Source organism: Sminthopsis crassicaudata, chromosome 6, assembly GCF_048593235.1.
Source record: "Sminthopsis crassicaudata isolate SCR6 chromosome 6, ASM4859323v1, whole genome shotgun sequence".
NCBI classification, from domain to species: Eukaryota; Metazoa; Chordata; class Mammalia; order Dasyuromorphia; family Dasyuridae; genus Sminthopsis; species Sminthopsis crassicaudata.
In genome coordinates, this window is record NC_133622.1 from 62,842,229 (window position 1) to 62,914,317 (window position 72,089).

Sequence of the window (72,089 nt, forward strand, 5' to 3'; positions counted from 1 at the left end):
GTGCCACTGCTGGGTCAAAAGGCATGCTCAGTTTTATAGCGCTTTGGGCACAGTTCCAAATTGCACTCCACAATGGTTGGATCATTTCACAACTCCACTAACAATGTATTATTGTCACACTTTTTCCACATACCCTCCAACATTTATTAGAATCTTTTCCTGTCATTTCAATTAATCTGAGAGATGGGATATGCTAACTCAGACTTCCTTTAATTTGCATTTCTCTAATCAATAATGATTTAGACCACTTTCCATATGATTATGGATGGCTTTAAGTTTGTCAACTGAAAATTGTCTGTACATATGCTTTGACCATTTAGGAATTGGGAAATGACTCTATTTTTATAAATTTGAGACAGTTCTTTATATATTTTAGAAATGAGTCCTTGTCAATAGTAATATAGAGTTTGATAAATCCAAAGACACCACTTTCTGGGATAAGAACTCACTATTTAACAATTCCTGGGGAAATTGGGAAAATTGTATGGCAGAAAGTAGGCATTGACCAACATCTAATACCCTATACCAAGATAAAGTTGAAATGGGCTCATAATTTAGACATAAAGAGTGGCAGTGTAAACAAATTAGAAGAACAAATGATAGTGTACCTCTCAGTCCTGTGGAGAAGGAAGAATTTTGTGGCCAGAGAAGAAGTATACTATGAAATACGTAACAAATGTATACAAGATTAAAATGGAAGCAAAAAACTGGAAGAAAATTTATATCCAAGGGTTCTGTTAGACATCATTTATAAAATATATGGAGAATTGACTAAAATTTATAAGAATATAACCCATTCTCCAAATGAAAAATAGTCAAAGGGTAAGAACAATTTTCAAATAAAGAAATTAAAACCATTTCTACTCATATGAAAAAATACTCTAAATAACTTTTGATCAGAGAAGTACTAATTAAGACAATGCTGAGGTACCACAATATACCTCTCATATTGGTTAATGGCAGATGGCTTTTTTCAAAAGTCAGATAATTCAGGCCAGTTCCTGTAAAGTGTCCTGTTGTCTCAGTTGTTATCCTTCTCTGGGAAGAGATCTCTTTTCTGTAAAATCTTTTCTTCTGTGTTCAGGTTTCTTGGGAAACTTCTGGAGCCTCCAGCCAGAGTGAAGGTAGAATATTGAGTCCTCCTCTTCCTGAATCCTGGCTCTGAATCTCCTCAAGCTTTGCTAAAGTTCTCCCGGGAAGTCTTGTTCTTCTCCCAGACTATACTCTCCTTCCAGACCACCATCTAAACTCAATCTCCCAGTCAGACTACTCTCCATACCCAATGCTGCCCTCTTTTATCCTTGCAGAGATTGGGCTTGTGCAAACTCCTACTGCCAATGAACTTGCTCCTTTTAAAGGTATAAACTTTAAATATGTAAACTCCTTTTCAGAAGTCTAAAGGTGTAAACTCCCCTTAAAGGCCCGAAGCAAAGGTGTGAATTCTGAGCTAGAGAATTGCCACAACAAACTGAGTTATCATTTGTAATCCGAACATCTCCCCCTTTCTTTTGATTTAGAACATATGGTAGTCATTACCTTGAAACACAAATCCATCAATATGGGAGGTATTACACATAATTACATAAATTACATAAACACATAGTAACATAGTAACATAGTACATGCTAGAAGTGATGTAACAAATTTGATCATGTTGATCAAATAATCATAAATTGAGAATTTATAAATGTCCATAAGTCCATTGTCCATTAGTCTCATCTTGTGTTAGGAAATCCAATGATTCCTACTGGTTTTTAAAGTTCTTTAACAGTCTTCTTATTAGCCATGCTCTTTTACTCAGATGTTTCTTAGATTTTCTCCTTTGTTATAAGGTCTTTCTCTTTTTCTGTCTCTCTCTGATGGACAAGGCAAATACTCGTTGGCACCCATCAGATTCCTTCTCCATCTGAAGAAATATAAGCAAACCCTTTCTCCCAGGTAATTAACCTATCTAAATTCCTCATATTTACCACTTTCTAAATCTTTTCTCATCATCTGGCAATAAGATGCTGTTTGCACTAGACACTGCCCTGTTGGTTTAAAAGGCCTGTATTCTCCCCAAGTGTAATCTATTTCTGCAATCTGATTACTTTTTGGCTGATTGATCATGTCTTAAATTTCTCTGGATGTAATCTTGGCTGCCATCATGCCCCACTTAGGGGGCTGAAGCTGGGCCCCACCTCTCATTTCCCTGGGTCAATCTACATTTGGAGGCCCAGGGGAAGCCCTTGTGACATTTTGGACATGGAGTTTTAAGTCTTCTCTCACCCTGTCTTCTCACTCTATCTCCATATCTAAATTGAGCTCTTAGATGCCCAACTTTTCCACATTGGAAATATTGTCAGATTTCTCTAGAAGTCCTTTGCCGGAGGGGGCGGAGCCAAGATTGCAGAGAAGATACACGCCACTGTGTAAGCTCCTTTCTTCCCTCACAACCAATTAGATTTAATCAGCCTCAGAAATAGCGTTAGAATCCACAAGGACTGGAAGCACAACTTACCAGCTGAAGAGAATCTGGAGTTTCAGCAGGAAAGGTCAGCTCCCAGGGGAGGATTAAGAGAGGCCAGCACAGACGGTGGGGTAGTGGCACACTGTGCCAATCACGCTGGGGAGGGCTCTGGGATCAGAGAATCCACCGAGATAAAAGAATCTGACACAGGCTGTTAGCTCTTCTCTGCTTATAGTTCAGCAGTTCAGAAGAGAAATATAAGCCATTTTAAATTTTAAAACTAGATTGGATCTTCCCGGATCCCGGGGATGACTCAGCAGATCTCTGCACCGGGGGTGTGGCCAACATAGCCAATCCAGGCTATTATCTCGGGGTATTTAAGAGATTGAAGAGTGGGCAGGGTGGTAACTCATAGTGCCTGGCTCAGCTGGCTGGAGGCTGTGGAACTGAAGTCCCAGAGAAGCAGAACCTTGAACTAGGGACCGCGGCTTCTGGCAGACACTTCCCAATTTGAGCGCAGGGGCCTTTCACGTCACCTGCTGCAGACATTCACGCCCCACTGGGACACATAGGCTAGGCTTTGAGTCGCCTTTACTGTTCAGTCTCAACCTCAGAAAAGCCGCTAAAACACAGTGCCCTCAAAGCACAGCAGTGCTAGTCACCTCTGAGGCACTTCCAAGGAGGTGGTGGGGAACTCTCTCCCAGAGCTCTCTCTTAGCTCAGGTGCAGGGGCCGCTGCATCCATCCAGTCTGGGAGGAAGCTGGTAAAGAAGTAAATAAATAATTTCCTACCCCAGGGACAGACCCCAAAATATTTTTTAAGTGTGAGCAAGAAGCCCAAAAAAACCATAGATTCCTTCTACACAGAGAAAGAGAGGGTATCCAACCCCAATGAACAGCAGAGAGTCAGCAGATAACAACCTAAAGGGGAATAATTCCGGCCCCCCATCACATAACTCTCTCCATGAAGAGACTATTAAAAAGTTAAGAGAGTTTGAAAAAAAATGGGGAAAGGAAAGAGAAGCTATGATAGAGAATAACAACATCCTGAAATTGGAGTTGGAAAAAATAAAGAATTCACAGGAGATGCAGGGAAACAAAATTAGTGAATTAGAAAAGGTAAAAAAAAATCACAGGAAAGTAGGATTTTTGAATTGGAGAAGATAAAAAAGTCCCAAGAAAATAGGATTTCTGAATTGGAAAAATAAAATAATTATCAAAAAAAAAAAAAAAATTAGGGAAATGGAAAAAAATTCAATAGAGCAAAATAATTCATTTAAAAACGAAATTGGGCATTTACAAAAAGAACTAAAAACTGTTAAAGAAGAAAATAACTCCTTAAAAGTCAGGATGGAACAAATAGAAATGAATGATTCACAGAGAACCCAAGAATCAGTCAAACAAAACAAAAAAAATGAGAAGCTGGAGAACAACGTCAAATACTTACTGGGAAAATCTATAGACCTGGAAAATAGATCTAGGAGAGATAATCTGCGGATCATTGGACTTCCAGAAAACTATGACCAAAAAAAGAGCCTAGATTCTATTTTACAGGAAATTATCAAAGAGAACTGTCCAGAGATAATAGAAACAGAGGGGAAAGTAGATGTTGAAAGAATTCATCGAACTCCTTCTGAAATAGACCCTAAAAAAAGAACACCACGGAATATTGTGGCTAAGCTGCAGAATTACCACACAAAGGAGAAAATCCTGCAAGCAGCTAGAAAAAAACAATTTAAATACCAAGGCGCCACAATAAGGGTCACTCAAGATCTGGCTGCCTCCACATTAAAAGATAGAAGGGCCTGGAACCTGATATTCCGTAAGGCAAAAGATCAAGGATTGCAACCAAGAATAAACTAACCAGCTAAGTTTAGCATCTTTTTCAATGGAAGAAGATGGTCATTCAATGAAATAGAGGAATTCCATATGTTTCTAAGAAAAAAACCAGACTTAAACAAAAAATTTGATCTACATCCACAAGACTGAAGAGAAACAGAAAAAGGTACACAGAACCCTTGAGAACTATATCTCTGTTGTGGGTATATAGAAAGTATGCATGGATAATTTGATTTTACTGATATAAAAGAAAAAAAAAGGAGGGGGTGTAGTAAAGGGAAGGGGGTAGTATCAGAAAAAGGGGAGGGTGTGATAAAACGAGGGAAACTACATCCCAGGAAGAGGCATAGAAAATACACCATATCTGAGGGAATTTAGAGAGGGGGAGAATCATTGTGTAAATCTTACTCTCATCAGAAGGGGCTCAAAGAGTAAATAATAGTTGTATTTGTTTTTCAGAGAATTCTCTCTCACCTCATTAAAAGGGGGGAGAGGAAAAGGGAAAAGGAAAAGGAGAATAAGGGAAGGGACGTGGAGGGAGGGGGGAGGGATACTAAAAAAATAAGGGAGGGCTGTGCGTCACAAGGGGGGTCTATAAATTAAATATTGGGGAAGGGGTTCAGGGGGGTCAAGGGAAAAAGCACAATCTGGGGATAATATGATGGCAGGAAATACAGAATTAGTAATTTTAACTGTAAATGTGAATGGGATGAACTCTCCCATCAAATGGAGATGGATAGCAGACTGGATCAAAAATCAGAAATCTACAATATGTTGTTTACAGGAAACACATTTAAAACAGGGAGATACATATAGAGTAAAGGTAAAAGGTTGGAGTAGAATCTATTATGCTTCAGGTAAAGCCAAAAAAGCAGGGGTAGCCATCCTTATCTCAGATTAAGCAAAAGCAGAAGTTGATCCAATTAAAAGAGATAAGGAAAGAAACTATATCCTTCTGAAAGGTAGCATAAATAATGAAGCCATATCAATACTAAACATATATGCACCAAGTGGTATAGCATCTAACTTTCTAAAGGAAAAGTTAAGAGAGTTGCAAGAAGAAATAAACAGTAAAACTATAATAGTGGGAGATCTCAACCTTGCATTCTCAGATTTAGGCAAATCAAACCACAAAACAAACAAGAAAGGAATTTAAAAAGTAAATAGAACATTAGAAAAACTAGGTATGATAGACCTTTGGAGAAAACTGAATGGCAATAGAAAGGAATATACTTTCTTCTCAGCAGTTCATGGATCCTATACAAAAATTTACCATATATTAGGACATAAAGATCTCAAAATTAAATGTAGGAAGGCAGAAATAATAAATGCCTTCTTCTCAGACCACAATGCAATAAAAACTACATTCAGTAAAAAGTTAGGGATAAATAGACCAAAAAGTAATTGGAAACTGAATAATCTCATCTTAAAGAATGACTGGGTGAAAGAGCAAATTATAAAAACAATTAATAATTTCACCCAAGATAGTGATAATGATGAGACATCATACCAAAATCTGTGGTATGCAGCTAAAGCAGTAATAAGGGGAAATTTTATATCTTTAGAGGCTTATTTGAAGAAAATAGAGAAAGAGAAGATTAACGAATTGGGCTTACAACTTAAAAGGCTAGAAAAAGACCAAATTATAAACCCCCAACCAAAAATTAAACTTGAAATACAAAAATTAAAAGGAGAAATCAATAATATTGAAAGTAAAAAAAAACTATCGAATTAATAAATAAAACCAAGAGTTGGTTTTATGAAAAAGCCAATAAAATAGATAAACCTTTGGTAAATCTGTTCAGAAAAAAGAAAGAAGAAAATCAAATTGTTTGTCTTACAAATGAAAAGGGGGATCTTTCCACCAATGAAGAGGAAATTAGAGAAATAATAAGGAGTTACTTTGCCCAACTTTATGCCAATAAATTTGATAACTTAAGTGAAATGGATGACTTCCTCCAAAAATAGAGGCTTCCTAGATTAACAGAGGAGGAAATAAATTGCTTAAATAGTCCCATTTCAGAAAAAGAAATAGAATAAGCTATTAATCAACTCCCCAGGAAAAAATTCCCAGGACTAGATGGATTGACATGTGAATTCTACCAAACATTTAAAGAACAATTAACCCCAATGCCATATAAACTATTTGAAAAAATAGGGAACGAAGGAGTCCTACCAAACTCAGAGAGTCAGAGAGTCAGAGAGACTTTTCCACTGAGATCTGGATCTGAGGCTTTTCCACTGGAATCAGGATCTTGTCTGCCCCTGTTCGTGTGCTAAAATGTCAAAGTTGGGCTAGCTCCCTCTGAAGGACTCAGAATCAGCCCTAGTCAGGATAAGCAAAAGTCTTTGCTCCATGTTGGGCGCCAAATTTTAAAATGTCCTATCGTGTCTCAGTTGTTATCCTTCTCTGGGAGGAGATCTCTTTTCTGTAAAATCTTTTCCTCTGTGTGCAGGTTTCTTGGGAAGCTTCTGGAGCCTCCAGCCAGAGTGAAGGTAGAATCTTGAATCCTCTTATTCCTGAATCCTGTCTCTGAATCTCCTTGAGCTTCCCTGAAGTTCTCCGGGAAGTCTTGTTCTTCTCCCAGACTATACTCTCCTTCCAGACCACCATCTAAACTCAATCTCCCAGTCAGATTGGTCTCCAGACCCAATGCTGCCCTCTTTTATCCTTGCAGAGATTGGGCTAGTGAGAACTCACCGGGGCTTGTGTAGACTTCTACAGCCAATGAACTCAATCCTTTTAAAGGTATAAACTCATTTAAATATGTAAACTCCTTTTCAGATTCTAAAGGTGTAAACTCCCCTTAAAGGCCCAAACCAAAAGTGTGAATTCTGAGCTAAAGAATTGCCCAGACAACCTGAGTAATCCTAACAAGTTCCAACAGTCCTATGATAGAAAGAGACATCTGCACCCAGAGAAAGGACTGTGAGGACTGCCTATGAATCACAACATAGTATTTCCCTCTTTTTGTTGTTTTGTTGTTCCCTTTTGTTTTGTTGTTGTTGTTTCCTTAACTTTTGTTTTTGTTCTCAGTTTGCCCTCTTTTGATCTGATTTTTCTTGTGCAACATGATATTTGTGGAAATATGTATAGAAGAATTGCATATTTAATTGGATTACTTGCTGTATAGGGAAGGTAGTGGGGAAAGGGAGGGAAAAAATTTGTATCACAAGGTTTTGCAAGAGTGAATATTAGCTTTGCATGTATTTTGACAATAAAAAGTTACAAAAATACAAAAACAAAATAAAAAACAAAATTATATCTTGCCAACCTTCAATTTCTATCATCAGTTTACTTAACTTTTATTCTGTAGATCTGGATCTAAGCAAAGTAAAATGGACAAGCCCATAAACTTTAATACCCCTCCAGGCATGAATTAACTTTGAGTAAAATTACAAAGATATCAACATATATGTACATACCTGGGAACTTCATTAAGAAAACAAAGATTTACACATGCATACATAAGTATATATATATATATATATATATATATATATATATATATATATACACACATACACACATATATCTATGCATGTTTATGTAAAAATCAACATAGCAACACGCGTCTTGCATAGTTATATATATGAAAAAGTATAGAGTGCATTTGTGCAAATTAAATACTCCATCTGCGTAAAGCATAGGACATACAAAATTTGAGTTTCATTGAAATCTTCAGCCTACTCCCTACTATGTCATGTTCTGCTACATAGGGGAATTGGCTACTCAGGCTCCTTAGACACCGTGCTATGATCCCTTCGGGGGAAAAGTTTTACCCAGGTCTGTCTAGGAACAAAAGAGAAGGGAAGGGAAAAAAAGAAGGGTTGAGAAAGGAAAGAAAAAGAAGGCAAGGCTAAGGAAGGGAAGGAAATGGAAAACAGTAAAAATCTGATACCATAAAGTGTATTTGATATGTTAGGGAGTTAAGACATTGCTGGCAAAAAAAAAATGCAAATAATATTTGCCTCAAAGAAAGAATATTAGACATACTTGGTTTATAAAGAAACTTCTCTCACCTTATAGAAAAGTGGGAGTGGAAAGGGGAAAAGGAAAAGGGTAGGCTAAATAGAAGGGAAAACAAAAATAGAAGGGGAAAGGTATAAGAAAGGGATGGGTCTCTCCAAAGGAGAAGGATTGCTTGAAGCAAGCAGTGCTCATAAGTAAAATACTGGGGAGGAGGAAAAGGGGAAAAGGAAAGAGAAAAATATAATTTGGGGTTAATGAGATGGCATAAAATATAGAATTAGTAGTTTTAACAATAAATGTGAGTGGGGTAAACTCTCTAATAAAGCGTAAGTAGATTGTAGACTGGATTAAAAGCCAGGAATCTACACTATGTTGTTCACAAGAAACACATTTAAAGCAGAGCAAGACATACAGAGTAATGGTAAAAGGCTATTATGCTATTATGCTTCAAGAAGTAAATTAAAAAAAAAATAAAATAAAATAAAAAAAGCGGGGGTAGCTATCCGGATCTCAGACCAAGCAAAGCAACAATTGATCTAATTAAAAGAGACAAGGAAGGAAACTAAATCTTGCTAATGGGTACCATAGATAATGATACAATATCAATATTAAACATTTGTATCAAGTGGCAAATTCCTAAAGAAGTTAAGAGAGTTGCAAAAAGAAATAGACAGCAAAACTCTAATAGTGGGAGATCTCAACATTGCTTTTTGAGAATTAGATAAATCAAACCACAACATAAGTAAGAAAGAAGTTAAAGAGGCAAATAGAATACTAGAAAATTTAGATATGATAGATATTTGGAAAAAATTGAATGGAGACAGAAAGAAGTACCCATTCTTCTTGTCAGTTCATGGAACCTATACAAAAACTGACCATATAGGATATAAAGACCTCAAAATAAAATGTAGAAAGACAAATAGTAAATGCATTTTTTTCCAGATCACTATGCAATAAAACTACATTCAATAAAGGCCAGGGGAAAACAGCCCAAACATTGGAAACTAAATAATCTCATCCTAAAGAATCAATGCATGAAACAGTAAACCATAGACACAGTCAGTAATTTCATCCAAGAGAATGGCAATAATGAGACAGCTTACCAAAATTGGTGAGAAGCAGCCAAACTGGTGATAAGGGGAAATTGTATAATTTTAGATGCTTACTTGCAGGAAATAGAGAAAGAGAAGATCAATAAATTGGGCTTGTAACTAAAAAAGCTAGAGGAAGAAAAAATTAAAAACCCCCAATCAAATACCAATATTCTAAAAATAAAAGGAGAAATCAATAAAATTGAAACTAAAAAAACCTATTCAATTGATAAATAAAACTGAGTTGGTTGTCTAAAAAAACAAAATATATAAATATTTTATTAATTTGATTAGAAAAAGGAAAGAAGAAAATCAAAATATTATAGTATCAAAAATAAAAAGGGGGAACTTTCCATCAATGAAGAGGAAATTAGACCAATAATCAGGAGTTACTTTGCCCAACTTTATGCCAATAAACTTGATAACCTAAACGAAATGGAAGGAATATCTAGAAAAATATAGATTTCCCCAGATTAACAAAAAAGGAAATAAATTACTTAAATATCCCCATTTTAGAAAAAGAAATAGAACAAACAATCAGTTACCTAAGAAATAACACCTAGGACCAGAAGGATTTATATGTGAATTCTATCAGACATTTAAACAACAATTAACTCCAATATTATATAAACTATTTGGAAAAATAGGGAATGAAGAACACCTAATAAATTCCTTTTATGGCACATACATGGTACTGATATGTAAACCAGGTAAAATGAAAACAGAAAAAAAACCGGTATAGACTAATCTCCCTAATGAAAATTGATACAAAAATCTTGAATAAAATATTAGCAAAGAAATTACCAAAAAAAAAAAAAATCATCCCCAGGATAATACACCAGAAGCAAGTAGAATTTATACCCGGTATGCAGGGCTAATGCAATATTAGGAAAACTATTAGCATAATTGATTATATCAACAAACAAATTAACAAAAAACATATTATTATCTCAATAGATGCAGAAAAAAAGCATTTGATAAAAAATGCAAATAATTTTTGAGTTATTATGAGGATCTCTTTTCACCTTCATTGAATCAAAATTATTTAAAAGCTAGTAGATAAATCTTAAGAAGTTGTTTGAAGCAAATATGGATTAAAAGACTTATCCAGATAATAAGAGCCTTATGTGAGATTTGAATCTTATAGGTGTCTCTCAGGTCACTGTTCTGGGTCCTCTTTTCTTTTACTTCCATTCTTTTTTACTTAGTCATATCATCAACTCCTATGGATGCAATAGCTTTTATATCTTTCTTATGCTGATGCCTAAAAACCTTAACCTCTGTGTTGATAGGGTCACTTAAAAAAATATAGACTATTCAAAACTGGGCATTATGCAATTTTCTAAAATTCAATGTGTCCAAAATTGAACTTTTTAATCCCTCCTCCACTCCCATTTCCAAGCTGTGCTTCATTCCTTACGAGTTATATAACTTTCATATCTCTGAGTCAAGATCTGAATCTAATTCTTGTTGATTCCAAGTGTAGTGTTCTAGACAAAATCCCATGGAAATCTTTATATATTAGTAATATTCAATACATGAAGTGAACTGGGACTCATAAGAGTTAAGTGAGTTGCCAATGGCCACAATACAGTCCCTCATCAATCCATATATTCTGCACTTCTTTCCAACCTCAGTTCATGTTTTACCTTTAAATAACATTTCATGCCTCATCCTCATGTATTTCCCAAATGATTTTGAATTTAGAATAAATATGTATTTTGAATATATGCATAGTATCCACTTATTGTATTTAAAGTTATAAGAATACAATAAACCTGATGTTTTTCTTTGCCTCACCAGTTCTCAGCATAGCATCTGGTTCATAGTAAACATTTTATAAGTGTTTGTTGAAGTTAAAAAAAAAAAAAAAAAAGATAAGTACTGTTATAACCAGGCCTATGACACTGATTTATTGACTACAAATTTGGTCCTCTTGGCATTATAAGATGAGCAATATATATATATATATATATATATATATATATATATATATATATATATATATATATGTATGTATATATATATACATATACATATATGTATATATATATATATTTATTTATTTTATTCATATATATTTTGAATCCTCCCTGATGTTCTTTTAGGCATATTATGCTTTTTGTTTTTTGCTATTTCCCCCCTTATTTTTTATTCAGTTTTATTATTTTTTTTAAATTCATAAGAAAAAAAAATAAAGCTGCTAAGATTATTTTTAAAAAAATTCTCTGGGTTAGAAACAAGATAGTGAAGAATAGACACATCTTCCTGAGAGTCCCTCAAAACTTGATGCCTAAAGATGAAGCCTCAAAGAATGATATGAACTTTGTTTCCACTCAAAAGGATCTCATGGAAGAATTCAAAAAAGATCTTAAAAGAGAATTAGAAAAAAAATGGTGAAAGGAATTGAGAATTTTGGGAAAGAAAATACAGATATTGTCTGAAGAAAATCTTTCCTTAAAAAAAATTAGATGGGGTGAAATGGAAAAAGAAAACACCTCCTTAAAAATAGATTTGGCAAAGCAGAAAAAGAAAACTTTTTTTTTCATTTTTGAGGTTAATAATATGATTATCCTCTTTTGTTTTCTAATCAAATTAATACATATTTTAATATTTAATAAATATTTTATAATTAATAAAATGTTCATATATTTTATTGTTTTTTTCATAAAACCAACTCTTAATTTTATTTATGAATTCAATAATATTTTTAGTTTCAATTTTATTGATCTTTCCTTTTATTTTTAAGAATTTCAAGTTTAGTATTTGATAAAGGATTTTCAATTTTTTCTTTTTCTACCTTTTTTAGTTGCAAGCCCCATTTATTGATCTTCTCTTTCTCTATTTTATGCAAGTAAGCTATTTTACCTTCTGATTCTATGACATCTGTACCGTTCTCTTTGAAGATATCCTGAAAAATACTGTCTAAGCTCATTGTTTCATCAGGGTTTTCAGGGAATCCAATAATACTTAGATTATCTCTTCTAGATCTATTTTCTAAGTCAGTTGTTTTCCCAATTAAGTATTTTATCTTTTTTCTAACTTTCTTTCTTTCTTTCTTTCTTTCTTTCTTTCTTTCTTTCTTTCTTTCTTTCTTTCTTTATTTATTTTCTTTTCTTTTTTTTTTTTTTTTTTTTTTTTTTTTTGGTTTGTTTTGCTAGACTGGTTCTTGTTGTTTCATTGAGTCATTTATTTCCATTTGTTCAGCCTGAAATTTTAGTGAATTATTTTCTTCATAATTTTTAATGTTGTTTTGCATTTGTCCAATTGAATTTTAAAAATAATTGTTTTGTTTTATGGAATTTTTCCATTTCACAAATTCTTTTCTTAAGGAGTTATTTTTCTGTTTCACAAATTCTGTTTTTTTTAGGAATTGTTTTCTTTTTTCCTTTTTTCAAATATATCTTTTAATGTGTTGTATGCTTTTTCCATTGCCTTTTCCAAACCCTCTTGCAAAGTTTTTATTTCCTTTCCCTATTTTATTTTTATCTTCTTTTAAGATTCTTTTTAATTTCTCTTGGGAGAACCTTGTGTGGTGGGGACCAATTTATATTACTTTTTGGGGCTTCATCTGGCAACAATCTCCTTTTAGTTTTCTTAGAGTTTGAAATCTGTTCTTTTCTTTCACCATAAAAACTATCTATGCTTAGGGTTATTTTTGCTTTTTATTAATTTTTTTTTTAATTTGAAATCTGTTTTTAGGGTAGGGGAAGTTGTCCAAGCTTCTTCTACAAGTGGCAGCAGCTGCACTGGGTCAATACTGGCTGCACTGAGTCAGTGTTTACTGACTTCTGATGCTGGGTGGGCAAGGCCAGGTCCTGTGAGATTCTGGTGTTTCAGGGTTCACTCTTTACCTTTTGTGTTTGTGTTTGGTGTTTTATAAATTCTCTGCAGATCTACTGGCTTGCAACAAGGGCTGAATAGCCAACACTGCTATAGATTTCCTCCCAAAGATTCTCTTCCACATGGAGCTCCCACCTCCCAAGGCCTGCATAGCCTGCGCTGGCATCTATGCTCACCCTGCTTGCACTTGCCTGCCTCCCTCTGTGCCCAATTGAAACAGACATTTTCTGGCAATCTTCAAAATTATCTTCTGCTGGTAATTTGTCGCACTCTCAATATTCCTGGATTTTGACAGTGCAAAACTAATTCAGAGGCTAGATTTGCTAATTACTCTGAGGGTCATGGGAGAAGATCAGAAAGAAGTGTGTATCCTCTCCATCCAGCCCTTTAGGAGAAATTTTATATCTCTAAATAGGTACATGAATAAAATAGACAAAGGGGAGATTAATGAATTGGATATAAAACTAAAACAGCTAGAAAAAGAAAAAAATTAAAAACCTCAAAATAAATGCTAAATTAGAAATTCTGAAATGTAAAGTAGGGATGAATAAAATTGAAAGTAAGAAAACTATTGAATTAATAAAACTAAGAGCTGAATTTATGAAAACAAAAACAACAAAATATATAAAATTTTAATTAATTTAATTAGAAAAAAGAAGAAAAAATCACCAAAAATTAAAGGAGTGAATTTTCCACCAATGACAAATAAATTATAGCAATAATTAGGAACTACTTTGCCCAACTGTGTGACAGAAAGTCTGACAATATAATTGAAATGGATATTTACAAAAATATAAATTGCCCAGATTAAGAAAAAGGAATGTTATTTAAATATTCCCATTTTAGAAAAAAAAAAAAAAACAATTGAACAAATCATTAATGAATCCCCTAAGAAAAAAATTCCATGGCTAGATGGATTCACAACTGAATCCTACCAAACATTTAAAGGAAAAATAAATTTCCATAATATTTAAACTATTTGGAAAAATAGTTAAAGAAGTATTTTCCTTCTATGAAACAAAGATGGTCTTGATACCTAAACTTGAAAGAGCCAAAACATAATAAGAAAATTATACAACAATCACCCTAATGAATATTGATGCAAAAAGTTTAAACAAAATACTAGCAAAGAGATTATAGTAACTTATCAGCAGAATAATACCTTTTGACCAAGTGCAATTATATCTGGAATTCAGGACTGGTCCAGTGCCAGGAAAACTATTACTATAATCTACATCATTAATAAAAGCTAAAAAAAGTAATAAAAGCTATAGAAATCATATGATAATCTCATTATGTGCAAAAAAGTTCTTGACTCATTTCTATAAAAACACTAGAGAGCAAAGGGATAAAAGGAGCTTTCCTTAAAATAAGTAGTAACTATCTAAAACATAGAGTAAGCATTATTTGTAAAAATGAAAAGCTGGATGCATTCTCAGTAAGATCAGAGATTAAAACAGTATGCCCATTGTTACCACTATTATTCAAGATTGTACTAGAAGTGTTGGTTTTAGCAATAAAAAATAAAAATACATTAAATGAATTAGAATAGACAAGGAGAAAATAAAATTATCACTCTTTGCAGATGATATGATGATATACTTAGATGATAGAAAATAATGCAAAAACCTATTGGAAACAATTCACCACATTAGCAAAATTGCATGTAAATTTTGAAAACTTTTTGAAAATAAAATGTTATTTTAAAAATATTTTTTCACATTAAATAAAATAAATCTCCTGATGGTGAAGACAATAATATGTTAAAAAAAAAAAAAGATGTTAGTTTTTTTTTTTTTTCCTTAAGATTGTCTATCTTTAAAATATTCTCAAAATTCAGAACCAAAGATTCTCAAAAAGACATATAAAGCTAAATCTCTTTTATTTTTTATTTATTCCTCAAATCATATATTTATAACTGAAAAGAATCTTTGAGGTCATCCTGTCCAATTCCTCCATTTTATAGGTAAGGAAAAAGAATCCAAGTGAATTTTAAAAAGACTTTTTTTATGGTATCAAATGCAATTGTAAATAGCATATCTTAGGTTTGACCCCAATTCTTCTGACTTTATATCCACTGTTTGCTCCCTTGTATGAATTTGATCTCTAGGTATTTTGACAAAATTTAGACCCTAAAATATTTTCATATTACTGTTCTAGTGAAGCCCTAACAATTTCTGATCTATGCGTTTCCAATAATTCATTAAAAGAACATTTTGTGTTTTATGTGTATTGTTATTGAAATAAATACTAAATATCCAAATTGAGAGTCTCAAATGATGCATGCAAATGTGTTTTGAATTCTCAAATGAAGATTAGAAATATAAGAAGTGTAAAGATTTATAAGTCATATCATCAGGCAGGAAATAAACACAGATGCTTATTAAAGCTGTTTTGAGGGTGATATAAAAATAATTTCATGAGTTTTTTTTTTCTAAATCTATTGATTCATAAGGTTTACTAGATTTGTTTTGATTAGGTTACATTCACATCATTTAAGAGATCTGGCTGTCACATTTTGAAAAGTACATTAATAACCTGAAGAAGTTTCTAAGGAGAGCAAAATGAATGGTGAAGATTCTCAAGTTTATGTCTTATGAGGAACAATTAAATAAATTGATATATAGCTTGAAAAAGAAGAAGTCTTATCCATCTATATCTCTGTATATCTGTATCTGTGTATCTGTATATCTGTATGTATAGATAGATAGATAGATAGATAGATAGATAGATAGATGTTTAAAGACATATGCATGTATATATGCATATTTAGGAGGAGTAAGAATGGCCTGAAGGGGTATAGATCATAGCCATAGTATTCAAACAGGATTGTTAATGATAATATCATAACAAATGGCTGAAAGTGAAAGTGGAGAATAAGGGAAATCTGGAAAATACCCATTTCCCTTAGTTTTGGATATCATGACTATAAGGTGATAAAACCTCAACTACATAAATTCCTAAAAAATAAAAATGTGCTTCAATCAGTAAATAAGCATTTATTAAAACTTGTTATATGCTAGGCACTGGTCATTTTAAGTGTTGAGGATTTGTTAAATAGAAAAAATAAGGGAGGAAAACATCTCTGTGTCTCAAGGAATGTACTTTTTGGGGGGGGCAGGAGTTGGATTTCAGTAAGGTCCTAAAGATGAAATGTGAAATTAAAAGATGTAAGAAAAAGAAGAATATTATAGAGGGCTCAATGGAAAGTGCAGAATTAGGGAAAAAAAATCACCAGGAAAAGTTGTTCAGGTTAGCTTTATTATGAAATCTTGAGTGTCTTCCCCTCCCAGATTGATTCATTAATTAATTTACTTATATTTTATCTTGGATTGTGTGAAAGGGATTTTTTTTGCCTCAACTACTACCCCGCCTTGATTAATAAATGTGCCCTCAGTCAAACTGAATCTCTTAGCTTAAACAGGTCAAGGTCCCTCATTTCATCCACGGTCATCTCCAGTCACATTAATCTATATCTTACAGCAGACCTAGATGACTTTGAAGGAAAGTGAGGCAGGTGATTTTGCACACAACTCCCTCACCAAAATTCAATTAACTTGCATGTAATGGTTTCACATTCCTGATGCCATGGTCCTCATTGAGAAGAAAGGATAAAACATCATTATATATCTAGAGAGCAACACAAGAATGCCCACACTACCTTGACTTCTGACCCCATGTTCATTCCATGTCTTTTGCAGAAGTTCCTAGTACGCCTCTAATCCCATATTACTACACCAGAGACTTTGGAGAATGATCTGTTTCTATCTTTGTCTGTCTATCTCTCTTTCTCTCTGTTTGTCTATCTTTCTTTCTGTCTCTCTATCTGTGAGTGTGTGTGTGTGTGTGTGTTTCTGTTGGTTGAACTGAGGTACTTTCCTTATAATGGCCAAACTCCTTTCTTTTGTATTGTCTGGTGTCTAGTCTTATATGTGTTTCTCTGATTTATGTTTGGCTAGCAATTTGGATACATGAGTTCTCTTGGCTAAATGCTATGTGTGTTCATTATGGAACTGGTGTTTGGTTAAAAAAAAAAAGTGATAAAGCTTTGGATATAAAGTTTGGCATTTTCTTCCCCAATAATGATAAACATCAGTTGTTACAATGAACTTGATCACATCCCCTAGATTAGCAATTGAAGTAGCTATGTGACAGGGTGGATAAAATATAAGATTGGGAGGCCAGAAATTCTGAAACTGCTTGTGTGATCTTGAGCAAGTGATTTAATTTCTGATTGCCTCAGTTTCCTGATCTATAAAATGAGAATAAAAATCACACCAACCTGTTGGGACCCTGTATTTCTTAGAATCAGCCAGAGTCAGGATAATTAAAAATCTTTATTCTTGGTCTTTTGTGATTGTGGTCAGGGGATTAGATATAGCAATCTCCACACCTCCTTCCTCTCCACAGCCAGGAGAATGAATCAATTTCCTCCTCCTACTCCACCAACTCATGTCACTTCCCCTTTGTCCATACCCACCAATCCAGACAGCATAGAATAGTTGGGGAGGGTCATCCTTCAAACATATTAATAGAGAATTGTCCAATTAGAAATTAGTCTCACGTGCTCCATTAGCCAAGTGCATTTGCTCAGTTCTAGCCCTTTATATTTCCCTACTATGGTTGTGTGGGAATCAATCTAAAATTATATTATAAAGACTATATAAATATTAAAGATATTGATGATTATAATAATGATGATGATAAATGCTAATATAGGTAGAAATAATTCTAACTCAGTATTTCCTCTCTCTGAGGAAAATAGAGAAACCTCTCACTCCAACTTCTTACCTTCTTTTCTTATAAGAAGTGCATTCTCACTTGGAGAAGGGTAGAGGGAAAGAGGCTAGACTTGTCTGTACCTTTGAGAAACACAAAAATAGTCCTATGCTATATGTGGGGAATAGCCCTTGAACTATGTGAACATCATTACAATATTTGATGCTACAGAGGATAGAAAGCTATTTTAGTTAATTGCATAAAGGGTTAAGTGGGCCTCAACACAAGAAGACATAAGTTCAAATTTGGTCTATGACATTTGCTAGCTGTATGATTCTGGGCAAGTTATGTCATCCTTGGTTTTCTCCATTATAAAACAGAAATAATAATAAAGCCTGTTTTATTATTTCTCACTTTTATGGGGACAAAAAAGAAGTTCACATAAACATTAATATTATGATCATGTGGGTGTACTTTTCCCTTTCTTATTTTGTTAAATGCAATTGAAGCTGCATTAAAATACATTAAGACATAAAAGTATATGGTCTAATAACAACCATTTAAGTCTGTAACCCTGGGGAAGATAAATCAACATGAAGACATTAGATATACTTCTAAACACTTCAGAAGCTTTTTACTCAAGTTCCCAAGTGTCACTTAAGTGGAAATTTTAAATAACAGTTTCTCATTTTCTTTCTATGAGAGCAAACAACCTAATATGATATAGGGTAATGTCCTTGAGCTTCTTTTGCTGACTTATAAAATCAAATGTTTTCAAACTGTAGTGATGGAGTGCTCCCTTTTATCATTCAAAGAAACCAGTTGTCTATGTATGTAGAAGATTGTTAATAACTGTAAATCAAGCACTACTTTTTTTTTTTTTCCAGCTCTTGGAGTTTTGAACATACTGATTAAGAAATTGGTGTTAAATATCATAAACTAAGGAATCATGGAAAGCTGTCTGATCTATGGATAGGATAAATATTAATGACTTAAGAGATATACAGGATCATAGAAAATAAAATGCACAATTTTGTTATATAAAATTAATTTTTTCACTAAAGAAATATAATACAACTAATTTTTAAATGGATAAACATAACTGAGGGAAAAATAGTCTATGGATAAAGTTTCTCTCATAAAGGTCCCATTTCCAAGATATAAAAGAATCCTATTCAAATGTATAAGAATTGGGATGATTCCTTATTTGATAAGTCATCTTACTGTATAGATATACAGTTCTCAAGAAAAGAGACTAGCCTATGTATATGAAAAAATTCTGCAAATTTTGAACAATTTTCAAAAAGACATGGGAAGACTTTTATCCTCTGATAAAATGATGCAATAAACCTGGAAGAATGATTCATATAACATCAATATTACAAAAAGCAACATTAAAACACTATAACATAATTAAATAGGGGAAAGCTTTATAATATAAGACAATAAAACCAAACAACTTTAAAGATTTTAGGAACTTTATTCATAAATGATAACTCATAATTTCAGGGAAATGTTGACAAAACATGCTATCCATCACAATCAGAAGATGAGGTTAGGAGCAGAATATATTTATGTATACAACCACTGAGGAAATTTGTTTTACTTGACTATGCATTGTCATAATAAATTTGTGTTTCTTTTCTTTTTCAATGAGATGGGGTGGAAGGGAAAGAAAATGAATTAATACATAGGTGTGCTGCTACAGATGTGGAATATTGCATGCATGCTCAAAAGAGGCCATTGAATCCTCATTTTTTTTTCATTGTTTACTTTGCCACAAGAAATCTATCTCAAATGGAATGGGCCTATATGCAAATGTTGGTAATGTAAAAAAAAATCAATTAAAATGACTTTGATTTTAATCAGTTAATTCAGTTAATGTGACATATTAATGTCTGTCCACCAAATCAATAGTAGGTTTGTCATCCAAGGGCAATATTTTTTTCTGTCTAGAATATTTTTGCTTTGAAGGGAAAGCAGAACTGACTCTGCTGTTGGCTAAATTGGTTTAATTGATGGAAAATATATGATTTTGGGGGTTATTGTTTGGTTTTGCTTTTGTTTTGTTTTTTGTGGTGGCAGGGAAGAGTGGAGAAAGTGTATTTTCTTTAGCCTCCATCATTCATCCAGGCCAGTCATGAAGAAAATGAATAATACTTGTAGAGTTTCATTGGAGATCAGATTTGTTAACTCTTATATATCCCCTTGTATTTTTTTTTAATTTTATCATACCATATGACCATGTACAAAGGAAAATATTTTAACTACTGAACAATAAGGTAGACATTACAGATTCTCTCTTAAGTTGTAAAGTAAATGGTGGATTCAGATATGTCAGATCATCAAAGATTTAGAGCTGGGAGGGATTTTTTTAGCTCCTTTAGTCTAACTCCTTTATCTTATTAAAGACAAAATGAAAACCCAGAGAAGGGAAGCAACTTATATAATGTCATATAGGTAGAAATGACAAAACTAATCATTTAATATCCTATTTTCTCCCCAGCATCTTATAGAGAATTTATTTAAGGAAGCTATGCAATACTTTCTGGAATATAACATTAGAATATTCCATGATTTCATAGACAGTCAGTGACCAGAAGATAATATTCTTCTTTTTAGGGGAAAAAAAAAACATTTTTTTAAGAGAGTAACATCAACTCCATCAAAGCTTCCTAAATAAAGCTTTCTACATAAAGCCTGGGGAGACAGCCAAACCAGTAGCAGTTCAATCAGACTTTCAAGGCATATAGTTTTGTCTTTGTTTTTCAAAATTCCTGCTACTTATGAATTTAAATGAGATACTCAGAATAGCATGTCTTCACAATTTGTGATATAATGGATTGTTTTATATTTTAAATTTGATACCTAACTACATTAAGAGTTAGAAGCAAGCAGAGAAAATGATTGAGCAGAGATATTTACACAGCATTATTTATTTATACATATGATGCATTATTTAAATAAAGCTTGTACGGTTCTAAAATCATCAGCAAAATAAAGTTATATTAAAGAATACCCTTTAAATATTCAAATTGACAACCTAAACCAGTGAAAATTCAATGAGCATCATCCAATTATAAAAGAAGAGAAGTACACTGCCAAATTTCTTTGAAGGTAGGTATATGGAAATTAGTGATATTAACATTTTACTAGCAAGAATTATTTATATATATATATATGTATATATATGTATATATATATATATATACATATATAGAGAGAGAAGTGTATAAAATTAAAATTCTATACTGATGCCTTAAAACATTAATTTCTAGATAATTAAATTACCCTATTTGAACCCATTTTTGTAATGAAGAAAACTTAAGAAATACATTTTCTACATCAGATAGTGGATATTATTTTCCACACTTATAGTCATAATCTTTCTACCGGGGAAAAAATTTTGCGTTTCATCATTATCAGAATATATCTTTCTTTCAGTGTTGTAATCATCATTCATATTGTTCTGTCACTTTACTTTTTGTATTTTTTTTCTGTTAGGTAAACTAGATAGCACAAACTATGATATTATCATTTTTTAGTTATCTGTTTAAGTGTATAATGGCCTTTGGGCCTAAATGAATTTGTACAAGACTATAAGAATTGTGAATTATATAATATAAGCTAAAATGAAGTTGTGATCACAAAGTGAAATTTAGTATTTCTTTTTTTTTTCTGAAAAACATCAAATATCTCCTGACTGATACAGATTATCTTATCAATTAAATCATCTTTTATTCTACAATCTTTAGAGATGACACAAATCTACTCAAACTTTTAATCCAAAACTCACAGAAGACATAGGTTTGTATTTCTTACATTATTATTTATTTATTTGTATGCTGGTATTAATTTGCTGTTGTTTGTATGAACTTATAAGCAACATGAGCACCGGAATTTGTTAGATATTTGTATTTTCACCAGCACATTAATCTTCACATTGCAGGTGTATAATAAAATGTTTGTGAATGAATTACCAGTATTGGAAACATAGGATCCCTGGTTTCTAGTTTTAACTTCACTCATTATTAGCTATATATCCTTGAGCATAACTTAATCATTCAGAACTTTATTCCTTGTAATAGCAAATGAGAGGATGAAATACTCAAATTTATAAGAATAAAAGCCATTCTTTAATTGATGAATGATCAAAGGATATGAACAGACAATTTTCAGAAAAATAAATTAAAACCATTTTTAGTCATATGAAAAAAATGCTTTAAATGAGTATTGATCAGCAAAATGCAAATTAAGACAACTGTGAGGTACCTCTATAGACCTCTCAGATTAGCTAAGATGATAGGAAAGGATATTGATAAATCTTGGAGAGGAGGTGGAAAAAATAGAACACTAAAACATTTTTGATGGAGGAATGAATAGATCTAACCATTCTGAAGAAAAATAATGGAACTATGCCCAAGGGAGTATCAAATGGTGTATAACCTTTGATCCATCAGTGTCTCTACTGGACTTGTAAACTAAAGAATGTTGAAAACTATCTATGCATATGTTTTGAAAATAAATAAAATAAATTGATCTAATAAAAGAGATAAAGAATAAAACTATATCCTGCTAAAAGGTAGCATAAACAATGAAGCCATATCAATACTAAACATATATGCACCAAATGGTATAGCATATAACTTTCGAAAGGAAAAGTTAAGAGAGTTGCAAGAAGAAATAGACAGTAAAACTATAATCGTGAGAAATCTCAACCTTGCACTCTCAGATTTAGACAAATCAAACCACAAAACAAATAAGAAAGAAATTAAAAAATAAATGGAACATTAGAAAAACTAGGTATGATTGACCTTTGGAGAAAACTGAATGGCGAAAGAAAGGAATATAATTTCTTCTCAGCAGTCTATGGATCCTATACAAAAATTGACCATATATTAGGACATAAAGATCTCAAAATTAAATGCAGGAAGGCAGAAATAATAAATGCCTTCTTCTCAGATCACAATGCAATAAAACTTACATTCAATAAGAAGTTAGGGGTAAATAGACCAAAAAGTAATTGGAAACTGAATAATCTCATCTTAAAGAATGACTAGGTGAAAGAGCAAATTATAGAAACAATTAATAATTTCACCCAAGATAATGACAATGATGAGACATCATACCAAAGTCTGTGGGATGCAGCTAAAGTGGTAATAAGGAGAAATTTTATATCTTTAGAGGCTTATTTGAACAAAATAGAGAAAGAGAAGTTTAACAAATTGCGCCTGCAACTTAACTAGAAAAAGACTAAATTAAAAACTCCCAACCAAAAATCAAACTTGAAATACAAAAATTAAAAGGAGAAATCAATAATATTGAAAGTAAAAAAAAAAACTATTGAATTAATAAATAAACCAAGAGTTGGTTTTATGAAAAAGGCAATAAAATAGATAAACCTTTGGTAAATCTGATCAGAAAAAGGAAAGAGGAAAATTAAATTGTTAGTCTTACAAATGAAAAGGGGGATCTTTCAACCAATGAAGAGGAAATTAGAGAAATAATGAGTTACTTTGCCCAACTTTATGCCAATAAATTTGATAACTTAAGTGAAATGGATGACTTTCTCCAAAAATATAGGCTTCCTAGATTAACATAGGAGGAGATAAATTGCTTAAATAGTCCCATTTCAGAAAAAGAAATAGAACAAGCTATTAATCAACTCCCCAGGAAAAAATCCCCAGGACCAGATGGATTTACATGTGAATTCTACCAAATATTTAAAGAACAATTAGCCCCAATGTTATATAAATTATTTGAAAAAATAGGGGACAAAGGAGTCCTACCAAACTCCTTTTATGACACAGACATGGTACTGATACCTAAACCAGGTAGATCACAAACTGAGGAAGAAAATTATAGACCAATTTCCTTAATGAATATTGATGCTAAAATCTTAAATAAGATATTAGCAAAAAGACTTCAGAAAATCATCCCCAGGATAATACATTATTATCAAGTAGGATTTATACCAGGAATGCAGGGCTGGTTTAATATTAGGAAAACTATTAGTATAATTGACCATATTAATAATCAAATTAATAACAACCATATGATCATCTCAATAGATGCAGAAAAAGCATTTGATAAAATCCAACATCTATTCCTACTAAAAACACTTGAGAGTATAGGAATAAATGGACTATTCCTTAGAATAATCAGGAGCATATATTTACGACCGTCAGTAAGCATAATATGCAATAGAAATAAACTGGAACCTTTCCCAGTAAGATCAGGAGTGAAAGAAGGTTGTCCATTATCACCATTACTATTCAATATAGTACTATAAATGCTAGTCTCGGCAATAAGAGCCAAGAAAGAGATTCAAGGAATTAGAGTAGGAAATGAGGAAATCAAACTATCACTCTTTGCAGATAACATTATGGTATACTTAGAGAAGCCCAAACACTCTGCTAAAAAGCTATTTTAAGTAATTCAGAATTTTAGCAAAGTGGAAGGATACAAAATAAATCCACATAAATCCTCAGCATTTTTATACATTATCAACAAAATGCAACAGCAAGAGATATAAAGAGAAATTCCATTCCAAACAAATGTCGAGAGCATAAAATATTTGGGAATCCATCTACCAAAGAATAGTCAGGAATTATATGAGCAAAATTACGAAACACATGCCACAAAAATAAAGTCCGATTTAAATAATTGGAAAGACATTCAGTGCTCTTGGATAGGTCGAGAAAATATAAAAAAGATGACTATACTCCCCAAACTAATCTATTTATTTACTGCTATACCAATCAGACTGCCAAGAAACTATTTTAATGATCTAGAAAAAATAACAACAAAATTCATATGGAAGAATAAAAGGTCGAGAATTGCAAGGGAACTAATGAAAAAAAAAGTCAAATGAAGGTGGTCTAGGTGTACCTGATCTAAATCTATATTATATAGCAGCAGTCACCAAAAACATTTGGTCTTGGCTAAGAAATAGACCAGTCGATTAGTGGAACAGATTAGATACAAAGGACAAAAAAGGGTACATCTATAGCAATCTAGTCTTTGACAATCCCAAAGATACCAACCTTAGGGATAAAAATTCATTATTTGGAAAAAATTGTTGGGAAAACTAGAAATTAGTATGTCAGTTCATGTAAATATCTCCAAGCCTTTCTGAAATTGTCCTACTGGTCATTTCTTCTAGAACAGTAATATTCTATAACATTTATATAGCACAATTTATTAAGCCATTCTCTAATTGAGGTGCATATACTCAGTTTCCAGTTTCTGGCCACTACAAAGAGGGCTGCTACAAACATTCTTGTACATACAGGTCCCTTTCCTTTCTTTAACATCTCTTTGGGAGAATTTCTGCCCAAGATGGTCGCTTGGAGGCAGACAGCTGCTTGCGTTCCATGTTTTCTCTCAGGACTTACTTCATGACAAGCCTCAGAATTAATGCTTGACCAGAAAAGAAACCCACAAATAATCACCAACAGAAGACATCCTTGAAATTTGGCAGAGAAGGTCTCTGTTTGCTCAGGGGAGGTTCGAACAGACTGGGCACAGATTGAGGGCAGGCAGCGAGAGCTGGACAGGCAGCAAGAGCTAAACAGGCAGCTTACACAGCTGAGACCTGAGGGGCGAGGGGTATGATCTTTGCCATTTCTGCAAAAAGACTTTTATCCCAGTGTGGATACACCATCTTGCCAGCAAGCAGGGAGCATCAGAAAAATTGTAAACACCAGAGGTAAAGAATAAAACTCCAGAAAGCTAGCATCGCTCAGGAACTGGACAACCCCACCCCCACCGGTAGTGACTCAGCTCATTCTCAGAGCCTCAGAGCACAGACACAGCACCACCATCTCTATCCTGTTAGTGCCTTGCTACTATCTGTCTCAGTCTATAGAGGAAGCTCTTTAACATCATCCAGCCCCACTCCCACAAGGGGGCTGTTTCTCTTGTCAATTTGTTTTCTTCAATTCTCGCTCTGACAAAATGAACAAAAATTTTAAAAGGGCTCTAACAATTGAATGCTTCTGTTTCGAGAGAGAGCAGACTTCAAGTACTGAGGAGACCAAAAGCAGACTGTCTCCAGAGGAATCTCCTAAGGGGGATATGATCTGTTCCTCAATACAAAAGAACCTCATAGAGGAAATCAAAAAGGCTCTCACAGGGGAGATAGAAGAGAAATGGGACAAGGAAAGGGAAGCTTGGTAAGAGAGCCTGGAGAAATTATCCAGAGTGGATAAAGAGATCAAATCATTGAGAAATAAAATTAGTAAATTAGAAAAGGTAAACAACTCCAAGGAAAACAGGATTATTGAACTGGAAAAAGAAAACAGCTCTCTAAAAAATAAAATGGATAAAATGGAAAAAAAATTCTATAGAAGAAAAAAACTCAATTGGGCACTTACAAAAAGATATAAAAAAGTGAGTGAAGAAAAAACATCATTGAAAATTAGACTTGAACAAGTAGAAATGAATAACTCAAGGAGAAACCAAGAAGTAGTTAAGCAAAATCAAAAAAAGAAAACAATTGAAAAGAATGTCAAGTACCTTACTGGAAAGACAACAGACCTGGAAAACAGATCCAGGAGAGACAATTTGAGAATCATCAGACTCCCTGAAAAATGTGAGGAAAAAAAGAGCCTGGACACTCTTTTCCAGGAAAAGATCAAAGAGAACTGCCCAGACGTTTTCGAAACAGAGGGTAAAATAGACATTGAAAAAAATTCATCGATCACCTACAGAAAGGGACCCTAAAATCAAAATGCCAAGAAATATAGTGTCCAAGTTCAAGAACCATCATACAAAGGAAAAGATATTGGAAGCTGCTAGAAAAAAGCAATTCAGATATGTAGGAGCCACAATAAGGATAACCCAGGATCTAGCAGTGTCCACATTAAAAGAACAAAGTGCCTGGAAGCAAAAATGAGCATCATTTTCCAGGGAAGAAGATGGACATTTAACGAAATAAATGAATTCCATCTATCCCTGATGGAAAAACCAGATCTACACAAAATGTTTTATCTTCAAATACAGAGTGCAAGAGATTTCTAAAAAGGTAAAAAGGAATCTTGAGAACTATATTTCGACCATAAAGATACGTAAAGAACACATGTATAATTTGTCCTAGAAACTAGAGTTGGAAAGGAAATTATATCATAAAAAAGGGTAAAGTGGCGGTACTACATCTCTTGAAGAGGCAAAGGTAACCTATTGTATCCTGAGGGAAAGAAAGGAGGGAGATGAACATAGTGTGTATCAAAAGACATATTCGATTTATAGTCTGATACCTAAACCAGGTAGATTGAAAACTGAGAAAGAAAAATGTAGACCAATTTCCTTAATGAATATTGATGCTAAAATCTTAAATAAGATATTAGCAAAAAGACAAGTATAATACACTATGATCCAGTAGGATTTATACCAGGAATGCAGGGCTGGTTTAATATTAGGAAAACAATTAGTATAATTGACCATATTAATAATCAAATTAATAAAAACTATATGATCATCTCAATAGATGCAGAAAAAGCATTTGTTAAAATCCAACATCCATTCCTACTGAAAATGCTAGAGACTATAGGAATAAATGGACTATTCCTTAAAATAATAACGAGCATATATTTAAAACCTTCAGTAAACATCATATCTAATGGCCATAAACTGGAACCTTTCCCTATAAGATCAGGAGTAAAACAAAGTTGCCCACTATCCCCATTACTATTCATTATAGTACTAGAAATGATGGTATACTTAGAGAACCCCAAAGACTCTGCTAAAAAGCTTTAGAAATAATTCAGCACTTTAGCAAAGTTGCAGGATACAAAATAAATCCACATAAATCCTCAGCATTTTTATACATTACCAATACAAATCAAGAGCAAGAGATACAAAATAAATTCCATTCAAAATAACTGTTGATAGTATAAAATATTTGGTAATATATCTACCAAAGGGAAGTCAAGAATTATATGAGCAAAATTACGAAACACTTGCCATAAAAATAAAGTCAGATTTAAATAATTGGAAAGACATTGAGTACTCTTGGTTCGCCCGAGCGAATATAATTAAGATGACAATACTCCCTAAACTAATCTACTTATTTATTGCTATACCAATCAGTCTTCCAAGAAACTATTTTAATGACCTAGAAAAAATAACATCAGAATTCATATGGAACAACAAAATGTCGAGAATTTCAAGAGAAGCAATGAAAAAAAAATAATTAAATAAAGGTAGTCTAGCTGTACCTGATCTAGAACTATATTATAAAACAACAGTCACCAAAATCATTTGGTATTGGCTAAGAAATAGACTAGTTGATCAGTGGCATAGGTTAGGTTCACAGGGCAAGATAGTGAATAAAAATTGCAATCTAGTGTTTGACAAACCCAAAGATCCCAAATTTTGGGATAAGAATTCATTATTTGACAAAAACTGCTGGGAAAAGTGGAAATTAGAATGGCAGAAACTAGGCATAGACCCACATTTAACACCACATACTAAGATAAGATCAAAATGGGTCCAAGATTTAGGCACAAAGAATGAAATCATAAATAAATTGGAGGAACCTGGGATGGTTTACCTCTCAGACTTGTGGAGGAGGAAGGAATTTTTGGTCCAAAGGTGAACTAGAGACCATTATTGATCACAAAATAGAAAATTTTGATTACACCAAATTAAAAGGTTTATGCACAAACAAAACTAAGGCAAACAAGATTAGAAGGGAAGTAACAAATTGGGAAAACATTTTTACAGGTAAAGGTTCTGATAAAGGCCTCATCTCTAAAATATACAAAGAATTGACTTTAATTTACAAGATATCAAGCCATTCTCCAATTGATAAATGGTCAAAGGATATGAACAGACAATTTTCAGATGATGAAATTAAAACTATTTCCACTCATATGAAAGTGTTCCAAATCACTATTGATCAGAGAAATGCAAATTAAGACAACTCTGAGATATCATTGCATACCTGTCAGATGGGCTAAGATGACAGGAACAAATACTGATGAATGTTGGAGGAGCTATGGGAATACTGTGACACTGATGCATTGTTGGTGGAGTTGTGAAAGAATCCAACCATTCTGGAGAGCAATCTGGAATTATAACCAAAATGTGAATATCCTTTGACCGAGCAGTGCTACTACTGGATTTTTATCCAAATGAAATACTAAAGAAGGGAAAGGCACCTGTATGTGCCAAAATATTTGTGGCAGCCCTTTTTGTCGTGGCTAGAAAATGGAAAATGAGTGGATGTCCATCAATTGGAGAATGTTTGGGTAAATTATGGTATATGAATGTTATGGAATATTTTTGTTCTGTAACAATTGACCAACAGGAAAAATACAGAGAGGCTTGGAGGGACTTACATCAACTGATGCTGAGTGAAACAAGCAGAACTAGGAGATCATTATAAACTTCAACAATGATACTGTATGAGGATGTATTCTGATGGAAGTGGATATCTTCAATGTAGAGGAGAGCTAATCCAATTTCAATTGATCAATGATGGACAAAGTCAGCTACATACAAAAAAGGAATACTGGGAAATTAGTGTAAACTGTGAGCATTTTTTGTTTCTTTGTTTTTCTTCCCAGATTATTTTTACCTTCCAAATACAATTCTTCCCTTGCAACAACAACAAAATTTGGTTCCGCACATACATATTATACCTAGGATATACTATAAGATATTTAATATGTATGGGAATGCTTGCAATCTAGGGGAGGAGGTGGAGGGAAGGAGGAGAAAAATTCAGAACAGAAGGGAGTTACAAGGGATAATGGTGTAAAAAAAAATTACCTATGCATATGTGCTGTCAAAAAACGTTATAATTATAAAAATTAATAAAACTAAATAAAACTTTAAAAAAAGATATCTTTGGGATATTAGCTCAGTAGTAACATGGCTGGATCAAAGGGTATGCAGAATTTGGTAACTTTTTGAGCATAGTTCCAAATTGTTCTCCAGAATGGCTGGATGTGTTCACAATTTCACCAACAAGGTATCAGTGTCGGAATTTTCCCACATTAACCCCAACATTCCACATTATCTTTCCCTGTCATTCTAGCCAATCTAACAGGTGTGTAGTGGTATCTCTTAATTTGCATTTCTCTGATTAACAATGACTTGGAGCATTTTTTCATATGGCTAGAAATAGTTTAAATTTCTTCATCCATCTGCAAATTCTCTGTTCATATACTTTGACCATTTATCAATTAGAGAATGGCTTGATTTCTTATAAATTAGAGTAAATTCTCTATATAGTTTGGAAATGAGACCTTTATCAGTACCTTTGATTGTAAAAAAGTTTTCCCAGTTTATTGATTCCCTGCTAATCTTGTCTGAATTAATTTTGTTTGTACAAAACCTTTTCAATTTGATATAATCAAATTTTTCTATTTTGTGAACAATAATGATCTCCAGTTCTTCTTTGGTCATAAATTCCTTCCTCCTCCACCAGTTTGACAGATAAACTATCCTATGTTCTATTAATTTATTTATAATCTCATTTTTTATGCTTAGGTCATGAAGCCATTTTGACCTTATCTTGGTATACGTGTTAAATGTGGTTCAATGCTTAGTTTCTGTCATACTAATTTCCAATTTTCCCAGCAGTTTTTGTCAAACAGTGAATTCTTATCCCAAAATCTGGTGTCTTTGTGCTTGTCAAACACTAGATTATTAAAATTATTGACTATTTTGTCTTTTGAACCTAGCCTATTCCACTGATGAACCAATCTATTTCTTAGGCAATACCAAATGGTTTTGGTAATCATCGCTTTATAAAATAATTTTAGATCTGGTAAAGCGAGGCCACCTTCATTTGATTTTTTTTTCATTAGTTCCCTTGAAATTCTTGACCTTTTATTTTCCCATATGAACTTTGTTGTTATTTTTTTCTAGATCATTAACATAGTTTCTTGGAAGTATGATTGGCATAGAGCTAAAATAGATTAGTTTAGGTATTATTATCATCTTTATTATATTTGCTTGCCCTATACATTTAATGCTTTTCCAATTAGTTAGATCTGACTTTATTTGTGTAGAAAGTATTTTTGTAGTTTTGCTCACATAGTTCCTGATTTTCCCTAGGCAGATAGATTCCCAAATATTTTTAGACTATCGGTAGTTGCTTTAAATGGAATTTCTCTTTGTAACTCTAACTGATGGAGTTTGTTAGTAATATATAAGAATGTTTATGATTTATGTGGGTTTATTTTGTATCCTGCAACTTTGCTAAAGGTGTGGATTATTTCTTTCTTTTTTTTCCAGCAGAATCTTTAGGGTTCTTTATTTATATCATCATATCATCAGCAAAGAGTAATAATTTGGTTTCCTCATTACCTACTCTAAATTTTTAATCTCTTTCTCAATTCTTATTTCTGAAGTTAGCATTTCTAATACAGTATTTAACAGTAATAGTGATTGTTGGCAACCTTGTTCCACTCCTGATTGTATTGGGAATGGTTCTAGTTTATCCCCATTACATATGATGCTTATTGATAGTTTTAAATAGATGCTAATGATATTTTAATGTGGAAGCATCTAGATCAAGAGTGATTCTTATCACAGCCACATCTCCGCGGTATTTATTTTTTTTTTTTATGATAAGGCAACTTGCTAAAGAAAATGATAATGAGATTTGTAGTAGGACTACACAAGGATGCTCCTTTAGAAGAGATCATAAGACACTGTGCCACAGTGGCAAGAAATACCTTTTATAGCCAGGTTATGATACAGATCCAAGATCTGAATATGATTAGACAGGGTCCCTTGTGGCAAGGAACTTCCAGAAATACTCATCAATGCTTTCAATGTGGTAAAGTAGGGCATCTGAAAGCTCAATGTTGGCATAGAGACAGAGTGAGAAAACAGGGTGGGAAAACAAGAACAAAACCCAAGTTGAAAATATAACAGAGGCTTCCCTTGAGCATCAGAATGTAGACTGATTCAGGGAAACAGGATCAGGGACCCAGCGCTAGAGCACAAAGCAAAAAAAAAAAAAAAAAAAAACTTTGGGCATGATGGCAGCCACTGCTATACCCAGAGAGCCTTTAGCTTTGGCTTTATCTAATGTACTTGAAAGAGTCACTCAAAAACCTTTGGAAATATCACTTTTTGCTACACAAGAGGCACCCACAGCAGTTCTTTCTCAAGGAGAGAGTGTGATAGAGTGGGTGAACATCCCAGCATAAGTAGAATAAAACCTTACTCCTTACCCAATGCTTGTGGCTAGAATTTTATTAAAGGCTATTAACTAAGCAGTACATTTATCTGGGAGAAGACCTGACAAGATATACACTTTTTATACTAATGTACAAATTAATATATGCTGTGAAACTATCCCAGAGAGGCAGATTTTATTATCCATGGCTCCAAATTTTACACATGGATCTCCATTAAAGAAAACAAGACTATTACATAATTGGTGATGGATTCTTGAAGAAAATTTTATAAAGTTCTTCTTAAAGGACCAACTATTTTTACAGATGCATCATAACATAATATTTGTGCTGTATACTCTCATGACAATTATAAAAAGAGTAGTCAGAACTCCTTTTCAATCCACTCAGCAGCATGAATTTTATGCAATAATTCTAGCTCTTACTTTTTATCCAGAAGATATAAATATAATATCTGATTTGGCCTATTCAGTCGATGTGGTATAAAAAATTGCCACAGCCCAAATAAAATTTGTAGCCTCTAAAATATATCAGCTCTTTAAGGATCTTCAAGAGCAAGTGAGAAAGCATCCAGGTAAGATTTATATTTTGCATGTCCACTCTCATAGTGGACTTCCAGGTCCTATTTTTGATGGTAATTCAAAGGCAGATAGCCTTCTAACCATGTTGACCAATACTCCTTTATTTCAGGAAGCCCAAGAATCTCATTTTAAATATCATCAGGCTGCCCGAGCTTTACGTTTGCAATTTGAAATAATAAGAGAGGAACCTAGGAGCAAAGTAAAAGCCTGTCCAGCTTGCCTTTCTTTCCATGCTCCTATCCTCCCTTTAGGAAAGAATCCTTGTGGTTTGAGACCTAATGAAATTTGTCAAATGGATGTGACCCATTATAAATCTTTTGGTTGTCTGTCTTATATCCATGTTGTGGTAGATGCGTTTTCAAGATTCACTTTTATCATGCCAGCAGCAAAAGAGATGGCCTGAATGGTCACTGAATTCCTTTACGAGCATTTGCAATTATGGGTGTGCCACAAGCAATAAAAACAGATAATGGACCTTCATATACTTCTAAACATTTTGCACACTTTTGTGTACAGTATCAGATTTTAGAGCCAATGTCCTACCCTTTAATCCTCAAGAACAGACAATAGTAGAGAGGAGAAACAGAGACATTAAGACATTCTTCCAAAAACAAAATAAAAGGGGAGCCACAGGTAACCCTAGAGAACTTCAAATCTAGCTCTTCATACTATTAACTTCTTGATTTTTGACAAAGATGCACTGGCTTCATCTGACAGGTTTTATAACCCCCCAGAAGGGCAGTGTCTAGTGCAAGCAGCTCCACTCTCTTTAGATAATCATCATGTGATGTGGAGAGACCCAGAAAATGATGAGTAGAAGGGACCAGATAGTTTTAACTACTTGGGGGAATAGGTTTGTTTGTGTCTTTACAGGTGGAGAAGGAATTAGATGGGTGCCAATGAGTTGTATTCGCCTTGTCCATTATAAAGAGATGAACAGACCCTTGAAATGAAGGAGAAGACTCAAGATACATTGGGTTGTTCCATCACTGACTGTGCCCACCACTGAAAGAGCATGGCAATCATGGCATTTGCCTCATGGACATCAAAAATTGTTGGACTTCAAAACCCTCAGCAATCATTGGAATCCCTGAGACATGAAAAGATTGTTGTAGGACTTACAAAACCCCCAGGAATCACTGGATTCTCAGAGACATGATAAGATTATGGTAGGACTTCAAAACCCTCAAGAATCATTGGATTCTCTCAGACATGATAAGATTGTTACAGGGCTTCAAAATCTGCAGGAATCATTGGATTCCCTAACCCATAAAAAGACTGTTGCAGGATCTCAAAAACTTCCAGGGATCATTGGATTCCCTCACACATGAAGCAATGGACAAATAGAGACTGGACTATCTCTTGGCTGCTGAAGGAGGCGTATGTGTGATTGTTGTTACATATTCTCCTATGACTTCTGGAAATCTTTTACAGCACCATGTTGATTTGTATTGTTTTTTATATCACCACTTGCATATACAATTCATGTTTGTAACAGCACATAGATCCTGCACTGGCTGTGGGGAGAGTCATCACTAATAGCCTGTGCTTTATTGCTATGTGCTTATGTAATACATCCTATTCTGATAGGTTTATGCAATCCTGTTTCTAGTAAGACCCTTCAGTCCAGAAACCCACTAGCAATATCTGGCTTGAATCCCCACTTCCTTTTGGTGTTTTTCATCTCTTCCTGAGAAGTCAATGAGGGCATGATAATCTCCTTTTTAGTGCTTTCACCTCCCTTCCTGAGAAGTCGGGGTGGGGGTGATCTCCTTTTTGGTGTTTTCCACCTCTTTTCCTGATAAGTCAGGGAGGGCATGACAACCTGTGTTCTAAAATTAAAGAAAGCAGGAAATGTAAAGGGCTGAAACTCTGAATAGGTGCACTGAAATCAGACAACCAAGCACTTAAGGCTAATTATTGATTGGACAATAATCTATTACCATATGCTTGGAAAATGGTCCTCCCCACTATTCTGTGCTGGCTCCATCTTTTTGTGTATAAAAATAAGTGTAAGAGGGATCAGGGAGTGGAGGAAGATAAGCCAGAGTCACTTTTATGATGAATGAAGAGAAGGGAGGTTGTGGAGAGCTTGTGTCCATCTCCTTTACTTCTCCCCCCAAAAGATCAACAATAAAGACCAAAGACTTTGGCTTATCCTGACTCTGGGTGACTCTAAGGCATCCAGGGTGTTAACCCAGAATTCACAATGTCCAATTGAGTTTTTAAATGAGTTGTTTTACTCTATGGAATTTTTTTCCATTTCACTAATTTTTCATTGGGTTATTTTCGTTTTCCCTTTCAGAAATCCTACTTTCTTTGGAGTTTTTTATCGTTTCCAATTCACAAATCCTACTTTCCTGGGAGTTCTTTACTTTTTCCAATTCACATTTCAGAAAGTTTTCTTTTTCCATTTTATCAATTTTTTCTTTTAAGTGAGTTATAAGCCTTTTCTTTACTTTCTTGCATAGCTTCTCTTTCCTTTCCCCATTTTTCTTCTAGCTATCTTTTAAGATATTTTATAATTTCTTCTAGGAGAGCCTTTTGTAATGGGGACCAAGTTACATATCCCTTTGAGGTTTTGTCTGGACACTGTCTGCTATTAGTCTCCTAGGGGTTGAAAACTTGCTGTCTTTCTATATAGAAGCTATCAATGGTCAGTTTGGCTTTTTACTTATTTTTAAAAGTCCTTAGGGTCTTTCTTTAGGACAAGGAGGTTACCAGCTTCCTCTGCAGAGCAGGGATAGATATATGGACATTAGCTAATCTGAAAATAGGCTGCAAAGAGAGGCCTAGCAGCAGAATTGCTCTGGGAAAAGGTCTGCACTGGAAGTGTCTCTACTCTGGGTAGAACAGGTCCAGCTGGGAAAGTGTTCTACTAAGAGACCCACAGTGTGGATTAGCAACTGCCCTGAGACTAGAGGCTGAGCCTCAGAAAGTCACTGCCCCCAGCAGAATCCCACCATAGAGATTAGCAGTTGCTCCAGGAAGATGCCTGCCAGATTGGAAGTGTCTCTGCTTTGGGGAGCAGCAGTCATGCTTTCAGAAGTTCTATTGCCCCAGGCCTAACCCCCCCATGCAGATTAGAGGCTGCCCTGGGCTGACCCCCCCTGCTGTGCAGATTTGTGACTGCCCCAGGCAAAAGCCCCATGCTACAAAATGCAGCTGCACAGCTGAATTGTCATCTGTTCTGACTCACTCACTTCTGGTTTCTGTGTGTGCATAGCCAGATCCTGTAAGAGTCTGGCATTTTTTTTGGAGTACACTCTATCTTTGGCTTTAATTTCTCTGCTGGACTACTGCTTTGCAACCAAAGCAGAGCAGCTAATCAATGATAGAGTCCTCCCTACAAATTTTCCAGACATGAAGACCACCCTGCCCTGGTCCACTCAATATGCTAGCTTCTCCTTTTATCTCCCTGCTTGAGCTGGCCTGTTCGTGTTGCTCAGGATAAACCTTTTCAGGTGATCTTCCAATTTATCTTTGGCTAGTAAATTGTTGTACTTCCAATCTTTGTGAATTTTACCAGCCAAGCGCTATTTTTGAGGCTTAATTTAGTAATTAGTAGTGAGGGTATGACAGGAGTTTAAAATGTCTCGGTGTCTTCTCCGCCACCTTGGCTCCACCCCAATATTGCAAAATTATCATTATGAACTAAAGTCTTGCTATTGTTGAAACTCAATGAAATAATGTATTTAGGAAAAAGCAAATTAAAAAACAATCTTATAGACAAGTGGAATGTTACATTACAAAGCAGAGCCCCATTTTAAAAAATTTCCCCCATTTTCCTTACAGAAAACAATTAATTCCAATTTTACCAAAATTGAATTAACAACAAACTAAATAATCTTCTGGTGTTGAAAGTGTGAGAAAAGTATTCAGAGAAATTGGACCAATTAGTGCTGTGCATTCTAACACTAAAAGCTGGTTCTCTGAAATACCTGATGTATTTTGTGGTCACTGCTCACATTTTGTTTAGATGCTTTTTAGTAGTCTCTGTAGAACGTGTACAACTTTTGCCAAATGTTTGAACATGCAATGCAACATTGTTCGCCTTAATAAATACAAAAGAAACAATATCTTGTTCATGTTGTTTCCTGAAGGAAGGTAAAAAAAATCACATGAGATGTTTGGTAATCAAGTTCTTATTTCTAAATAAAGTTACCAGGTTTATATTTGTTACAGTAAATACTGTGAGTACAAGCTCATAGAATTTTCATTCTTCTTTTATTTTGAATTCTAAGCCCCTAGCTTTTGATAAAATGCATAACTTATCCAGATGTTACAAAAATGTCAAGTTCTGATAACTGTACATATGTTTGTTTGTTTGTTTGTTTTTTCTCTAAATAGCTACGTCAAATAAATTGTATAAGTAAAACTAATTACCATATGTTTTACCATTGGAAAAATGAGAAATATTTATAAAAACCTTAGTGGTGTGGTTATTTAATCCTAGATATTTAATTATTCTACTTTATCTGAATCATAAATAAATAAAAGTGATTTTTGAAAATAATATTAAAATGGATTTTCTTTCTGTGTCTATTGTTTACTAAGGCAAGAATGCCAATCTATAGTTATATAAACTATTAACATTTTTTTAATGTTGTCCTTGTTGTTTGTAATACGTGAGTGCTAGGTTGTGATTGCTTATGATTTTTCTGATCAATTTTTAAAAGTCAGATTAAATTAAAATATCTGTTCAGAGAAAACAAACAAAAATATCTTGTACCTAAGGTTTAAATTCTAAAGTTTTAAAAATCTTTACATTTTTGTTTCACTTTCACAATCATTCTATTTGCTTATATATGACACAGATAGATAAAGATGTCTGATGATGAGAGTACTATATTTGATATAGGAATTAGGAGATTCTGGATCAAGTTTTATCTTTGATCATATTATTCAGTAGGGAGTCACCTGTCCATTCAGACTCAAGCAGTTACCGAATGACTATAAGGTATCATTCTGTAATAATTTGCTATTCAGATGTAAAACATCAATTTATTTCTGAAAAATAAATAAGGGAAGCATAATATGACATGATTGATGTAAAATCACATATCTGTTTTGTTTTATTTTTCAGAAATTGTGATGACAAAACCTCAAATACCTATAAGACAACAACCTGGCCATACATTTATATAACAACTTATTTTATAAAGCATTTTTCTCCCAATATATCTGAGGGGTATGGAGTTCAAGTCCACTAATTCCTTTCTACAGTTAAGGAAATACAAACTTAGGAAATCTCCTTACCAACCTTTTTATTCACTCATTCATTCAATGTTAATTAAGTACATATTTGGAACTGTTCTCAGCATACAATGGAAGGCAAAAGTCAGTCCCAACCCTCAAAATGCTTATAATCTTATTGGAAAGATCTAATGAGAGAACAAGAAAACAATTATATACTAATGGGATTTTATACCTTGGCATATAAATGACAAGTAGAAAAATAAAGATAAAGACTTATATGAGCATATATATATATATATATATATATATATATATATATATATATATATATATATATATATATATATATACAAATGCACATATTGTGAATACATGCATATATACATATGGGTGTACATGTAGCTATAAGATCTATAAATAAGTTTGTGTGTATGTATCTTTGTGTTCAAAAGAATGAAGAGTCTGGAATTAACTAGTCTTGGGAAATCCTTTTTGAACAAACAGGTACTAATTTAACTAGGGCTTGAAAGAAGCCAGAAAAGCCAAGAGGTTAATATATAGAGGGAGAGAATTCCAGATATGGGGAACAATTAGTTCTCTTCTAACTTCAAGCCAAATATTCATTATCACATTATGCAACCTTATCTGTGGAATTCCAAAGCTAATCATTAAATGAGAGGAAGCAAAAGACTTTTCACAAAATAAAATCCAAAAATTATCAGTTTTTTTTTTTTCCACTGGCATTGCATTAATAACTGATTTCTTTCCCTGTTTTCTACTTCATGAAAGTTAACAAGCAAGTCAATCATAATGGAAAAATTCATTACCCAGGTAGACTCAGCTTTAAAATTCCATTATCAAAATAGGAAATTTATTTATATCATGTTATTTTATAAGAGATAGTGTCCCTTTTCATATTAATTAGTTTACATGTTATCTCTAGCAACAATATAATGTCAGGCAAAAAAGAAATTGTAAAGTTTTATGAAGACAATGAAATTTGTCTTGGCTAGTACCTTTTAATGACCATACCAACCTAGAGGACCTAGTTGTAAGTGTCCATTCTATGTGATTAGAGGAAATCTTTAAATTTCCCTAGGACTCAATATTTGTAGCTATAGCTGAAGACATGATCTCTTCATTTCTATTAACAATAAAATCATAATTTGGCAACATGATGTGGTAGAAACAGATTTGTATTTGGATTCGGGAATATCTTCCTTCAAATGCTGGCTTTGGTACTTCCTTCTTTTTCATTCTTGTTTAAGTGTCTTCCTCTTTCTAGGCTTTGATTTCTCATTTTATCACTTGAGAGCTGATCTTGAAGATCTTTTGTGTATCTCTACCTAATATGCCAAATGCTTATTTTACACATTCTTTGAGCAATGGGATTTTTTTTTAATTTGAAAAAGATGTACTTAGGACAAATTAGAAATATTAACCATATGGAACTCACACACACATATACACGTTCTATAACTAGTTTGTTGGAAAAGTCTTAATTAAATAGTCACTCAGTCTATAAGATTTTGCTAAGAGTTCCTTCTATACCAAGTATTATGCTAAGGGCTATATATATATACCACACACACACACACACACACACACACACACACACACACACACACATACACACACACACATATACATATACATATATATATATATATATATATATATATATATATATATATATATACAAAAAAAAAAAGACAAAATATAGTCCCAGACTTCACGAACCTCAGAATCTAAATAGGGAAAAAACATTTTTGTTTGTTTTGTTTTTTTGTTTTTGTGAGGCTTAAATTATGATACTGACCTAATGAATCTGTGGAAGGTATAAGAACAGTGACCAAGCATATTTTTGTTTGCTTGTTTTGTTTTGTTTTTTGTTTGTTTTGTTTTGTTTTTTTGAGGCTTAAATTATGAAGGACTTTGAACGCCAAACAGAAGCTTTTATATTTGATCATGAGGATGTGCTTTCTAGGAAATTAACTTTGCCTGCTGAATGGAAAAAGGCCTGGAATAGGAGAAATGCATGCTATGCAGATCAACAGCAAGCTAGTATGATTAACCCTTAAAAATAGAGGTTTTGTGGCTTTTTTGTATTCTAAGCAACTAGTGCAGCACTCCACCTTTTCTCATAGATAATATCCCACTACAACTCCCAATTCTTCCATCTCCACTCAGCCTGTCCTTCTAGAAATAGCTCTTGAATCTAATTTTACTACTATAATATTTATCTGTTCCTTGACTAGCCCAGGTAAGAGTGATCACTCTATGCCACCCTTGCTTTTTGTTTGCTGGTTTGTTTGTTTTGTTTATTTTGGTTTGATTACTCTTCTCCTATTAACTTTTCTTTGTTCCCTAAATGATCTGCAAAAAAACCAGGCCTCCTAAAATTCAATAATGTGTCCATGTAAACATGGAATCATCAGGAGACATTTTCCTACTATGTGGATTGGTTTACTTTAATAAAAAAGTGTTTATAATATTTGCATTTCAAAGTTTCTGGTCTGCCTATTATTCGTATGAAGATTTGATTGAAAGAACTTAATCTTCCCTTAGGTCCACTTTTTTTTTTTTTTTTCACTTAAAGAGCTTCCCTTTGTCAGATATCTTATCCTCAAAGTTTTCCTTTGTTTTTTATTATATCATATTATGGCATTTATTTTATTTATCATCATTGCTAAATACTTCATGATTTAAAATTTCATGACTTGATATTAAAATTGTCTTCTTATGATTTTCTGGAGAAGCAACCCAGCATAGTAAATTGAAAGTTGGGATTCAAGCTAGGGTGAAGAGAGAGCCATAATAGGTTCTAATGTATACCCTCTAAATAAGTCACTTAGACTTTCAGTGCTCTAGGCAATACTCAAAGATCACAAATTTCAGAGGGTGCTTTATTGGTAAAGGTACTTTCCTCACTAAGGAGCTCCCCAAACCACTTAAATTATAGTTCTAGTCCCAGTTCTTTCATACTGCAGGACTTTTTGTCATTTAAGTTCTGAAACTTGGAGGTTCACTGTTAGGATTACTAGGTGAGAACTCAGGTTGTCAGGGAAGTCACTTCTCTGGACAAGAGTTAACAGCAACTGCCTGGAGACAAAGGTTCACTACAGGAAGAATAATCTGTCCAAGAGATTTGAGTTGACACAGCAGATCTCTTCCCAGAGAGCAATTGGCAGTGTCTGGAGACAACAGCACGCTACATTTGGCACCCAACGTGGGGCAAGGACTTTTGTTTATCCTGACAAGAGGAGCTAGACCAGACCTTCGCAATTTGGTGCCCAAACAGTGACAGACACGGTCCTGATTCCAGTGGAAAAGCCTCCCATCCAGATCTCAGCCTCTCTGACCCAGAACCGTGAGTAACGAGGAAACTTTGTTAAAGATTAAGTGAGTGTGCTAATACATAAATAAGGAACTTAACTTGTAAAGGGCTAAACCAGCAATCTCTTATAGTGAAATGGGGCAAACACCTTCTGTTCAAGGAAAATGTTTAGAGAGCATCATCAAGGTTATGAAAAGCCAAGGCTTGATTATAATTTTGGAGGAGATTACTCAACTTTTAAGAACTGTGAAGGTAATATGTCCTTGTTTTTCTCTGGAAGAAGAATTGGATCCAGATGAATGGGAATTAGTAGGCAAGCGATTAGGTGAACACTACAATTCCAGGCCAAACTCAATTTCCAAAGATACAATTCATATATACAATGTAATCCAAATGGCTTTAAACAATGTTATTCTAAAGGAAGAGATGAAGGAGCAAATGGGGAAGTGTCAACTAAAGTAGGTGAAAAGGATGAATCAGATAACAATGAAGTAAAGTACAACTCTGAGCAACAGGAGCACCTCCCATATCCTCCCTCAATTAACCCTTCAGAGGTGGAGGAAGAAGGAGGAGGGGAAGAGGCAGAAACACAAACAGAATTGCCTGTGAAGCAGCCTAAGCCTATGACAAATTTAGAAAAAGCATTGGTTAAAACTAAGAGAGAAGGACAGGATATAAGTGATTTTATACATGCATATCCTGTGATTGAAGATATTGACTCTGTAGGTCAAAAAAGGAGAAGATATGCACCTTTAGATTTGAATAAAATTAAGGATTTGAAAAAAAGGTTTTACCCTTTATGGGGCTACATCAGCTTATGTTAAAATGTTACTAGATGGTTTGTCTTATGAAGTCCTAACCCCGAATGATTGGAAATCCATAGCAAGGACATGCCTGGAACCTGGAGAAAATTTACTATGGCTTGCGGAGTTTCATGAATTATGTAAAATTCAAGTCAGATGCAAGTTGGAAATAGGAGTTAGCACACAATTCACTTTTGAGCACTTGGCTGGTGAAGGTCAGTATGGAGAGAATTCAGAACAGATTAATTATATCATGACAATATTTGAACAAATTGCTAAGGCTGCAATAAAAGCTTGGGGTGTCCTCCCTGGACAGAAAGATCGCGGAGAGGCTTTCACTAAAATACAGCAAGGTCCCAATGAACCTTTTGTGGATTTTGTAGGACATTTGCAAACTGCTGTCAAAAGAACTATTGGAGAAAATGCAGCTACAGAAATAATGACCAGACATCTGGCTAAGGAAAATGCCAATGAGATTTGCAAAAGAATTATATGGGGATTAGACAAAGATGCTCCTTTAGAGGAGATCATAAGACACTGTGCTACAGTGGGAACAAATGCTTTTTACACCTGGACAATGATGAATGTGGAAAGACAGGGTCCCTCCTGGCAAGGGCCTTCTAGAGAAACTCGGAGATGTTTTCAATGTGGAAAAATTGGGCATCTAAGAGCTCAGTGTAGATATGGAGATACAGTGAGAAGACAGGGTGAAAGAAGACCTAAAACCCCATGTCCAAAATGCAACAGAGGACTCCATTGGGCATCAGAGTGTAGAATAATTCAGGGAAATGAGATGAGGGGCCCAGGTCCAGGGCCCCAGGCAAAAAAAGACTTGGGGCATGATGGCAGCTGATGTTACACCCAAAGAGCCTTTAGAAGGTCAGGACTCTGATTTGATCAACAAGCAGAAAAATAATCATATGGCAGAAAGGGATTACCTGATAAGTCAGCCAAAAGGCAATCAGATTGCAAAAATGGATTACACTTGGGGAGAATACAGGCCTTTTAAACCAACAGGGCTGTGCCCAGTGCAAACAACTCCAATGTAATTGTCAGATGATGAGAAGAGATTTAGAAAGTGGTAAATAGAAGGAAATTAGATAGGTCAACTGCCTGGGAGAGAGGGTTTGCTTGTATTTCTTCAGCCGGAGAAGGAATCAGATGGGTGCCAATGAGTTATATTTGCCTTGTCCATCAGAGAGAGACAGAAAAAGAGAAAGACCTCAAAATAAGATCTAAGAAACATCTCACACCAAAAGAGCATGGCTAATAAAAAGACTGTTAAAGAACTTTAAAACCAGCAGGAATCATTGGACTTCCTAACACATGATGAGACTAATGGACAATGGACTTATGGACATTTATAAATTCTCAATTTGATTAGTTGATCATGTTATTTGTTATATACTTCTAGCATGTATTATGTTACTATGTTACTATGTGCTTATATAATTTATGTAATTATATGTAGTACCTCCCATATTGATGGATTTATGTTTCAAGGTCACGACTATCCTATGTTCTAAATCAAAAGAAAGGGGGAGATGTTAGGATTACTAGGTGAGAACTCAGGTTGTCTGGACAATGACAAGGTGAGAATTCAGTTTTTTCTGGACAATTACAAGGTGCGAACTCAGGTTGACTTGACAGTTCTCTGGCTCAGATTTTTAAGACGAGCAAGCTCTTTGGTTGGAGTACTTCTTCCCAGAAGCCCTTGCATTATCCCACGCCCATTCTCTGGGAGGATAAAAGAGGACAGCACTCCAGAAAGAGGAGAAGACTCTGCACTACATCAGGCTTGACGGGGCTCTCTGCAGGAAGGGAAGTCACTTCTCTGAACAAGAGTTAACAGCAACTGCCTGGAAACAACAGTTCACTACAGGAAGAAGAATCTGTCTGAGAGATTTGAGTAGACACAGCAGATCTCTTCCCAGAGAGCGATCGGCAGCGTCTGGAGACAACAGCATGCTACAGTTGACTGTGTTGGACACATAAAGATTACAGATGTTATGATTCATTTTTTCACCTTTACCATTTATTTTTAGGCAATTTTTCTTTGCATGATTTCTCCGATCATACTAATAAGAATCCATTCATCATGTTTTGCCCCTTTGTGAAAATTTGCTCATGGGATTCTGCTTTCAGACATGAACCTTAATTTTAGTGATCTCAAATGCCTTCCAATTTTGTCTTTCAATGCTGCCACTTTTGTTGTATGCATGTACTGCTGCATCCCTAAAACAAACAAATAACAAAAAAGCTCCATAACTAACATTTACAAAGTTCTTAAAACTCTGATTTGTAATACATTTATAAAACTAACCCTGAATATGAAAAAAAAATTTTTTTTCAATGAAGAGTAGACATGGTTTATTTTTAAATTTCACTTTGTCTTCACTAGTTCCTAACACAGTAATTAATAAGGGTACTTAATACATTCTTGTCAATTAACTAATTGACTGAATGTTCTGATATTTTTGCCTCCCTGGAATAGTCTGTAAATATCATCCTAATGATAGAAAGGGTTTATTGACCAAATACTATCCACTTCAGCATAGTGAGACTTCTGACTCACAAAGTTTATTTTTAAATGAAGAGTTCTTAGACTAAGAAAAGTATTGACAACTCCTGACTTCCAAGTAATTAAAAATTGAACAGAGAAAGATATTTTCTTTCATAGAATAGCATCTGAGGTAATTTTAGGAGAGAAAAACCAAAACAAAACTTTAGAAAAAGAGCCTGATGATCTTTAGCCACAGTGCCCAACATATGTGTACTCAAAAGCAACAAATTAATCTGCAATCTCCTTGATGGAAATGTTTGTACCAAAAATCTGCATATCCACACATTTATGGCCATTTTGCATAATGTTTACTCTTGTTTTTCCAGAAATTCACAACAAAGCATACATTCATAATGGTTGTCCTACCTTACCATTATATAATATTTGCTTTTATTCTCGAGATAATTTTTATAATGTTGTTTGCAAGTTTGTAAAATGGGATATTAAACATTGAATAAAATATGCATAATAAACATGTATGTACACATATGTGTGTATATATATATACATTCATCATATATACATTACCTTGTGATTATATATGTGTACATGTGAACACATCTTAAAATTCTCTCTGTTTCATTTGATACCTCTCCTAAATGGACTTTATGATTCCCAGTTATAAAATTCAAAAATCTCACAGCTGGAAGGAAGACTATCTCAAATTTTTGATAATGCTATGATGTCTCTAGAGACCCATGCTCAAATCTTTAAGTAATCTTTAACTCTTTCCTTCTCTTCCATTACCTGCCAAACATTCTTGTTACTTAAATTGTCCACATGTCCAGATAATTCTCTTTTCCATTTCAATATATTTCTTACTAGTGCAGATCTCCATAATTTATCATGTGGGATTGAAATAAAATTTTACCTATTTATAATATATTCATTAAGTATATATTCTCATTTTTACACATATAAACACTATGTATATATATACATACATACATACATAGACAAACACACACACACACATACACACACACACACACACACATGGATTTTCCTTTCTAGAGTTCCTGTAAGTTCTTGAAAAAAACAAATTTTCATATCAATTTGATAATCAATATTCCTTTGTCAATATTATTGACAAAGTCCAGAAATTATTGACATATCCAAGGCTATCATCCCATTCTCTATCTTCCAAACTAATTGACCTATTTAATATTTTTCAAGCATAGTCCATTTTCTTCTACTTTCTTGACATTTCCTCATTCTTGTGTATATTTAGATGTCCTTTCCCCCTCTCTTTTCTTATATTTGCCTTTTCATGACCTACAAAGGCTTTTAGTCCTAGTTTAATTGCTACCTATAATAAGTTTCTTTAAACAGCCCATCAAAAAACATGAAATATTTTCCCATTTTACTCTTATAACACTTGATTTGTCTCTCATATTGTTTTTTTTTATTCAAGCAATTTTTTTTTTAATTTTTAACTACTTTTTCTTATCTACACTATCAGTTCCTTGAGACTACAAACCATATCTAATACCTATTTGTGTCTTAGTAATTTCTTAGCACAATGCTTTACATCTATTAGGTATTCAATAAATTTTTTAATCTTAATAAATCAAATCAAAGAGTCAATTACAAAATAAAATACAAAAATTAACTAACACAAAAATCAATTTTTGCAAAAAGCAAAACAAAACAAAATATTAATATGCCTATAAAAAAGAAATAGTCAATTGGGGAGAACATAATTAAAATTCTTAGTCCCAAACTTCTCAGATAGTTTTTAGTATCCTAGATACATAGAGCATAAACATATGTGACCAAAAGTCTTTTTTAACAAATAAGTAGGCAAAGATATGAATAAAGAATTCCACAAAAAATTACAACTGTTAACAATGTGCTTAATCTCAATCACTATTAAGACAATACAAATCAAAACAACTTAATGAAGTAAAGTGACAAATATAGCAATTGGAAATAGCCAATGATAGAGAGGTTATGGGCTTTTCTAATATAGCATTGGTAAGCTACTAATTATTACAACTATTGAGGGAAAGATGTTCCATAGCAATGTGCAAATAGGCAGATAAAATAGCTAATTGCTAGGTATATAAACCAAAGAGATACTGAGTGTTATGGGCCAGAACTCTGAAACAAGGATTCTTACAAGGCATTAAGTTAGTGGAATTGATAAAGACAATGGTTATCTAGTTTAGCATGATGCTTAATAGTTCTCTATTTCAGTACATGTACTTAGTACTTAATATAGTTCTACAAGATTCAAACCTATCATAATGTAATTATAAGAAAGCATATAAGCTCAGACAAACTCAGCAAGAGTCAAAGCCAAAGAAGACAAGCAAACTGGAGTCAGGAGCTCAAGCTCTCAGAGCCAAGTAGAGACAGATTAATTCCATCTTCATTCAGGCTCCTGGTGGCTTTTCTGGGAGACTGAGAAGCTCAGAGACAGAGACAACAAGAGGACTGAAAGTTGAAGCACAAGGCAGTGGTGACAGAGAGCTAGTTTCACTCACTCCATCTCATACCACCATAGTAGCTCTCTTCCTTAGCTTTTCCACTGAAACCAAGACTCCTGAAGATTCCTAAGAAAGCTAGCCAGGGATTCCAGACAAAGAAACTAGTTTGTGAAGGATATAATAAAACACCTGGCTATTCTTATAGTGATTACTCAACTGAAAGAAAGGCTGTCTCAAGACCTCCAGAAAACCAACAGAGAATATTACACTGAGAAATGAAAGATTCCCTATATACCTATTTATAAATAGCAACCTTCCTTTTTTGGAGGATGTGGAGCTAATAGTAAATAACTGAAAACTAATTAGATGTCCATCAGTTGGAGAATGGCTGAATAGATTGTAGTGGTATAAATGGAATTTTACTATAAAGGGTATCTTGGGCCAGTGGTTTCTAAGAGAAATACTGTATGAATATTTAAAATGTGTAGTTTTTAATCACTACTTTTTTAAAAGTTCAATTAATCAATCATTTCTTTTAAAATGATTCAATATATGAATAATTATAGCTACTAGAATCTACTGGACCAATTCCTTACCACTCTTAAATTTTACATCCAATGTTTGTTTCAATTTTCTCCTCTTCTCTTAAGGAGGAAAAATTGTTTAGTTATGGTTACTTTATTCCCAAAAGAATAATGACAAAACCAAATTTCACAAATGGGTTTCCTTCACATTTTGTGAAATATTTGTGTGTAGCACATAAACAACATAATTTTAGGGTTTGATTATGATGCCTGGATGGCAACTCAAAATAAAATAAAAAGGTATCAAATAAAGTATCTATTATCTGTCAAGTTTATATATACATGCAATGGAACAATGTTTTTTAGGAATTCTTAGGATGAACACTTAAATATGAATAGGTTTTGTGAGAAAAATAATATTTCAAAATGATGGTAATTTCATTGACATGTCTCCAATAGAATATTAGAGTCACTAAAATATTATACTGAGAAATTCCAAAATGACAATAGACAACAGAAAATGAAGTAGGCAAATCTTGTAGTACAAGTGATAGATAATAAATAAAAAAATAAAACATGTGATCCATTCTGAAGTACTTAGTATTACGAGAGCAAGATGAAAAATCCTGAATATTTTAGGATACAACAGATAAAGATATAAGAAGATATGAAGAAGTGCAGCATATCAGCAGGAGTTATTGGATCATGACATGTATTACTAAATGCAATGTTCATGTGGGTAAAATTACATTATTAGCCCTCTAGTTCCAGGTATAAAGTTTATGATTGAGCTTTGACCTCAAAATTTTCTAACTGGTTAAGATTTACCAGATTTTATCCTCTGCTTACATGAATTTTCAAACCTTGAAGTTATTTTTCTTTAAGGTATTGGTTTCATAAATCTTAATACCTTTTTTGACTCAGAGGAAGTAGTATTTGAAGAGCCATTAAAACCATATGTAACTCAAAATTTTACAGAGTTCAAAACGTAAGTTTTTCTTTTTTTTATAATCAAGTACTAGGAAATTTAAACAATAAATGCATAAAATTATAGTACTATTTAAATGTATTTAAACTGAACTAAAGTTGAAATGTTTATTGGTAGAATTAAGAAATGATTTAATCACTTAAGTAATTAGGATAATTCTAAAATAACAAAAAGGTCCACATATTTTATCCCATGGCTAGAAATTCACCTAATGAATATCAACAATAGAAACATTTCACAAATATCAATATGTTCATAAGAAATCATTGTATTTGTTAGCTAACAACTAAAAACAAAGTACATTTCAATCAACTGAGTAATAATTAACAACATTTCTGTTATATAGATATAATTGAATACTATTATTAAAAAAAAAGTGGCTGAAAAACTCAGAACAAGATAGAAAGTCAGCAGAACCAGAATAACAATGTATATACAATAGTGGATTGTTTTCATTATTCCCCTTTTAAAATATCAAACTTTTTTTTTAAAGAATCTTTTCAAATAAAGGTTTGGGAGTATAAATATTCAGGAACTTGGTGATATTTAGGTCAATAAAATTTTCAATACAATTATGGAACAGATTTGGAAAATGTCAAAGGAAACATGAAAATGACTTTCTTAATAGCAAAAGTTCTGATCCAAGTTTTGTAAGACCTGAATTCAAATTAGTGTTCTACAACCTGTGATAATATTTCTGGATCTTCATTTCCTCAAACAGGAAAAGGAGGAAACAAAGAAACAAACACACAAATAAATAAATAAATGATTTATTGGATGTATACATATATATATATATATATATATATATATATATATATATATATATATATACACACATAATTAATTACATATCTGTTTTTGCTTTCATTCAAATAATTTCACTTGAATTCAACAAATATTTATTAAGTGTTTACTAAGAGAATATACATTCACTTTACTTTTACATGTATACTCAATACAGTGATTTTTGTTAGTAGTGCTCATGTGTTGTTTTAAGAGTCAGTTGTTAAAACACTTACCAGCTCATTCCTGAATGCAAGATATATGGTAAGTAAATATTAAGTAATTTTTGAGAGTTGCGTTAAAATTGGATTAATGAAAGAAAAGTTGGATAAGAGCAGGAGACACAAGGCAAGTCTTAAAACTTTGAATTGTGTGGGAAGAAGGCAAGTAGAAAGAATATTCTTGACCTGGGAATTGCAGTGATCACTGAGCAAATATCTCAATGATATTTGCTATATATGTTTTGTGATTATTTTTATTTTATAATCTTCCTATTTCCTCCTAATGGAAATGTGCTACATAAATTATGCAAGTACCATAAATTATATCTTTACCTCTCAAACAATTGAGTGAGATGATAGATGATTGAGTACACTGGCATAAAAATGTGATGGGGGAGGAGATTCTATTTCTTATATGAATGCTGTTTTTTATACACATGCAACATATTCAATGACAAAATATTATTGCTATTTTTAATAAAACCTTCTTAGACATGTTTGAAGTTAGAGGGCATAATACAATTTTTGTACCATTAAAATAAAGGAATTCATTGAAGTGCGGAAGGGTGAAGTAGAGGTGGTATCATATTACTTTTTTCTGTAAAATTGTTATTTTAAAATACATAGATTAAAAATATCTTGTGGTCACATAAACAAAACACATATAACATTACTAAAAATTCTATGATATTAATATTTCATATCTTTCCCCCCTATCATCTAGTAGCACTAGGAATGGACATGTTATTACACTGGCTTTAAAACAGAGTTTTTATTGTAGAATATGATAATTTGTACTTTAAAAAAATTATAACTTATTTTCAATGAAATTGATTTCTTTCATACAAAATTATTCTGGGAAGGAGTCCATGGACTTCATATACATACATACATACATACATACATATATATATATATATATATATATATATACATACATATATATATATATATATATATATATATATATATATATATATATATATATAGTAATCAAAGTATATGGCATAAAAAAGTTTAAAAATACCTTCCTTCAATGCAAATGCAACATGACACTCATTTTGCCTATTCTCCTTCTTTATTGCTTATAGAGGGGTACAAATCTGTGATCAAACACACCCAAAGAGGAAGCAAGTTGGGGACAGTAAACAATTATGCTGATAAATAGGAAAAAAAGAGAATTCATTCAGAGTATGAAAATTTTCAAAGAAGGAGAAAGAATAAAAGGCAAAACATCCATCAACATTGGAAATAATTGGCTTTTTTCCATGTAGCTGCTTTACCTGATAATACAGCAGATTTACAGACTAGTAGGCAGCCTCGTAAGTGAAAGTGGTAAATGGTAAGACTCTAGAGGGCTGATTCCACTGACAAGTAGAGAAGATATACTTTATAAAAGATGAGTACCCAAACGAGACCTCTAGTAAGGGTTCCATGGCTGCCTTCAAGAAGATTTGAATCTGAGCTAATGGATTTTTTTCTTATTTTAACTTGCCTACAGATAAAGATTTCTGAATTTCTAAGTCTGATAGAAACTATGGGCACCTGGCCAACAAAGTGGTTGCTAAATTTAACATGACATATCCATTGTACTAGAATCTCACACAGATATGGCTTGCTTTTGTTATTGAATATCATTGGAATGTAGCAGAAAATGAAAAGAGACAGAGTTTGAGGGTGAGGCTTCTTTGCAGTATAGACTGCTTTGAAAGAAAAGTGAAGCCTGTGAACTTCTTAGAAAAATGTTTTAAAGGAATAAAATCAAACACTTAGGATCACAAAGGGAAAAATATACTGAGATAGTTATAAAATATTTTAAAGGCTCATAAAATCAAGTTATAACTCTCTGGGTTAGAGGAGGAGTCTAGTTGAAATGGTTAAATTCATATGAACCAAATTATAGGTATAAATAAAGCAGTTCTGTCGCTCTCAAAGGAGCCAAACAAAGAAGAAAGAGATAATCAGCTCTTAGAGAGGCAACATCAAATAAAACCAGATAGTGGAAAGCAAAGGGCAACAACTAGTGTTGCATACTCTATATAGTAACTGGGCATAATAATGTGATGAATGATTCAGGATAAATGTGAAGGCTCATGTATGATTAATTTTTAAATTTGGAATTTTAATCTGCTGAAGAGATGCCTCCTGTTTTTCCTTGAATTTTTTTTTTTTTTATTAAAGCTTTTTATTGTTCAAAAATATGCATGGATAATTCTTTAACATTTTTAAATTAGGCATTTTTTTATTAATTTTTATAATTATAACATTTTCTTTGGCAGTACATATGCATAGGTAATTTTTTTTTTTTTTACCACGTTATCCCTTGTACTCCCTTCTGTTACGAATTGTTCCCCTCCTTCCTTCTACCCCCTCTCCTGGATGGCGGGCATTCCCATACATATTAAATATCTTATAGTATATCTTAAGTACAATATATATGTGCAGAACCGAATTTTATTGTTGTTGTTGTTGCAAAGGAAGGATTGTATTAACAAGGTAAAAATAATCTGGGAAGAGAAACAAAACAAAAACAAAAACAAAACAAAAAAAACAAAAAAAAAAAAAGAAAAAAAAAAAACAATGCTCACAGTTTACACTCATTTCCCAGTGTTCCTTTTGTGGATGTAGCTGATTCTGTCCATCATTGATCAATTGGAATTGGATTAGCTCTTCTCTATGTTGAAGATATCCACTTCCATCAGAATATATCCTCATACAGTATCATTGTTGAAGTTTATAATGATCTTCTGGTTCTGCTCGTTTCACTTAGCATCAGTAGATGTAAGTCTCTCAAAGCATCTCTGTATTCCTCCTGTTGGTAATTTCTTACAGAACAATAATATTCCACAACATTCATATACCATAATTTACCCAACCATTCTCCAATGGATGGACATTCATTCATCTTCCAGCTTCTAGCCATTATGAAAAGGGCTGCCACACACATTTTGGCACATACAGGTCCCTTTCCCTTCTTTAGTATTTCCTTGGGATATAAGCCCAGTAGTAGTATGGCTGGGTCAAAGGGTATGCACATTTTGATAACTTTTTGGGCATAATTACAGATTGCTCTCCAGAATGGTTGGATTCTTTCACAACTCCACCAACAATGCATCAGTGTCCCAGTTTTCCCACATCCCCTCCAACATTCATCGTTATTTGTTCCTGTCATCTTAGCCAATCTGACAAGTGTGTAATGATATCTCAGAGTTGTCTTAATTTGCATTTCTCTGATCAATAGTGATTTAGAACACTCTTTCATATGAGTGGAAATAGTTTTAATTTCGTCATCTGAAATTTGTCTATTCATATTCTTTGACCATTTATCATTTGGAGAATGGCTTGATTTCTTATAAATTAAAGTCAATTCTCTGTATATTTTGGAGATGAGGCCTTTATCAGAACCTTAACTGTAAAAATGTTTTCCCAATTTGTTACTTCTTTTCTAATCTTGTTTGCATTAGTTTTGTTTGTGCAGAAACTTTTTAATTTGGTGAAATCAAAATTTTCTATTTTGTGATCAATAAAGGTCTCTAGTTCTCCCTTGGACACAAACTCCTTCCTCCTCCACAAGTCTGAGAGGTAAACCATCCCATGCTCCTCCAATTTATTTATGATTTCATTCTTTGTGCCTAAATCTTGGACCCATTTTGATCTAATCTTAGTATGTGGTGTTAAATGTGGGTCTATGCCTAGTTTCTGCCATTCTAATTTCCAGTTTTCCCAGCAGTTTTTGTCAAATTATGAATTCTTATCCTAAAAGTTGGGATCTTTGGGTTTGTCAAACACTAGATTGCTATTTTTATTCACTATCTTGCCCTGTGAACCTAACCTATGCCACTGATCAACTAGTCTATTTCTTAGCCAATACCAAATGGTTTTGGTGACTGTTGCTTTATAATACAGTTCTAGATCAGATACAGCTAGACCCCCTTCACTTAATTTTTTTTTTCATTACTTCCCTTGAAATTGTCGACATTTTGTTGTTCCATATGAATTCTGTTGTTATTTTTTCTAGGTTATTAAAATAGTTTCTTGGAAGTCTGATTGGTATAGCACTAAATAAATAGATTAGTTTAGGGAGTATTGTCATCTTAATTATATTCGCTCGGCCTATCCAAGAGCACTGAATGTCTTTCCAATTATTTAAATCTGACTTTATTTTTGTGGCAAATATTTTGTAAATTTCCTCATATAATTCTCAACTCTCCTTTGGTAGATATATTCCTAAATATTTTATACTATCGACCGTTACTTTGAATGGAATTTCTCTTTGTATCACTTGCTGTTGGATTGTGTTGGTAATGTATAAAAATGCTGAGGATTTATATGGATTTATTTTGTATACTGCAACTTTGCTAAAATTCTGAATTATTTCTAATAGCTTTTTAGCAGAGTCTTTGGGGTTCTCTAAGTATACCATCATGTCATCTGTGAAAAGTGATAATTTGATTTCCTCATTTCCTACTCTAATTCCTTGAATCTCTTTCTCAGCTCTTATTGCTGAGTCTAGCGTTTCTAGTACTATATTGAATAGTAATTGTGATAATTGACAACCTTCTTTCACTCCTGATCTTACTGGTTGGAATGTCTAATTCTATATTGCTTGCCATCCTGTTAACCCTTGCTTATTTTTTTCTCCTTTCCTTCCCTCTTACCCCACTACCCAGTATTAAACTTGTAAACAGCATTTGCTTTTCACAACCCTCCCTTTTTAGGATCCCTCCCCCACCTAAATATTCCTCCCCTTATTTTACCCCTTTTCCTCACAATTTCTGTATTCCCTTCCCCTTAGCTTACTCCTTCCCTTTCACTTTTCAATGAAGTAGAAGAAGTTTCACCATAAATCGAATATGCCTATTGATACACACTATGTTCATCTCCCTCCTTTCTTTCTCTCAGATATACTAGGTTACCTTTGCCTCTTCATGAGATGTAGTACCACCACTTTACACTTTTTTATGATATAATTTCCTTTCCACCTCTAATTTCTAAGACAAATTGTACATATGTTCTTTACATAGTTTTTTGGCAGAAGTATAGTTCTCAAGATTTCTTTTTCCCTTTTTAGAAATCTCTTGAGTTCTGTATTTGAAGATCAAACATTTTATGTAGATCTGGTTTTTTTCATCAAGAATAGATGGAATTCATTTATTTTGTTAAATGTCCATCTTCTTCCCTGGAAAACAATGCTCATTCTTACTGGGTAAGTTATTCTTGGCTGCATACCAAGTTCCTTAGCCTTTCAGAATATCATATTCCAGGCCCTTTTTTCTTTTAATGTAGACGCTGCTAGATCCTGGGTTATCGTTATTGTGGCTCCTCCATATCTGAATTGATTTTTTTTCTAGCAGCTTACAATATTTTTTTCCTTTGTCTGATGGTTCTTGAACTTGGCCACTGTATTTCTTGGCGTTTTGATTTGAGGTTCCCTTTCAGTAGGTAATCGATGAATTTTTTCAACGTCTATTTTACCCTCTGTTTCCAAAACATGTGGGCCAGTTCTCTTTGATAATTTCCTCGAAAATAGTGTCCAAGCTCTTTTTTTCCTCACATTTTTCAGGGAGTCCAATTATTCTCAAATTATCTCTCCTGGATCTGTTTTCCATGTCTGTTGTCTTTCTAATAATGTACTTGACATTCTTTTCATTTGTTTCATTTCTCTGGTTTTGCTTGACTACCTCTTGATTTCTCCTTGAGTCATTCATTTCTACTTGTTCGAGTCTAATTTTCCATGATGTATTTTCTTCACTCACTTTTTTAATATCTTTTTGTAATTGTCCAATTGTGTTTTTAAGTGAGTTTTTTTCTTCTATGGAATTTTTTTTCCATTTTATTTTTTAGAGAGCTGATTTCTTTATCCAGTTCATTAATCCTGTTTTCCTTTGGAGCTGTTTACCTTTTCCAGCTCACTAATCCTGTTTTCCTTGGAGTGGTTTGACTTTTCTAATTCACTAATTTTATTTCTCAATGATTTGATCTCTTAATCCACTCTGGATAACTTCTCTGGGCTCTCTTTCCAAGCTTCCCTTTCCTTTTCCAATTTCTCTTCTAGCTCTCTTGTGAGAGCCTTTTTGATTTCCTCTAAGAGGTTCTTTTGTATTGAGGAGCAGCTATCCCCCTTAGGAGATTCCTCTGGGGAAAGTCTGTTTTTTAGTCCTAGTATTTGAAGTCTTCTTTCTCTCCATACAGCAGCTGTCAATGGTTAGAGCCCTTTTGAATTTTTTGTTCATTTTGTCAAGAGCAGAATCGAAGAAAACAATTTGACAAGAGAAACAATTGTTCTGTTTTTTTGGGGGGATGGGGCTGGATGGTGTTAATGGGCTTCCTCTACAGACTGGGGGTAGGGCAGCAGAGATCCACTAACAGGAAAGTGATGGCTGCCCTGATCTGTGCTCTGAGGCTCTGAGAACTCGCTGAATCAGTCCAGGTAGGGGTTGGGGGGGCCAGTTCAGAGAGACGCTAGCTTTCTGGGGTTTTAATCTTCACCTTCGGTGTTTACACCCCCTCTGCTGCTCCTGGCTTGCTGCCAAGATGGAACATCCACACTGGGATAAAAGCCTTTTCACAGAAACTGCAGAGATAGTACCTCTCCCCCCTCTGGTCTGAGCTGTGTGAGCTGTCTGTCTCGCTCTGGATTGCCTGCTTTCAGTCTGTGCCCAGTCTGTTTGACTCTCCCCCGAGCAAATATAGATCTTTTCTGGCAAATTTCAAGGATGTCCTCTCTTGGTGATTATTTGTGGGTTTCTTTTCTGGTCAAGCATTAACTCTGAGGCTTGTCATGAAGTAAGTCCTGAGAGAAAACAGGGAGCTCAAGCAGCTGTCTGCCTCCACGCTGCCATTGATAATTCTTTAACATTAGCCCTTGCAAAACCATGGGTTCCAATTTAACCTCTCTTTCTCCATGCTCTGCCTTAGATGGCAAATAGTCCAATGTATGCTAAATATGGTAGAAATATATGTTAAATCCAATATATGTATTCATATTTATACAATTAATGTGCTGCTCAAGAAAAATCAAATCAAACAAGTAAAAAACAAAAAGAAGCAGAAAATGTAAGCAAGTAACAATGAAAAGAGTGAAAATGCCATGCTGTGAACCACATTCAGTTCCCAAAGTCCTCTCTCTTCATGTAGATGGCTCTCTTCATCAAAGAACAATTAGAACTGGTTTGAATTATTTCATTGTTGAAGAGAGCTATGTCCATCACAATTGATCATCATAGAGTCTTCTTATTGCTGTATATAATGAGCTCCTGGTTCTGCTCATTTCACTTAGAATTACTTCATGTAAGTGTCTCCAGGCTTCTTTGAAATCATGCTGCTGTTCACTTCTTATAGAATAATAATATTCCATAATCATATACCATAATTTATTTAGCCATCGTCCAATTGGTGGGCATACATTCAGTTTTGAGTTTCTAGCCATTACAAAAAGGGCTCCACAATTTTTTTTTTCCACATGTGGGTCCCTTTCCCTCCTTTAAGATCTCTAAGTCTATGCTTCTACTGGACTTATATTCTAGTCCAGTAAAAGCATGACTGAATCAAAGGGCATCTGAGAGGTTTGTAGTGGTGTCTCAAAGTTGTCTTAAATTGCATTTCTCTGGTTAATAGTAATTTGGAGCACCTTTTTCATATAAATAGAATTAAGTTTCAATTTCTTCAAGTGAAAATAGTCTGTTCATATCCATTGGGGAATGGCTTGAATTCTTACAAATTTGAGTCATTTCTCAGTATACTTTAGAAATGAAGTTTTTTTGTCAGAACCTTTGTATGTAAAAATGTTTGCACAGTTTATTGCTTCTCTTCTAATCTTGTCTGCATTAGTTTTGTTTGTTCAAAATTTTTTAACTTAATATAATCAAAATTATAAATTTTGTGATCAATAATGATCTCTACTTCATCTTTGGTCACAGTTTCCTACCTCTTCCACAAATCTGAGAGGTAAACTAACCTATGTTCTTCTAATTTGTTTATAATATTCTTTATGTCTAGATTATGAACCTATTTTGACCTTATCTGGGTATACAGTTTTATATGTGGGTCAATGATATGCTAGTTTCTAATTTTCCCAGCAGTTTTGTCAAATGCTAAATACTTATCCCAAAAGCTTGGTTCTTTGTGTTTGTCAAACACTAGATTATCATAGTCATTGACTATTTTGTCCTGGATTTTGTCCTCACCTATTCCACTGATTAACTACTGTTATTCTTAGTCAGTACCAATGGTTTTGATGACCACTACTTTATAAGATAGTTTTAGATCTAGTACAGATAGGCCACCTGCATTTGATTATTTTTCCTTGAAATTCTTGTCCTTTTGTTCTTCCAGATGAAATTTGTTGCTATTTTTTTTTCCTATGTCAGTAAAATAGGTTCTTTGATTAATATAGCACTAAATAAATAGATTAAATTTAGATAGTATTGACAACTTTACAATATCCGCTCACCTATCCAAGAGCACTTCATATTTCATATTTTTCCAGTTGTTTAGATCTGCCTTTATTTGTGTGGAAAGTGTTTTGTAATTTTACTCATATGGTTCTTGATTTTCCCTTGGCAAATAAATTCCCAAATATTTTATCCTATCAACAATTATTTTAAATGGAATTTTCTTTGTATGTCTTGCTGTGGGATTTTCTTAGTGATGTATTTCTACTAGTTTTTTAGTTGCTTCTCCAGGGTTCTTGAAGTATACCATATCATCTGCAAAGAGTGATAATTTGTTTTCCTCATTACCTATTCTAATTCCTTGCATCTCTTTTTCTTCTCTTATTGCCAAATCTACAATTTCTAATACAATTTTGAGTGGTAATGGTGATAGTGAGCATCTTGTTTCACCCCTGATCTTATTGGGAATGGTTCTTTATCCCCTTTATATATGATGCTTGTTGATGGCTTTAAATAGATGCTACTGATTATTGTAAAGAAAAGTCCATTTATTCATATCCTCTCTAGTGTTTTTTTTTATTAATAATTTTTATTATATATATATATTTTTATAATATTATCCCTTGTATTAATTTTTCCAAATTATCCCCCCCCTCTATTCCCTCCCCCCGATGACAGGCAATCCCATACATTTTACATGTGTTACAATATAGTCTAGATACAATACATGTGTGTGAATATAATTTTCTTCTTGCACAATAAACTTTAGATTCCGAAGGTACATGTAACCTGGGCAGACAGATATTAGTGCTAACAATTTACATTCACTTCCCAGTGTTTCTTCTCTGGGTGTAGTCCATCATTGATCAACTGGGAGTGAGTTGGTTTTTCTTTATGTTGAAGATTTCCACTTCCATCAGAATACATCCTCATACAGTATTGTTGTTGAAGTGTACAGTGATCTTCTGGTTCTGCTCATTTCACTCAGCATCAGTTGATTTAAGTCTCTCCAGGCCTCTCTGTATTCCTCCTGCTGGTCATTTCTTACAGAGCAATAATATTCCATAACCTTCATATACCATAATTTACCCAACCATTCAACAACTGATGGACATCCATTCATCTTCCAGCTTCTAGCCACTATGAAAAGAGCTGCCACAAACATTTTGGCACATATATGTCTCTTTCTGCTCTTTAGTATTTCTTTGGGATATAAGCCCAATAGTAGCGCTGCTGGGTCAAAGGGTATGCACAGTTTGATAACTTTTTGGGCATAGTTCCAGATTGCTCTCCAGAATGGCTGGATTCTTTCACAACTCCACCAGCAATGTATTAGTGTCCCAGTTTCCCCACATCCCCTCCAACATTCATCATTATTTGTTCCTGTCATCTTAGCCAATCTGACAGGTGTGTAGTGGTATCTCAGAGTTGTCTTAATTTGCATTTCTCTGATCAATAGTGATTTGGAACACTCTTTCATGTGAGTGGATATAGTTTCAATTTCTTCCTCTGAGAATTGTCTGTTCATATCCTTTGACCATTTATCAACTGGAGAATGGTTAGGTTTCTTATAAATTAGGGTCAGTTCTCTATATATTTTGGAAATGAGACCTTTGTCAGAACCTTTGTTTTTAAAAATATGTTCCCAATTTGTTACTTCCCTTCTAATCTTGTTTGCATTAGTATTATTTGTACAGAAACTTTTTAGTTTGATGTAATCAAAATCTTCTATTTTGTGATCAATAATGATCTCCAGTTCTCCTCTGGTCATAAATTCCTTCCTCCTCCACAAGTCTGAGAGGTAGATTATCCTCTGTTCCTCTAATCTATTTATTATCTCCCTCTTTATGCCTAAATCATGGACCCATTTTGATCTTATCTTGGTATATGGTGTTAAGTGTGGATCCATATCTAATTTCTGCCATACTAATTTCCAGTTTTCCCAACAGTTTTTTCCGAATAATGAATTTTTGTCCATAATGTTGGTATCTTTGGGTTTGTCAAAGATTAGGTTGCTATATATGTTCCCTTTTTTGTCCTTTGTATCTAATCTGTTCCACTGATCTACCGGTCTATTTCTTAACCAAAACCAAATGGTTTTGGTGACTGCTGCTATATAATATAGCTTTAGATCAGGTACACTTAGACCACCTTCCTCTGAGTTTTTTTTTCATTAGTTCCCTTGCAATTCTTGACCTTTTATTCTTCCATATGAATTTTGTTGTTATTCTTTCTAGGTCATTGAAATAGTTTCTTGGGAGTCTGATTGGTATAGCACTAAATAAATAGATTAGTTTGGGGAGTATTGTCATCTTTATTATATTCGCTCGGCCTATTCAAGAGCACTGAATGTCTTTCCAATTATTTAAATCTGATTTTATTTTTGTGGCAAGTGTTTTGTAATTTTTCTCATATAATTCCTGACTTTTCTTTGGTAGATGGATTCCCAAATACTTTATACTCTCAACATTTGTTTGGAATGGAATTTCTCTTTGTATCTCTTGCTGTTGCATTTTGTTGGTGATATATAAAAATTCTGAGGATTTATGTGGAATTATTTTGTATCCTGCTACTTTGCTAAAATTCTGAATTGTTTCTCATAGCTTTTTAGCAGAGTCTTTGGGGTTCTCTAAGTATACCATCATGTCATCTGCAAAGAGTGATAGTTTGATTTACTCATTTCCTACTATAATTCCTTGAATCTCTTTCTCGGCTCTTATTGCCGAGGCTAGAGTTTCTAGTACTATATTGAATAGTAATGGTGATAGTGGGCAACTTCGTTTCACTCTTGATTTTACTGGAGAATGTTCCAGTTTATCTCCATTAAGTGTGTTTCCTGTAGACAACATATTGTAGGGTTCTGCTTTTTGATCCAATCTGCTATCCGTCTCCGTTTGATGGGGTCGTTCATCCCATTTACATTTACAGTTAAAATTACTAATTCTGTATTTCCTGCCATCATATTATCACCAGATTATGCTTTTTCCCTTGACCCCCCTGATCCCCCTCCCCGATATTTAATTTACAGACCCCCCTTGTGACGCGCAACCCTCCCTTTTTTTTTTTAGGATCCCTCCCCCCTCCCTAGAAGTCCCTTCACTTATTCTCCTTTTCCTTTTCCCTTTTCCTCTCCCCCCTTTTAATGAGGTGAAAGAAAATTCTCTGAAAAACAAATATATTAATTATTTACTCTTTGAGCCTCTCCTGATGAGAGTAAGATTCACACAATGATTCTCCCCCTCATTAAGTTCCCTCAGATATGGTGTATTTTCTATGCCTCTTCCTGGGATGTAGTTTCCCTCTTTTTATCATTCCTTCCCCTTTTTCTGAACCGACCTCCTTCCCTTTACTACAACCCCCTCTTTTTCTTTTATATCAATAAAATCAAATTATCCTTGAGTACTTTTTATATACCCACAACAGAGTTACAGTTCTCAAGGGTTCTGTGTACCTTTTTCTGTTTCTCTTCAGTCTTGTGGATGTAGATCAAATTTTTTGTTTAAGTCTGTTTTTTTTCTTAGAAACATGTAGAATTCCTCTGTTTCATTGAATGACCATCTTCTTCCATGGAAAAAGATGCTAAACTTAGCTGGGTAGTTCATTCTTGGTTGCAGTCCTTGATCTTTTGCCTTACGGAATATCAGGTTCCAGGCCCTTCTATCTTTTAATGTGGAGGCAGCCAGATCTTGGGTGACCGTTATTGTGGCACCTTGGTATTTAAATTGTTTTTTTCTAGCTGCTTGCAGGATTTTCTCCTTTGTGTGGTAATTCTGCAGCTTAGCCACAATATTCCGTGGTGTTCTTTTTTAAGGGTCTATTTCAGAAGGAGTTCGATGAATTCTTTCCACATCTACTTTCCCCTCTGTTTCTATTTTCTCTGGACAGTTCTCTTTGATAATTTCCTGTAAAATAGAATTAGGCTCTTTTTTTGGTCATAGTTTTCTGGAAGTCCAATGATCAGCAGATTATCTCTCCTAGATCTATTTTCCAAGTCTATAGATTTTCCCAGTAAGCATTTGATGTTGTTCTCCAGCTTCTCATTTTTTTTGTTTTGTTTGACTGATTCTTGGGTTCTCTGTGAGTCATTCATTTCTAATTGTTCCATCCTGACTTTTAAGGAGTTATTTTCTTCTTTCACAGTTTTTAGTTCTTTTTGTAAATGCCCAATTTCGTTTTTAAATGAATTATTTTGCACTATTGAATTTTTTTCCATTTCCCTAATTTTTTTTGAGAATTATTTTCTTTTTCCAATTCAGAAATTCTATTTTCTTGAGACTTTTTTATCTTTTCCAATTCAGAAATCCTACTTTCCTGTGTTTTTTTAACCTTTTCTAATTCATAAATTTTGTTTCCCTGCATCTCCTGTGAATTCTTTATTTTTTCCAACTCCAATTTCAGGACGTTGTTATTCTCTATCATAGCTTCCCTTTCCTTTCCCCATTTTTCTTCAAACTCCCTTAATTTTTTAAGAGTCTCTTCTAGGAGAGAGTTATGTGATGGGGGGCAGGGATCGTTCCCCTTTGGGTTGTTATCTGCTGACTCTCTGCTGTTAACTTCCTCGGGGTTGGATACCTGCTCTTTCTTTGTGTAGAAGGAATCTATAGTTTTTCTGGTTTTTTTGTTCATATTTAAAAAATCTTTTGGGGTCTGTCCCTGGGGTAGGAAATTATTTATTTACTTCTTTACCAGCTTCCTCCCAGACCGGATGGATGCAGTGGCTCATGTGCCTGAGCTAAGATAGAGCTCTGGGAGAGAGTTCCCCACCCCCTCCCTGGAAGTGCCTCAGAGGTGATTAGCACTGCTGTGCCCCGAGGGCGTTGAACAGTAAAGGCAGCACAAAGCCCAGCCTATGCTTCCCGGTGGGGCGTGGATGTCTGCAGCAGGTGACATGAAAAGCCCCTGAGCTCAAACTGGAAGTGTCTGCCAGAAACCGCGGTCCCTAGTTCAAAGGTTCAGCTTCTCTGGGACTTCCTGGAGCTGAGTTCCACTCCCTCCAGCTAAACTAGGCAGTGTGTGTTGCCTTGGGCCGTATCCACCCACTTGTCAATCTCTTAACTATTCTCAGGTGGTAGCTGAGGCCACACCCCCTGGTGCCCAGATCTGCTGAGTCACCTCCAGGATCCGGGGAAAATCTGAGTTTTTTTTTTTTTTTTTTTAAAGTATTTTAGCTTTCTCCTCTGAATTGTTAAACAATTAGCAGAGAAGAGCTAATAGTCTGTGCCAGATTCTTTTATCTCAGTGGCTTCTCTGATTTCAGAGCCCTTCCCAGAGCGATCGGCAGAGTATGCTAGCACCCAGCTGTCTGTGCTGGCCTCTCTTCTTCCTCCCCTGGGGACTGACCTTTTCTGTTGAAATTCCAGATTCTCTTCAACTGGTTAAGTCGTGCTTCCAGTCCTTGTGGTATCTATCAGTCCTGGGCTTATTCTGAGGCTGATTTATCTAATTGGTTGTGAGGGAGTGAGGACCTTTACAGAGTCGTGTGTTTCTTCTCCGCCATCTTGGCTCCTCCTCCCCTAGTGTTTTTTTTTTTTTTTTTTTTTTTTAATAGGATCTACATCTATTTAGATAATCTTATGGTTTTGTTAATTTGGTTATTGATATAATCAATTATGCTAATAGTTTTCCTGATGTCGAACCATTTCTATATGAATTCTACTTGATCATGTTATATTCTCCTGGGAAAGACTTTCTGTAATCTCTTGGTTAATATTTTAATATTTTTGCAGCAATATTCGTTAGGGAAACTGATCTATAATTTTCATTCTCTGTTTTCAACCTACCTGCTTTAGCTATCAGTACCATGTGATCATTTATGGTATCCTTTAGCAAGATATAGTTTCCTTCCTTATCTCTTTTAATTAGATCAATTTTTGCTTTTCCTTGATCTGAGATCAAGATGGCTATCCCTGTATTTTTTTTTTTACTTTACCTGATGCATTAGAGATTCTGCGCTAGCCCTTTAACCTTTCTCTTTATGCATCACTCTGCTTTAAATGTGTTTCTTGTAAACAGCAGATTGTAGAATTCTGGCATTCAATTCAGTCTGCTATTTGCTTCTGCTTTATGGGAGAGTTCACTTCATTCATATTTAGAAATAAGACTACTAATTCTGTATTTCCTGTCATGTTATTTACCCCAAATTATATTTTTCTCTTTCCTTTTCCCTTTTTGCTTCTCCCCAATATTTTTCTTATGAGCACTATTTGCCTCAAGAAGCCCTCCCTCTTTATAGTGCTTGCCCCATTTTTATTTCTTTTCCCTACTATTTCTGTTTTCCCTTCTATTTAGCCTCCCTCTTTCTTTTTCCTTTTACCCTGCAACTTCCCTACAAATTGAGAGAAGTTTCTCTATGAAACCAAAAATGCAGAATAGTCTCTCTTTGAGACAAATCTGATGAGAGTAAGATTTACACAATATTAATCCCCCTCCATTCTTTTCCTCAAATATAATGTTTCCTTTGCCTCTTCCTAAGATGTAATTTCACTCATTTTACCTCCATTTTCCTTTTTTTTTTCTTTTTTTTGGGGGTACATTCGCCTTTCCACCTCTGGTTTCTATTTTATTTTATAAGAGTAAATTCAAATTATACAAGAACTCTATGTATACCCTTAACAGAAAGATAGTTTTAAAAAGTTATTTTTTAACTTTCCATGCTTCTCTTCATTTTTTTTTTCTTGAGCTCTGATCTTTCCATCACAAATAAAAAAATTTCACTGGTTTAGTTGAATGTCCATCTTCTTCCCTCAAAGAAACTGTTCAGTTTAGCAGAGTAATTTATTATTCTTTTCTGCATTCCAAATTTCTTTACCTTTCAGAATATCAGATTCCTGTCATTCTATCTTGTAAGGTAGAAACTTCTAGGTCATGGGTAATCCTTATTGTACCTCCTCAGTACTTGAATTGTTTCTTTTTTTGTTTGTTTGTTTATTGGGAGTTTTTTTTTTTTTTTGGGGGGGGTTGTTTGTTTGTTTGTTTGTTTGTTTTTTCTGGCTACTTGTAACATTTTTTCCTTGGTCCAATAGTTCTGAAATTTAGCTACAATTTAGCTTGGAAATTCTCTTCAGCTGGTAATTTATTGCATTCCCAATATTTATGGGTTCTGCCAATCCAGAACTAGTTCAAAGGCTGGATTATATAATTAGTTTGAGGAAGTAAGACAAGATCAGAAAGAAACATGTGTCCTCTCTGCCATCTTGGCTCTGCCCCATCATATTTCTTTTTAAAGGTCCTGTTATGGTACATTGAGTAAACTTGAAGACATCATAAATAAAGAAATGATCCAAACATATACTTTGAAGATATATTCAGAAAGCTTTTCCAGTGTTTGTGCCAAAAGTAAAATAAAATTTAAAAAAAATAAATAAATAAGAGTATAGACACATTTACAGAGAGAAAATATCTGTGTCAATGGAAAAATATATTCTACTTGTTTAAAGATAATGTGGTTTAAGGGAAGTATCTATCACATCCTGAGTATATGTGCTAAATTAGGGAAACCTTATATCCCTTGGTGACAAGTTTTTTTAGGTCATATGATATATATTACACCTCAGGTAACCTCCAATCTGCAGTAAAATCAGCAGAACACTAATTGATAATGGAAATTCTTAGATGAAATGGGCATGTTAACTTTAAAATTTTCCTAACCAACTTTGAGATGATTTAGATATGTTAATATTCTAATCCCAAGATGGTACACATAAAACTAGTTGTTACACCCCACAAAAAGTATAAAAATAAACCATCAAAACCTTGCTCTACAACCATTTTTTTTCCCATTTCCATTTAGTCCATGTTATCAAATGTCCCCAATTCTAATCCATAAGTAGATGAGTGATACTCACTGGTTTTATCATTTGTACTAAATCCTTATTAAAGTATGAGTGTAATCTCACTTTCTACTGCCATCATGGTCTTCCCTAATAAGTATTCAAAGAACCAATACTATTTTCCCAAATTTATAAAGCCATAAATTAGTTAGCAGTGCAATTCTATGAAATAGGTAGATACCACATAAATGTGACAATTAAAATGAATAGACAATGAAAAGTGATGAATAGAGATCTACACTTAAACATAAGAAAGACTTGGGTTTCTCATATTTCTTCCTCACCCTGCCTCTCTTTCTTGTAGCATGACCCTAATCATGTCAATGAACATCACAAACTCAATTTCCTTATCTATAAAATATGGAAGTATCAAAAAGTTTGAGAATGAATTAAAAGTATTTATCTACACATTTATATAGGCAAAGTTCTTTTTAAATGCTATTAATTTAACAATGCTGTTACTTAGAAATTTGAAGAAAACTCACTAAATTATATCTTTTAATCTGCCCAGCAACCTTAAGAAATAGAGGCAAGTGAGGAAGAAATATGAGAAACAAACCAGTGGAAGCCGGGATAGAACCACAAGCTAGCATATTGAGCAGATTGGGCAAGGGTGGCCTCCATGGTTTGAAAATTTACAGAGAGGACTCTGCCATAGCCTGACTGCTCTGCTTTGTTAGGAAAGCAGTAGACCAGCAGTGAAATTAAAGTCAAAGGTAGAGGTTTTTCTAAAAAACCCCAGAACCTAGCAGGATCTGTCTATACCCACCCAAAACCTTCTGAGTGAACCAGCACAGTCCATAACACAGCTGTACAGCCTTATTCTGCAATAGGGGGTTTTTGCCCAGGGAAATCAACAAATATGCATGGCAGGGGAGACTGAGCCCAGGGAAGCCTCTAATCTGCACAGTGAGAGGCTCAGCCTGGGGCAATAGAACTTCCCCAGTGTGACTGTGCTCCCCTGGGCAGAGACATTTCTGGTGCTGTGTGGGGTTATTCCCTGGGCAACTGCTAGTAACCACAACAGGCTTTAGACTGGGGCATTGACACTTTCACTGCTCAGCCTTTAGCCCTAGGGCAATCACTAAACCGCACAGAAGGGTTCTTTGCAAGGCACTTCCTCAGCTCGATCTTGATACTCAGATCTGAGTCACTTCTGGTGTGGAACTTTTTTTCCAGAACACTCACCCACCTTGCCTCTCTTTGCAGATCATTTGCAGGACAGCTATTGTCCTTATGCCTATTCCTGCTCTGCAGAGGAAGCTAGTAACCTCCTTGCTCTGAAGGCAGACCCTAAAGGCTTTAAAAAAATAAGTAAAAAAGCCAAACAGACCACACCTTTTATACAGAAAGAGAGCAGGTTTTCAACCCCGAGGAGATTAATAGCAGGCAGTCTCCAGACAAAACTACAAAGGGGATTTAACCTGGTCCCCATCACACAAGGCTCTCCTAGAAGAAACTATATAAAAAAAATCTTGAAAGAGATCTAAAAGAAAAATTGGGAAAGGAAAGACAAGTTATGCAAGAGAGTAACAACTTCCTGAAAAGTGAATTGGAAAAGGTAAAGAACTCCAAAGAAAGTAGGATTAGTTAATTGGAAAAGATAAAGAACTTTCAAGAAAATAGGATAGTGAATTGGAAAAAGAAAATAACTCATTAAAAAAAATTAATGAAATGGAAAAAAAATCCATAGAGCAAAACAACTTATAAAAACTCAATTGGTCATATACAAAAAGAAGTTTAAAAAAAGCTAATGAAGAAAACAACTCATTAAAAATCGGAACTGCAAAAATAGAAATAAATGATGAATGATTCATTGAGATATCAAGAATCAGTCAAACAAAACCAAAAAAAATGAAAAATTAGAAAAAAATATGATAAATACCTATTTTGAAAAAATAACAGATCTGGAAAATAGATCTAGGAGAGATAATGTGAGGAACATTGGACTTCCCGAGAATTATGATGAAAAAAGAGCCTAGATATTATTTTGCAGGAAATAATCAGATAGAACTGCCCAGATGTCATAAAATCAGAAGGTAAAATAGGCAGTGAAAGAATTCATTAAACACTGAAAAAGACCCTAAAATAAAAACTCCAAGGAATATTGTGGCTAAATTTCAGAACTATCAGATCAAGGAAAAAATATTACAAGTAGCCAGAAACAAAAATCAAATACAGAGGAGCCAAAATAAGGATCACTCAAGTTCTGGCTGCTTCCAAATTAAAGGATTGAAGGGTGCAGAATCTGATATTCTGAAAGGCAAAAGAACTTGGAATGCTGCCAAGAATAAAATACCCAGCTAATCTGAGCATTTTCTGCCATGGAAGAAGATGGTCATTTAATGAAACAGATGAATTCCATTTGTTTCTAAGAAAAACAAAAAAACAAACAAACAAACAAAAAAAGATGTTAAAAAAAATTATCTCCAACCATAGGACTCAAGAGAAGCAGAAAGAGGTAAAAATAACTCTTGAGAACTATATTTCTATTGTGGATATACAGAAAGAATACATGTATAATTTGATTTTACTGATATAACATAAAAAAGGGAAGTGGAAATTAAAAGGGGATAGTGTCAGAAAGACAGAAAAGGGGAGATAAAAAGAGGGAAAGTAAATTCCAGGAAGAGGCAAAGGAAACCTATCATGTCTGAGGGAATTTAGAGAGGGGGAGGAACACTGTGTGAATCTTATTCTCATCAGAGTTGTCTCAAAGAGAAAATAATTGACATTTGTTTTACAGAGAAACTTCTCTCATCTCTTTAAAAAGTGGGAGAGTAAAAGGGAAAAGGGAAAGAGTAAAAAGAAAAGGGTACAAGAAAGGGGAAGGGATTCAAAGGGGGTGGGAGAAATCCCAAAGAGGGAGAGATGTATGATGCAAGTGGTGCCCATAAATTTAATATTGGGAAAGAGGGTAAGGGGAGCAAGAAAAAGAAAAACATAATCTGGGGATAATATAATGGCAGGAAATACAGAATTAGTAATTTTAACTGCAAATGTGAATGGGATGAACTCTCCCATAAAGTGGAGGCAGATAGCAGAGTAGATGAAAAGTCAGAACCCTATAATATGTTGTTTAAAGGAAACACATTTAAAGCAGGGAGATACATTCAGAGTAAAGGTAAAAGGCTGGAGCAGAATCTATTATTCTTCAGTTGAAGTAAAAAAAATCAGGGGTATCCATCCTTATCTCAGATCAAGCAAAAACAAAAATTGATCTAATTAAAAGAGAAAAGGAAGGAAACTATATCTTGCCAAAGGTTAGTATAGACAATGAAGCAATATCAATACTAAACATGTATGTACCAAGTGGTATAGTATGTAATTTTCTACATGAGAAGTTAAGAGAGTTGCATGAAGAAATAGACAGAACAACTATAATAATGAGAGATCTCAACCTTGCACTCTCAGAATTAGATAAATCAAACTATAAAACAAATTAGAGAAAAATTAAAGAAGTAAATAGAATATTAGAAAAAAATAGGTATCACTTCTGGCCAAGATGGTGGAGTGGACATATAGATCTACTTAAGCTCTGTGATTTCTCTCAGAATAATTTATTTCATGACAAGCATCGGAATTAGTGCTTGACTGAAAACAAAACAAAACAAAACAAAACAAAGCACATAAATAATTACCAAGAGAAGATATCCTCGAAATTCTCTAAAAAAAGGTCTGTTTTTGTTTGTGGGTGGGGACAGTTTTAGATTGAGCACAAATTGAAGGCAGGCAGCAGCACCACAGCAAACAGAGTAAGGCAGGCAGCTCACAGCAGAGCAGATGAGAGGGGGGATGGGATGTGATATCAACCGTTTCTGCGGGGAGAGCTTTAACACAGTGTTGGCTACTTTGCCCTGGCAGCAAGCCAGGAGACAAGCAAAGATGCTAAAAACACAGGGGGTGAAGACTATAACCCCAAAAAGCTAGGTCTCTTGGGACCCTGGCCACACTCAACAGACTCTGAGTCTCAGAGCACAGATGCAGCACAGCCTTTGCTATACTGCTAGTGCCTCTATGCTGCCCCCTGCAGTCTGTAGAGAAAGCTCAGTAATACCATCCACCACCTGTAAAAAAAAAAAAAAAAAAAAAAAAAAAGACCATTTATTTTTCTTGTTAGTTTGTTTTCTTTGACTCTTCTTTGACAAAATAAGTAAAAAATTAAAGCTCACTATTATCACTATTATCACTATTGATAGCTTCTATATGGATAGAGGGTAAACTTTAAACACTGAGGAGACTAAAAACAGACTGTCTACCACATGAATCCCAAAGGTGGATATAATCTGTTCTTCACACATAAGACTCTCAGAGAAGAAATTAAAAAGGATATCACAAGGGAGCTAGAAGAAAAATTGGAAAAGGAAAGGGAAGCTTAGCAAAAGATTCTGGATAAGTCATCCCAGTCATTTAAAGATAGAATGATTTAAAAAATCAAATCTTTGAATAACAGAATAAGTGAGTGGAAAAAGAAAATAGCTCTTTAAAAAAAATGGCAAAATGGAATTGGACAATTAGAAAAAGATATAAAAAAGTGAGTGAAGAAAATAACACATTAAAAATCAGAATCGAACAAATGGAATTGAATGACTCAAGGAGACAACAAGAATAAGTCAAGCAAAACCAAAATAAAAAATAAATAAATAAATAAATAAACAAACAAACAAACAAACAAACAAATAAATAAATAAATAAATAAATAAATAAATAAAACAATGGGAAAAAATGTCAAATACCTTCTTTGGAAAACAACATAGCTGGAAAATAGATCTAGGAAAGAGAATATGAGAATTATTGGACTTCCTCAAAAGTATGATGAAAAAAAGAGCATGAACAATAATTCCCAGGAAATTACCAAAGTTGTTATATAGAAACAGAGGGTAAAATTAGACTTTGAAAAAAATTCATCAATCACCTACTGAAAGGGACCCTAAAATCAAAACTTCAAGAAATATAATCGTCAAATTTCAGAACTATCAGATGAAGGAAAAAATACTGCAAGTTGCTAGAAAAAATCAATTCAAATATAGAGGAGCCACATTACTCAGGATCTAGCAGCATCCACATTAAAGGATCAAAGGGCCTGGAATATAATATTCCAAAAGGCAAAGGAACTTAGCATGAAGCCAAAGATAACTTACCCAGACAAAATGATCATCTTTTTCCAGGGAAGAAGATGGACATTCAATGAAATAAATGAAGTTCATCTATTTTTGATGAAAAATAACAGAGGTAAACAAAAAGTTTGATCCCCAAATATAGAACTCAAGAGATTCCTAAAAAGGGAAAAAGAAATCTTGAGAACTATATTTCTGCTATAAAGATATGTAAAGAACACATGTATACTTCATGCTAGAAACTAGAGGTTGAAACGAAGGTGGTTCTATGAACTAGAGGTGGTTCTATGAAAAAAAAAAAAATAGATAAACCCGTAGTAAATGTGATTAAAAAAGGGAAAGAAGAAAAATCAAATTATTAGTTTTAAAAATGAAAAGGGAGAACTCACAACTACTAAAGGGGAAATTAGAGTAATAATTAGAAATTACTTTGCCCAGCTTTATGCCAATAAATTTGATAACTAAAATGATTTTGAAGAATACTTTCAAAAGTATTGCTTGCCCAGATTAACAGAGGAAGAATTAAATTGACTAAATAGTCCCATTTTATAAAAATAAATAGAGCAAGCTACTAATCAACTCCTTAAGAAAAAATCCCCACAACTAGATGAATTTACATGTGAATTGTACCAAACATTTAAAGAACAATTAATTCCAATGCTATATAAATTATTATTTAAAAGAAGGGATTAAAGGAGTCCTACCAAATCCCTTTTATGACACAGACATGATGCTGAGACCTAAACCAGGTAGGTTAAAACAAAGAAAGAAAATTATAGACCAATATCCCAAAGATTACAGAAAATCATTCCCAGGATAATACACTATGACCAAGAAGGATTTATACCAGGACTACAGGGATGTTTCAACCTTAGGAAAACTATTTGCATAATTGCAAAGGAGAAGTAGAGATCATTATTGATGACAAAATAGAAAATTTTGATTATATCAAATTAAAAGCCTTTATACAAACAAAATTAATGCAAACAAGATTAGAAGGGAAGCAACAAACTGAGAAAATGTTTTTACAGTTAAAAGTTCTAATAAAGGCTTCATTTCCAAAATATAAAGAATGGACTCATTTATAAGAAACCAAGCCATTCTCTAATTGATAGATGGTCAAAACATATGAACAGACAATGTTCAGATGATGAAATTGAAACTATTTCCACTTATATGAAAGAGTGTTCAAAATCCACTAGTGATCAGAGAAATGCAAATTAAGACAACTCTGAAATAC